The 59177-nt window shown below is 48.6% G+C and overlaps 9 non-coding genes across 9 annotated transcripts; all 9 read right to left on the reverse strand.

Moving 5' to 3' along the window:
- Nucleotides 1-5797: 5797 nt before the first annotated feature.
- On the reverse strand, nt 5798-5994 carry LOC119733536. Its single transcript, XR_005271896.1, has one exon. It is a non-coding gene; the product is annotated as a U2 spliceosomal RNA (small nuclear RNA).
- A 5016-nt stretch (nt 5995-11010) lies between these two features.
- LOC119733475 lies at nt 11011-11203 on the reverse strand. The gene has a single exon (XR_005271845.1). It is a non-coding gene; the product is annotated as a U2 spliceosomal RNA (small nuclear RNA).
- Nucleotides 11204-17273: 6070 nt separating this feature from the next.
- On the reverse strand, nt 17274-17470 carry LOC119733537. The gene has a single exon (XR_005271897.1). It is a non-coding gene; the product is annotated as a U2 spliceosomal RNA (small nuclear RNA).
- Nucleotides 17471-22486: 5016 nt separating this feature from the next.
- On the reverse strand, nt 22487-22679 carry LOC119733476. Its single transcript, XR_005271846.1, has one exon. It is a non-coding gene; the product is annotated as a U2 spliceosomal RNA (small nuclear RNA).
- Nucleotides 22680-28748: 6069 nt separating this feature from the next.
- On the reverse strand, nt 28749-28945 carry LOC119733538. The gene has a single exon (XR_005271898.1). It is a non-coding gene; the product is annotated as a U2 spliceosomal RNA (small nuclear RNA).
- A 5363-nt stretch (nt 28946-34308) lies between these two features.
- Nucleotides 34309-34501, reverse strand: LOC119733477. The gene has a single exon (XR_005271847.1). It is a non-coding gene; the product is annotated as a U2 spliceosomal RNA (small nuclear RNA).
- A 6070-nt stretch (nt 34502-40571) lies between these two features.
- Nucleotides 40572-40768, reverse strand: LOC119733548. Its single transcript, XR_005271902.1, has one exon. It is a non-coding gene; the product is annotated as a U2 spliceosomal RNA (small nuclear RNA).
- Nucleotides 40769-46135: 5367 nt separating this feature from the next.
- Nucleotides 46136-46328, reverse strand: LOC119733478. The gene has a single exon (XR_005271848.1). It is a non-coding gene; the product is annotated as a U2 spliceosomal RNA (small nuclear RNA).
- An 11536-nt stretch (nt 46329-57864) lies between these two features.
- Nucleotides 57865-58057, reverse strand: LOC119733479. Its single transcript, XR_005271849.1, has one exon. It is a non-coding gene; the product is annotated as a U2 spliceosomal RNA (small nuclear RNA).
- Nucleotides 58058-59177: the final 1120 nt, after the last annotated feature.

Raw genomic sequence — 59177 nt, forward strand, 5'->3', positions numbered from 1 at the left:
AAGGGTCCTAACCAACAGAGCGAAAACGCTCACAGGTTCGACCTAAGGAACCGAAACGGTCCTTAAACAACAAAAGCCAGCAAAAAGCCAAGCTTAGTAAAAAAGGCCTAAGGGGCCCCAAAAACCAGGAGCAAAAGAACTCCCACAAAAAGGGGACCTAAAGGGTCCAAAAAACAAGGAGCAAAGGCTCCACAAAAAAGGACCTAAGGGGCCCCAGATAAACAAGGAGCGAAAGTCTTAGGCTGTAATAGTGCAAAAAAACCAAAATCACAACCTAAGACAAGTTGGTCGTCTCTGATGAAACATACCGCTCCCGCACGCACCAGATGGTAGGAACTTGGCCCGGTCCAGCCGGACGAAGTCTAAACGAATGCGGTTCTTGACCGCAGCCTTGACACGGTGAAGCACGTGGTCGGCATCCGGCCGTGAGCCATCATACAATGTCTCACAGCGCGAACACCAAAACAAACCACTTCACCGTGCTAATCAAATACCAGACCAGAAGAGAGTCTGGCCTGGTCTCTAGCCCTGACCCATACAAAACGCAGGAGCGGGTCAGGGAAAAATAGCGGGCCAGGGCTTTACCACCAATGTGTTCGACCCATGCCCACAAAATGTAAACAAAAGGGCAGTCCCAAAAAACGTGGCCCAGTGATTCGGGAGCGGCACAGCCAACCCGAGGACACTGGCCGTCACCAATGCCCCAATGGCCTAAACGTTGGGAAGTTTTCAAGGCCCCCCATATCACCTCCAATTCAAGTCGCGCAAGCGGTTACTCAAATTGGAGGAGTGACACAATTTAAAAAGATGAAGAAAATCATCGCGCACCTAACCGCCGGACACTGGACCGGCTGCTGACCTGACAACAGGTCATACAGTTGTCGGACCGTAATTGGCCCCCAGTCAATATCCGGCGAAATTGTAGATACAAGCAGGACCAGCCTGCAAAAATGGCGATAAAACCCAGTGGGTGGAAGGGCGTGTGGGGTATCATTCCTCCAGATGTTACGGGGGAGAACCCCAAGGAGTGACGAGGCCGCCCAGTACAGAGAAAAAAAATCTCCAAGGAGGACCATCGTCACTCAACAAAACCCAAACCCACTGACAAAAGAAAGCGTCACATTTGTGACGAATATTGGTGACCCCAAGGCCACCATTAGCTAAAGTCTGGACAAGGACTGACCTTTTTACAAGTTCAGTCTTGCCAGACCAAATAAACGAAAAAATGTGGCCCGGTTAATAACCCTCTCTACCGAAACCGGCAGAGGATAAACCGGGGCCAAGAAAAACAACGGAGTTAAAATCAAGGTGTTGACCAGCAACACCTTGCCTAAAAGAGAGAGCATTCTCCCTTTCCACATGTCCAAAGTGGACTGCAGATTGGGGATCCGCTCTCTCCAATTCATAGGGCCCATGTCCCCACAGCCAACCAGACACGTTGATTTTAATCGGGTCTCTGGTCCACTGGATAGGGACCTCGTCGGGAAGGCAGTCGGGCCATGAGCCAAAAACCAAGCCTTTCGACTTGGCAAAGTTAAGGCGAGACCCGCTCGCACGAGAAAATGCATCGATGATGCCAAACAACCGCCTCACCGATCTGAAATCCCGAACTATGCAGGTTGTATCGTCTGCGTACTGCAGAACCCTGCATTCGAGGCCACTGGCCCCAGGGATTGTCAGACCGGCAAGACGGCTATCTTTAATGACAGTCTGAGCAAAAGGCTCGATAAAAAGCACGTATAAAAGAGGGGAGAGGGGGCAACCCTGCCTCACTCCCCTCGTGACTAAAAAGGGTTCTGAAAGAGAACCATTAGTTAAAACGGCTGGATATGTTTGTGTACAACAGCTAATCCAGTGCCTAAAATTAGGTCCAAAACCAAAACGGTCGAGGACTTTAAAAGAAAATCCCAATTGACCCTGTCAAAGGCCTTCTGCTGGTCTAGGGAAATAACAAGGCAGTCAAGGTTCTTCCCATCCACGAATGCTACCAGATCCGAAGGAGTCTGATATTATCATGGATGGACCTCCCCCTGACGCCACAAGTTTGAAACTGACCGACAATGTCGGGCAACACCCGACCAAGGCGGAGGCACAAGGCCTTCGACAGGATCTTGTAGTCAACATTAAGAAGGGATATAGGACGCTTGTTCCTAGGATCAAGCGGATCCCCACCCTTCTCTAAAAGTGTGATGATTCCCAATCGCTGGGAATCACCTAGACTATTAAAAGAAAAGGCACAACGGAAGACCCCGAGAAGGTCGGGACCGACCAAATCCCAGAACTTCACGTAGAATTCTTGGGCAGGCCGTCCCCACCAGGAGTCTTACCGTTGGCCATACTACGTAGAGCCACATCGAGCTCAGGCAGCCAATGTGGCTGTCCAAGTCATGCGGCTAGCTTCGTCCAAAACATTGGACAGAGAGTCCAGAAACGGAGACTGCGATTCAACCTCCACAGGCTCGGCCGAAAACAAATCGAGATAAAAATCTCTATAAACTGTCGAGATTTCTTCCGGAGAGGAAACAATGTCCCCTCCAGGACTATAAACGGAAGAAATAGTTTTCTTCCGAGCCTGAGAGGTCTCGAGCTGGTAAAAAATACCTGGACGGCTTCTCCCCTTCCTCGAGGTCACGAACCCGCGCGCGGATCCGAGCCCCCTCCGCTTCAAAGTCGTCCAGTTTAGCAAGCTCGTTTCTAATTTCCTCGTGCCGAGCAAGAACCTCAGGTTACATTGCCCGGAATTGAGGGCGGAGGAAACGACTGAGCGCAGGGCAGCCACAAGTGACTCCCTGCGCCGTCGTCTATTTCTTACCAACCGGCAAGAAAAGGAAATAATAAATCGCTTAATGCGGGACTTGACGTCCTCCACCAGAGGAGTTCGTTTCGTACCCTCCTTGAGAGTCCGCCAGCCCGCATAAGCCTTTCTGAAATCCGTTTGAAAGCCAGCGTCGGCCAGGACGGAAACATTACATTTCCAAAAACCCCGACCGGCGCCGGCAATCTCCGGGAAATTAAATTTCAAATCAACACAGTCATGGTCACTGAAATAGCATGGCGAATGCCCGCAAGACACGACACCCACCGAACTGGATGTGTAAATACGATCCAGCCGGCTAGTGATCGTGTTTGCCGCATTTCGCCATGTAAAAGAATGCGTGGACGGGTTGAAAGACCGCCAGCAGTCCTTAAAAGAAAAGTCGGAAATGAGGTGACCGAGCTCCGCGGCGCCGATCCCACAAGATGTGGAATCTGAACCACGGCGGTCAAGCTCTAAATCCAGGACACAGTTGAAGTCTCCTGTAAAATAACAGGACAACTACCCGTCAAGAAAAAGACAACTCCGTGAAGAAGAGACGACGCGACCTGGGGTCAGTCGGGGCATAAACTGTGCACAATCGCACACCCTTTCCTCCCCCCGGACCGCGCAAAATTCCAGAAACGATCCTTCCATCAGAATCGATGGAAAGATCAGAAAATTCAAAAGGACTTTTGGCAGGCAGAAGGATGACGGTCCCGCAGGAAGAAGATGTGCCAAAACTGGCAAAAATCTTCCCCCTCCACTCCGCCTGCCAAGAAACTAAATCGTCATTGCCAGAAATATGACACTCCTGAAGACAGGAAATATCATACTCCCGACAAAGACTAAAAACGCGTCTCCTCTTCACGGGGTCACGCATTCCATTGACGTTCAATGAAAGCAAATTGACCATGGTGTGCTGAAGTGAACATATTACTCGGGTGGATCACCTTTCGGTTTACCACCCGAGTCTAGAGTGGCAGCGGGGGGAGAACTACTGTCCCCACCCGCTTGTCCGTATCCGGGCCCTGGGGCTCGGACCGGCTAGTTTGTGTGTCCCCCGAAGGTGTTGTGCGGGGGACAGCACTAGTTTGGATGAGCTTGTAGGCTCATCCACTTTCATCTCAGACTCAGATGAGTCTGAGAGACATTTCCCCGAGATTTTTTGGGGACTGCACCGAAGAGGGAGAATCGGAGCCAGAAGAGGGATGACGAGCCCTCTTCTTCATCTTCCTCTTCCCTCTAACGGGTAAAAAACCCACCGCCCTATCTATTGCAGCCGCCTGGCAGTCAATGGCGTCGCAAGACACCACGGGCTTGGCGTTAATACCCGTGCAGTCTGCGCAGCCGGCCACATGAAAGGGCATAGCCCTCGAAATCCCACGGTCGCAATGGAAACATTCCCACGCGACCGGAGACTTCAGAGGGCCTATCTGCCTCGAGCATTGAATGCACGATGCTCGAGGCAATTCAAAATTCGACGACTCGGAACTCTCCGAGTCTGACAAATCAGACCCGGGAGTTACAGCTGGGTTGGACTTCTCCGCCGCCGCCACGTCCAAAACGGGCGTGGGCTCGGGGGAAGACGGAGAAGACTCCAACCCACTAGATTTGGCAGGAGAGGATTCCGCTCCAACAGATGGTACCGGAGCAGACTTCCCCTGCACTACTACATCAGCCCACCGTTTGGTGGGCTGAACTTTCCTGGCGAAGGATTTGGGACACAGCTTAAAGCCATGCCCCTCCTCCTCGCACAAAGTACAGACCACCCTGTTGGGGCATTCCCCAGAAGGGTGGCCTACAAGCAAACATTTGTAGCACCTTACGGTACTACATTTGTTTGCCGAGTGTGTCGGGTCCCCGCACCGGGCGCACGTCCGGGTTTGGCCGGAGTGGCCGACCCAGGCGTTGCGGTTCCCAATGCGGAGAACCGACGGTATAGATTTGACACCCGACATTAAGTACTGTCGGGTGCCAGTGAATACGGCAGGTTCCTCAGGGTAGGTTTGGAATCTTCCCTTGTGGACCCTGCCGTACCTAGACAAGATGGACCGGACGACATTGTCGTCCACGTCCATCTCAACGTACTTGACAGTGACCAGCTTCAGGCCGAATGATGATACACGGCAACCTGGAAGCCGGTCTAAAACTGGCTCAAACTTTCGAGCTAGTGCGACCGATTTGAACGTCATGTCAAATCGGCCGCCAGGTAGAGGTTGCAAGGCCTCAAGGTGATTGGCCGGGATAATCCCGACCCCCTTGAGCGCCTTGAAAACATCACTTGACGTCTCCTTGCCCCAAAACTAAGTTCGAGGGCTCGGAGACGCCTGGCTTCGCTACCGTTTGACGGCATGCTAAGCCGAGAAAGAAAAAAGGAAAGGAAAAATCCGACTGGGATTTCTTTCACAAAAAATAAGAAATACCGTTACAAGCTTGTAACGGTATTGACTATATTAAATATATACAACGAAGAGTGAGTCACAACTGCTGACTCACTCAACAAGAAGATAAATCACAGGTAGCAACTGCCTACCTGTGATAAAGAAAGAAAAATGAACGCGGAGGCCAGGCCCCGCAGACCCGAAATTCCCCACCGGTGTAGTGCAGAGAACCCCGAGCCTACAGGCCCGCAATACCCGCGCTACGGCCCGCTCCCCGCTGCCGACCCACCACCTAGTGTAACGGCGGTAGTCGGCTGCGTAACGGGTCACAAGCCGCAGCACAAGCACACGGGTCCCAACCCCGCAAACGCTAAAGAAAGGAGAAAATTCCCCCAACAAAGGACTTCACGGGGCTATGCACACGCACAGCCCCACCCAAATGAATAGGGCCGTGCACGCTGCCACGGCCTAAACAAAGAAACACGTAGAAACGAATGGGCCGTGCACGCTGCCACGGCCCAAACAATAGACGTGTACAAATGAATAGGCTGGCGTGTACAGCACTGCGTACACAGCCAGCAACGAAAAACCAACACGAAAAACACCCAAAATATCACCAAAAATGAAACAAAAATCTGTAAAAACTAGACCTACTTGGTCTATAAACTAAGACGAAAACGTAGATACAAAAATTATCGACTAACGCGATCTAAAAACTCGATTTTCTTCGAAGACAACCCGGAGCTCCGGGGAGGCGTGGCTGTCTGAAAAGAACAGATACTACACATGATCTTAGCCAAAAGGCCGAGAAGCGATAACGATTAATATTAAAACAATAGCGCGGAAAGGGATTATTCGTCTTGAAATACTGTTTGCTATTGTTCTTCTTATTATTTATTTTTGCCTTTTTTTGTTTCCTGGTGTGAAAACAAAAAAAAGACTCCTGCGCGTCCACAGCAACTCAACGAAACCCGGGGAGAGAGAGATGAGCAAGAAATCTCCGGCTTTCTCAGATTAACAGAGACATATACATTCTTAAAAATATTTCTATCATGCATTTTCATACACCTCGATCATATTTCACCAAAAATCTTGTTGAAAAAATTAATCCAGACAAAAAATGGGATCAATGCATCAGTGAGCGAGAGCGTCGGCACTAAATGCCGTACGTACGATGTACCGGGACAAGCATATCAATAGATGGCGCCCTTCAACACTCCCGGTCATCGCGCCTCGGCGTTTCCCATCTGGGTATTTCTCAGGCCCTGCCAATGGGTCCCACATTAGGGGCGGGGAAATACTTCAGTTTGTCAGTAAGCTCCGTGGCCGAGTGGTTAGAGAGCACATGTAGAAAGTAATAGACCGTGGGTTCGAGTCCCAGCCTGCCGCTTTCCTTTAATTGCTTGGTTATTGTTTTGTTTTGTTATTTTTTCACTTACTTATTTCCCCTTTTTGTAATAATTACTATTTTATTTCATTGATTTATTGTTTATTTCGTCATGAAGTTATAAGAAGAAAATTCGAAAGAAAAGAAAACATTCGTCATACCGTTTTCATTTGCGCTTATAATACTTATGTATCAATATCAATGCGGTCCCGCGGGGAGTTAATTGAAGAGAGAAAGAAAGAAAAGAAACAAACGGGAAACAAATGTCAACGCACCATTATTTGTCCATTTTTGTAACCTTTGGTGAATAAGTCATTCACATTCTACATGAGGCAACATTTAAGACAATACATATACATACATGTATGGCTAATGTACTCAGCCGGCCGGCCGGTCACATACGCAGTGCGTAAAATTTTGCATACTGCTTAAGTTAAAGGACACAGTGGGAATTCTATCTGGAACAGTGTTCTATTGTTTATAAAAAAAATTAGAGAAATTGATTTCGGCTATGAGTGAAGGTAGAGGTGGAGTTAGACAGGCAGCGACAAATCTCTTTTTTGAAGGTTGTGGTGGCTCTGAAAAGAGCCTTTTGGGTTTGTGGATGCAAAGTAAGTTCTTTTCTTTACTTTGACACTTTGGCGGTCTTCTTGGGCAGAAGAACTTGCTGGATGTTGGGAAGGACACCACCCTGCGCGATGGTAACTCCGCTCATCAACTTGTTCAACTCCTCGTCGTTGCGTATAGCAAGCTGCAGATGGCGGGGATTAATTCTCGTCTTCTTGTTGTCTCGTGCAGCGTTTCCGGCCAGTTCCAAGATCTCCGCGGTAAGGTACTCCATCACTGCCGCAAGGTAGACCGGTGCACCGGCACCGACACGCTGGGCGTAGTTGCCCTTACGCAGAAATCTGTGAACACGACCCACGGGGAACTGGAGTCCCGCCCTGGAGGACCTGCTCTTGGCCTTGCTTCTTGCTTTGCCGCTCTTTCCTCGCCCAGTCATCTTGACAGTATAGTGACAGAAGATGAATGTACTCTGCAGTAAAGGTGGTGTGTGAATGAACCCACTTGGAAAACACAACACTAGTTATAGCGTTCTGGTGGATTGGCTGAAGCGTGCCAAGTAGCCAATCACGCGACACGGGCGTGCCCGTCGCACGGTTGGGTGCACCGCATCCATTTTGGACGCGGGGGACGAGGGAACAAAAAATTACAACTGTGTCATCGTCGTTCAAAGTAATGGAATCACTAGATAAAACACAGAAACATGCAACATTCTTACCTCCATTTTAAGACGTTTTATTGTTATTCCGCCGAAGAAGTCCCATGATCTTTCGACCATCCTCCGCACAATGGCAGTGATTCGTTGCTCTCACGCGGCGGTTAAAACTGGCCTCGGTTTCTTGCTAGATATTTGTAACATCCCACAGACGAAATCCTAATTTATTTTTTAATAGTAACCCACTCAACAAAATGCAAGCACTCGTCCGGAGATTGAAAGAAATGACCAATTGACAAAGGCTGTGGCATAAATTAAATTATGTGTTTACGACGACGACAAGACTCAGGGATTAACTTTAATCGCATTACCTCCCCTCGCCTCACGAAGGGTAAAAGAATATTTAAAAAATAAAGAGAGAGAGTGAAAGGGACACAACAGAATAAAAAAAAGGTTAGTTGTAAAACCTAAGAAATGGGCTGATCGGGCGAACTGAGCTGACTGGCAAATCTCTTTTTGGAAACTGTGTTGGCTCTGAAAAGAGCCGTTTGGTTTTGAAGCCTTCAAAATTTCTATTTTGAAGTCGTGTACTTGGTGACGGCCTTGGTGCCTTCGCTGACTGCATGCTTAGCAAGCTCCCCGGGAAGAAGTAGGCGTACTGCTGTCTGCACTTCACGGCTTGTGATGGTGGACTTCTTGTTGTAGAGAGCGAGGCGAGAAGATTCGCTGGCGATGCGCTCAAACACGTCGTTGACAAAGCTGTTCATGATGCTCATTGCCTTGCTCGAGATTCCGGTGTCGGGGTGCACCTGTTTCATCACTTTGTAGATGTAGATGCCGTAGCTCTCCTTGCGACGCCGGTGCCTCTTTTTGTTTGCGCTAACCGGACCCTTAGTATTTCCGGCCTTCTTCTGACCTTTTCCGCTAACTTTGGGAGCCATATTGGAGGACTTGGAATGTATCGGATCGTGAGATCGAATGAAAGACCAGCACGTCTTGGCCGGCTTTTATTGTGCACAGCTTGGATTCTGACCACCCATGCATCGTCCACTTTCCCGCCAGTGACCGCTTACCCATGCGTGAAGAAAGCGGTATGCGTGCATAGTTATACAATGCACGCACGGCACGACCCCCCCCCCCCCTCCCCGGCAAGGGTATTTTTAGCCTTTTTCTCAGACTGACACGTGTATAAGTGTCCTTCTTAAATATTATTGTCTACTGAATTTCTGGGAAATAATAAAGTCATCTCCAGCGGAGGGCGAATTAATATGTCGTAGTGCACCAATACTTCTTTAAATGTTGTTTCCACCTTATGCACGTTCACCCGAATTCGGCGGGCCAACTGGATGTCCTTGGGCATGATGGTGACCCTCTTGGCGTGAATGGCGCACAGGTTGGTGTCTTCGAAGAGGCCGACGAGGTAAGCTTCGCTCGCTTCTTGCAATGCCATGACGGCAGAACTCTGGAATCGCAGTTCAGTTTTGAAATCCTGTGCAATTTCACGCACAAGTCTCTGGAATGGCAGCTTTCGGATCAGCAGTTCGGTGCTCTTCTGGTAGCGGCGAATCTCACGGAGGGCGACGGTTCCCGGTCGGTACCGATGGGGTTTCTTGACACCGCCAGTCGCCGGTGCGCTCTTGCGGGCCGCCTTGGTGGCCAACTGCTTCCTGGGGGCTTTCCCCCCGGTGCTCTTTCTTGCCGTCTGCTTGGTGCGCGCCATGGTCAAGGGTATGGTTTGATGAACGGTGATCACAACTGAGTGCAGATTGAGCGAACGGACCCCGCCTCTTAAGGCCGGCGCATAGCATCCTAGGTTGGAAGCCTAACAATGGGCTATCTTCCGATTGGGTGCTTCGGGGGCCAAGCGGAGACGCTTCAGTGATCACGATTTCCGTACGTTGAAAAAGTATAGACGTTAAATTTCAATCGAAAATGCTGCTTTTCCGAGCCTATAGTATTATGAGCCCTCGGCAACAGAATCCATTTGGGATCGTTGAGACTACAATATTTCTCCCACCCCCTACTTGGGATTAATTGAACCCCAATAAACACCCCCTCCCCCACCCCCTAAAAGAAAAGTGACAAACATACGGATTTCCCTGGCTGCTGTTTATGTTTGTTTTGTAATAAAGACAATAATCACACACACCCATTCGCGAACAAAATGTCACGGATCCCTCTATACGTTCCCCGCTATATCCTGAGACGAGCACCCAGTAATTATTACTTCATGGACTTTGACAAAAAATGGAGACCAGACATGTTTTACAGTGGAAATAGGGAGGGGAAAAGCAACTCTAAGAACACACATGACAAGGACAAGTGAAATCGAGTAAAATCAAGATTCAATCTCTTTTTTGAAATAGTGGTGGCTCTGAAAAGAGCCGTTCGGTTTGATTTTTGGATATGGTGTCTAGCCGCCGAAGCCGTACAGCGTGCGTCCCTGTCTCTTCAGCGCATACACCACGTCCATTGCAGTGACAGTCTTCCTCTTGGCGTGCTCGCAGTAGGTGACTGCATCGCGGATAACGTTCTCCAGGAAAACCTTGAGGACTCCGCGGGTTTCTTCGTAGATGAGCCCGGAGATACGCTTGACTCCTCCGCGGCGGGCCAGCCGACGAATGGCTGGTTTAGTGATTCCCTGGATGTTATCTCGGAGAACCTTGCGGTGTCGCTTGGCACCCCCTTTGCCTAGTCCCTTTCCTCCTTTGCCACGGCCAGACATGTTTGTGTCTCCTCAGTCGGTTGTAGATGATTCAATGGCCATCCCAGCCCCGGCGAGGCAACTTATAGGACATGCGCGGACGCGATATGAGCATGCGAAGCCATCAACTGTTACGGCGCCCTCTGGCGACCAATCGTGGCAGGAGCACTCATCCTGGGAAACAAACAAATCAGAAGCAAAACAAGGGGGAAAAGGGATAACAAATAAGAAAAGGAAGAAGATGCCTAGAAACATATTGCAACGAGACTCAAACAATACATTTATAACCAGACACAGAGGGGTCGTGGCCAAGCCTTTTTTTTTTTTTTTTTTTTTTTTTACACCTTGAACGGAAATCAATGGAAACGCCAACATCATAATTTAACAAGACTTTACACACTTACTAATATTTACCGTAATTCAATGTGAAAGCCCTGTCACCAAAACGTCAAAAGAAAACGAACCTTTAACGACGGGGCACCGTAGTCAGAACCTGTTTTTGTATTAATTGATGTTCCCCGAAGGGAGTGGGCCGAATCCCGGATGTACTGCTATACCGGGCCAACCCGTGGCCGGGACGAGGCAAGCCTCTATTCCACGGCCCAAATCCAAAAATCAGTTTAATATACTGGCTGTTCAATGAACAGCGTTTCAGATATTAAGCTGAAAAGAACAGATACTAATTTTTTGGTTTCGGGATCCTCCTAAAGAAGATCCCAGGATAGGGTAGTCACACTACACCTTAGTAAGTGAGGCTACGAGCCTCCCTACCCTTTTACCTACTATCAAGAACAAACAGACACTTGACAAAGACAAGACATGCAGTCTGTGTAGCCACGCTACCCACGCATTACCATGGTAGGGTACGACCCTAACTGACTGGCAGGAAAATATACAAACAGAAAACTATACCATGAAACTTCCGGACTCAACAACGCTCATGCGAGCAAACATGCACTAAAAAGGACCTAAAGGGTCCTAACCAACAGAGCGAAAACGCTCACAGGTCCGACCTAAGGAACCGAAACGGTCCTTAAACAACAAAAGCCAGCAAAAAGCCAAGCTTAGTAAAAAAAGGCCTAAGGGGCCCCAAAACCAGGAGCAAAAGAACTCCCACAAAAAGGGGACCTAAAGGGTCCCAAAAAACAAGGAGCAAAAGGCTCCCACAAAAAAGGACCTAAGGGGCCCCAGATAAACAAGGAGCGAAAGTCTTAAGGCTGTAATAGTGCAAAAAAACAAAATCACAACCTAAAGACAAGTTGGTCGTCTCTGATGAAACATACCGCTCCCCGCACGCACCAGATGGTGCGGAACTTGGCCCGGTCCAGCCGGACGAAGTCTAAACGAATGCGGTTCTTGACCGCAGCCTTGACACGGTGAAGCACGTGGTCGGCATCCGGCCGTGAGCCATCATACAATGTCTCACAGCGCGAACACCAAACCAACCACTTCACCGTGCTAATCAAATACCAGACCAGAAGAGAGTCTGGCCTGGTCTCTAGCCCTGACCCATACAAAACGCAGGAGCGGGTCAGGGAAAAATAGCGGGCCAGGGCTTTACCACCAATGTGTTCGACCCATGCCCACAAAATGTAAACAAAAGGGCAGTCCCAGAAAACGTGGCCCAGTGATTCGGGAGCGGCACAGCCAACCCGAGGACACTGGCCGTCACCAATGCCCCAATGGCCTAAACGTTGGGAAGTTTTCAAGGCTCCCCATATCACCCTCCAATTCAAGTCGCGCAAGCGGTTACTCAAATTGGAGGAGTGACACAATTTAAAAAGATGAAGAAAATCATCGCACCTAACCGCCGGACACTGGACCGGCTGCTGACCTGACAACAGGTCATACAGTTGTCGGACCGTAATTGGCCCCCAGTCAATATCCGGCGAAATTGTAGATACAAGCAGGACCAGCCTGCAAAAATGGCGATAAAACCCAGTGGGTTGGAGGGCGTGTGGGGTATCATTCCTCCAGATGTTACGGGGGAGAACCCCAAGGAGTGACGAGGCCGCCCAGTACAGAGAAAAAAATCTCCAAGGAGGACCATCGTCACTCAACAAAACCCTAAACCCACTGACAAAGAAAGCGTCACATTTGTGACGAATATTGGTGACCCCAAGGCCACCATTAGCTAAAGTCTGGACAAGGACTGACCTTTTTACAAGTTCAGTCTTGCCAGACCAAATAAACGAAAAAATGGCCCGGTTAATAACCCTCTCTACCGAAACCGGCAGAGGATAAACCGGGGCCAAGAAAAACAACGGAGTTAAAATCAAGGTGTTGACCAGCAACACCTTGCCTAAAAGAGAGAGCATTCTCCCTTTCCACATGTCCAAAGTGGACTGCAGATTGGGGATCCGCTCTCTCCAATTCATAGGGCCCATGTCCCCACCGCCAACCCAGACACCGTTGATTTTAATCGGGTCTCTGGTCCACTGGATAGGGACCTCGTCGGGAAGGCAGTCGGGCCATGAGCCAAAAACCAAGCCTTTCGACTTGGCAAAGTTAAGGCGAGACCCGCTCGCACGAGAAAATGCATCGATGATGCCAAACAACCGCCTCACCGATCTGAAATCCCGAACTATGCAGGTTGTATCGTCTGCGTACTGCAGAACCCTGCATTCGAGGCCACTGGCCCCAGGGATTGTCAGACCGGCAAGACGGCTATCTTTAATGACAGTCTGAGCAAAAGGCTCGATAAAAAGCACGTATAAAAGAGGGGAGAGGGGGCAACCCTGCCTCACTCCCCTCGTGACTAAAAAGGGTTCTGAAAGAGAACCATTAGTTAAAACGGCACTGGATATGTTTGTGTACAACAGCTCTATCCAGTGCCTAAAATTAGGTCCAAAACCAAAACGGTCGAGGACTTTAAAAAGAAAATCCCAATTGACCCTGTCAAAGGCCTTCTGCTGGTCTAGGGAAATAACAAGGCAGTCAAGGTTCTTCCCATCCACGAATGCTACCAGATCCCGAAGGAGTCTGATATTATCATGGATGGACCTCCCCCTGACGCCACAAGTTTGAAACTGACCGACAATGTCGGGCAACACCCGACCAAGGCGGAGGCACAAGGCCTTCGACAGGATCTTGTAGTCAACATTAAGAAGGGATATAGGACGCTTGTTCCTAGGATCAAGCGGATCCCCACCCTTCTCTAAAAGTGTGATGATTCCCAATCGCTGGGAATCACCTAGACTATTAAAAGAAAAGGCACAACGGAAGACCCCGAGAAGGTCGGGACCGACCAAATCCCAGAACTTCACGTAGAATTCCTTGGGCAGGCCGTCCCCACCAGGAGTCTTACCGTTGGCCATACTACGTAGAGCCACATCGAGCTCAGGCAGCCCAAGTGGGCTGTCCAAGTCAATGCGGCTAGCTTCGTCCAAAACATTGGACAGAGAGTCCAGAAACGGAGACTGCGATTCAACCTCCACAGGCTCGGCCGAAAACAAATCGAGATAAAAATCTCTATAAACTGTCGAGATTTCTTCCGGAGAGGAAACAATGTCCCCTCCAGGACTATAAACGGAAGAAATAGTTTTCTTCCGAGCCTGAGAGGTCTCGAGCTGGTAAAAATACCTGGACGGCTTCTCCCCTTCCTCGAGGTCACGAACCCGCGCACGGATCCGAGCCCCCTCCGCTTCAAAGTCGTCCAGTTTAGCAAGCTCGTTTCTAATTTCCTCGTGCCGAGCAAGAACCTCAGGGTTACATTGCCCAGAATTGAGGGCGGAAACGACTGAGCGCAGGGCAGCCACAAGTGACTCCCTGCGCCGTCGTCTATTTCTTACCAACCGGCAAGAAAAGGAAATAATAAATCGCTTAATGCGGGACTTGACGTCCTCCCACCAGAGGAGTTCGTTTCCGTACCCCTCCTTGAGAGTCCGCCAGCCCGCATAAGCCTTTCTGAAATCCGTTTGAAAGCCAGCGTCGGCCAGGACGGAAACATTACATTTCCAAAAACCCCGACCGGCGCCGGCAATCTCCGGGAAATTAAATTTCAAATCAACACAGTCATGGTCACTGAAATAGCATGGCGAATGCCCGCAAGACACGACACCCACCGAACTGGATGTGTAAATACGATCCAGCCGGCTAGTGATCGTGTTTGCCGCATTTCGCCATGTAAAAGAATGCGTGGACGGGTTGAAAGACCGCCAGCAGTCCTTAAAAGAAAAGTCGGAAATGAGGTGACCGAGCTCCGCGGCGCCGATCCCACAAGATGTGGAATCTGAACCACGGCGGTCAAGCTCTAAATCCAGGACACAGTTGAAGTCTCCTGTTAAAATAACAGGACAACTACCCGTCAAGAAAAAAGACAACTCCGTGAAGAAGAGACGACGCGACCTGGGGTCAGTCGGGGCATAAACTGTGCACAATCGCACACCCTTTCCTCCCCCCGGACCGCGCAAAATTCCAGAAACGATCCTTCCATCAGAATCGATGGAAAGATCAGAAAATTCAAAAGGACTTTTGGCAGGCAGAAGGATGACGGTCCCGCAGGAAGAAGATGTGCCAAAACTGGCAAAAATCTTCCCCCTCCACTCCGCCTGCCAAGAAACTAAATCGTCATTGCCAGAAATATGACACTCCTGAAGACAGGAAATATCATACTCCCGACAAAGACTAAAAACGCGTCTCCTCTTCACGGGGTCACGCATTCCATTGACGTTCAATGAAAGCAAATTGACCATGGTGTGCTGAAGTGAACATATTACTCGGGTGGATCACCTTTCGGTTTACCACCCGAGTCTAGAGTGGCAGCGGGGGGAGAACTACTGTCCCCCACCCGCTTGTCCGTATCCGGGCCCTGGGGCTCGGACCGGCTAGTTTGTGTGTCCCCCGAAGGTGTTGTGCGGGGGACAGCACTAGTTTTGGATGAGCTTGTAGGCTCATCCACTTTCATCTCAGACTCAGATGAGTCTGAGAGACATTTCCCCGAGATTTTTTTGGGGACTGCACCCGAAGAGGGAGAATCGGAGCCAGAAGAGGGATGACGAGCCCTCTTCTTCATCTTCCTCTTCCCTCTAACGGGTAAAAAACCCACCGCCCTATCTATTGCAGCCGCCTGGCAGTCAATGGCGTCGCAAGACACCACGGGCTTGGCGTTAATACCCGTGCAGTCTGCGCAGCCGGCCACATGAAAGGGCATAGCCCTCGAAATCCCACGGTCGCAATGGAAACATTCCCACGCGACCGGAGACTTCAGAGGGCCTATCTGCCTCGAGCATTGAATGCACGATGCTCGAGGCAATTCAAAATTCGACGACTCGGAACTCTCCGAGTCTGACAAATCAGACCCGGGAGTTACAGCTGGGTTGGACTTCTCCGCCGCCGCCACGTCCAAAACGGGCGTGGGCTCGGGGGAAGACGGAGAAGACTCCAACCCACTAGATTTGGCAGGAGAGGATTCCGCTCCAACAGATGGTACCGGAGCAGACTTCCCCTGCACTACTACATCAGCCCACCGTTTGGTGGGCTGAACTTTCCTGGCGAAGGATTTGGGACACAGCTTAAAGCCATGCCCCTCCTCCTCGCACAAAGTACAGACCACCCTGTTGGGGCATTCCCCAGAAGGGTGGCCTACAAGCAAACATTTGTAGCACCTTACGGTACTACATTTGTTTGCCGAGTGTGTCGGGTCCCCGCACCGGGCGCACGTCCGGGTTTGGCCGGAGTGGCCGACCCAGGCGTTGCGGTTCCCAATGCGGAGAACCGACGGTATAGATTTGACACCCGACATTAAGTACTGTCGGGTGCCAGTGAATACGGCAGGTTCCTCAGGGTAGGTTTGGAATCTTCCCTTGTGGACCCTGCCGTACCTAGACAAGATGGACCGGACGACATTGTCGTCCACGTCCATCTCAACGTACTTGACAGTGACCAGCTTCAGGCCGAATGATGATACACGGCAACCTGGAAGCCGGTCTAAAACTGGCTCAAACTTTCGAGCTAGTGCGACCGATTTGAACGTCATGTCAAATCGGCCGCCAGGTAGAGGTTGCAAGGCCTCAAGGTGATTGGCCGGGATAATCCCGACCCCCTTGAGCGCCTTGAAAACATCACTTGACGTCTCCTTGCCCCCAAAACTAAGTTCGAGGGCTCGGAGACGCCTGGCTTCGCTACCGTTTGACGGCATGCTAAGCCGAGAAAGAAAAAAGGAAAGGAAAAATCCGACTGGGATTTCTTTCACAAAAATAAGAAATACCGTTACAAGCTTGTAACGGTATTGACTATATTAAATATATACAACGAAGAGTGAGTCACAACTGCTGACTCACTCAACAAGAAGATAAATCACAGGTAGCAACTGCCTACCTGTGATAAAGAAAGAAAAATGAACGCGGAGGCCAGGCCCCGCAGACCCGAAATTCCCCACCGGTGTAGTGCAGAGAACCCCGAGCCTACAGGCCCGCAATACCCGCGCTACGGCCCGCTCCCCGCTGCCGACCCACCACCTAGTGTAACGGCGGTAGTCGGCTGCGTAACGGGTCACAAGCCGCAGCACAAGCACACGGGTCCCAACCCCGCAAACGCTAAAGAAAGGAGAAAATTCCCCCAACAAAGGACTTCACGGGGCTATGCACACGCACAGCCCCACCCAAATGAATAGGGCCGTGCACGCTGCCACGGCCTAAACAAAGAAACACGTAGAAACGAATGGGCCGTGCACGCTGCCACGGCCCAAACAATAGACGTGTACAAATGAATAGGCTGGCGTGTACAGCACTGCGTACACAGCCAGCAACGAAAAACCAACACGAAAAACACCCAAAATATCACCAAAAATGAAACAAAAATCTGTAAAAACTAGACCTACTTGGTCTATAAACTAAGACGAAAACGTAGATACAAAAATTATCGACTAACGCGATCTAAAAACTCGATTTTCTTCGAAGACAACCCGGAGCTCCGGGGAGGCGTGGCTGTCTGAAAAGAACAGATACTACACATGATCTTAGCCAAAAGGCCGAGAAGCGATAACGATTAATATTAAAACAATAGCGCGGAAAGGGATTATTCGTCTTGAAATACTGTTTGCTATTGTTCTTCTTATTATTTATTTTTGCCTTTTTTTGTTTCCTGGTGTGAAAACAAAAAAAAGACTCCTGCGCGTCCACCGCAACTCAACGAAACCCGGGGAGAGAGAGATGAGCAAGAAATCTCCGGCTTTCTCAGATTAACAGAGACATATACATTCTTAAAAATATTTCTATCATGCATTTTCATACACCTCGATCATATTTCACCAAAAATCTTGTTGAAAAAATTAATCCAGACAAAAAATGGGATCAATGCATCAGTGAGCGAGAGCGTCGGCACTAAATGCCGTACGTACGATGTACCGGGACAAGCATATCAATAGATGGCGCCCTTCAACACTCCCGGTCATCGCGCCTCGGCGTTTCCCATCTGGGTATTTCTCAGGCCCTGCCAATGGGTCCCACATTAGGGGCGGGGAAATACTTCAGTTTGTCAGTAAGCTCCGTGGCCGAGTGGTTAGAGAGCACATGTAGAAAGTAATAGACCGTGGGTTCGAGTCCCAGCCTGCCGCTTTCCTTTAATTGCTTGGTTATTGTTTTGTTTTGTTATTTTTTCACTTACTTATTTCCCCTTTTTGTAATAATTACTATTTTATTTCATTGATTTATTGTTTATTTCGTCATGAAGTTATAAGAAGAAAATTCGAAAGAAAAGAAAACATTCGTCATACCGTTTTCATTTGCGCTTATAATACTTATGTATCAATATCAATGCGGTCCCGCGGGGAGTTAATTGAAGAGAGAAAGAAAGAAAAGAAACAAACGGGAAACAAATGTCAACGCACCATTATTTGTCCATTTTTGTAACCTTTGGTGAATAAGTCATTCACATTCTACATGAGGCAACATTTAAGACAATACATATACATACATGTATGGCTAATGTACTCAGCCGGCCGGCCGGTCACATACGCAGTGCGTAAAATTTTGCATACTGCTTAAGTTAAAGGACACAGTGGGAATTCTATCTGGAACAGTGTTCTATTGTTTATAAAAAAAATTAGAGAAATTGATTTCGGCTATGAGTGAAGGTAGAGGTGGAGTTAGACAGGCAGCGACAAATCTCTTTTTTGAAGGTTGTGGTGGCTCTGAAAAGAGCCTTTTGGGTTTGTGGATGCAAAGTAAGTTCTTTTCTTTACTTTGACACTTTGGCGGTCTTCTTGGGCAGAAGAACTTGCTGGATGTTGGGAAGGACACCACCCTGCGCGATGGTAACTCCGCTCATCAACTTGTTCAACTCCTCGTCGTTGCGTATAGCAAGCTGCAGATGGCGGGGATTAATTCTCGTCTTCTTGTTGTCTCGTGCAGCGTTTCCGGCCAGTTCCAAGATCTCCGCGGTAAGGTACTCCATCACTGCCGCAAGGTAGACCGGTGCACCGGCACCGACACGCTGGGCGTAGTTGCCCTTACGCAGAAATCTGTGAACACGACCCACGGGGAACTGGAGTCCCGCCCTGGAGGACCTGCTCTTGGCCTTGCTTCTTGCTTTGCCGCTCTTTCCTCGCCCAGTCATCTTGACAGTATAGTGACAGAAGATGAATGTACTCTGCAGTAAAGGTGGTGTGTGAATGAACCCACTTGGAAAACACAACACTAGTTATAGCGTTCTGGTGGATTGGCTGAAGCGTGCCAAGTAGCCAATCACGCGACACGGGCGTGCCCGTCGCACGGTTGGGTGCACCGCATCCATTTTGGACGCGGGGGACGAGGGAACAAAAAATTACAACTGTGTCATCGTCGTTCAAAGTAATGGAATCACTAGATAAAACACAGAAACATGCAACATTCTTACCTCCATTTTAAGACGTTTTATTGTTATTCCGCCGAAGAAGTCCCATGATCTTTCGACCATCCTCCGCACAATGGCAGTGATTCGTTGCTCTCACGCGGCGGTTAAAACTGGCCTCGGTTTCTTGCTAGATATTTGTAACATCCCACAGACGAAATCCTAATTTATTTTTTAATAGTAACCCACTCAACAAAATGCAAGCACTCGTCCGGAGATTGAAAGAAATGACCAATTGACAAAGGCTGTGGCATAAATTAAATTATGTGTTTACGACGACGACAAGACTCAGGGATTAACTTTAATCGCATTACCTCCCCTCGCCTCACGAAGGGTAAAAGAATATTTAAAAAATAAAGAGAGAGAGTGAAAGGGACACAACAGAATAAAAAAAAGGTTAGTTGTAAAACCTAAGAAATGGGCTGATCGGGCGAACTGAGCTGACTGGCAAATCTCTTTTTGGAAACTGTGTTGGCTCTGAAAAGAGCCGTTTGGTTTTGAAGCCTTCAAAATTTCTATTTTGAAGTCGTGTACTTGGTGACGGCCTTGGTGCCTTCGCTGACTGCATGCTTAGCAAGCTCCCCGGGAAGAAGTAGGCGTACTGCTGTCTGCACTTCACGGCTTGTGATGGTGGACTTCTTGTTGTAGAGAGCGAGGCGAGAAGATTCGCTGGCGATGCGCTCAAACACGTCGTTGACAAAGCTGTTCATGATGCTCATTGCCTTGCTCGAGATTCCGGTGTCGGGGTGCACCTGTTTCATCACTTTGTAGATGTAGATGCCGTAGCTCTCCTTGCGACGCCGGTGCCTCTTTTTGTTTGCGCTAACCGGACCCTTAGTATTTCCGGCCTTCTTCTGACCTTTTCCGCTAACTTTGGGAGCCATATTGGAGGACTTGGAATGTATCGGATCGTGAGATCGAATGAAAGACCAGCACGTCTTGGCCGGCTTTTATTGTGCACAGCTTGGATTCTGACCACCCATGCATCGTCCACTTTCCCGCCAGTGACCGCTTACCCATGCGTGAAGAAAGCGGTATGCGTGCATAGTTATACAATGCACGCACGGCACGACCCCCCCCCCCCTCCCCGGCAAGGGTATTTTTAGCCTTTTTCTCAGACTGACACGTGTATAAGTGTCCTTCTTAAATATTATTGTCTACTGAATTTCTGGGAAATAATAAAGTCATCTCCAGCGGAGGGCGAATTAATATGTCGTAGTGCACCAATACTTCTTTAAATGTTGTTTCCCCCTTATGCACGTTCACCCCGAATTCGGCGGGCCAACTGGATGTCCTTGGGCATGATGGTGACCCTCTTGGCGTGAATGGCGCACAGGTTGGTGTCTTCGAAGAGGCCGACGAGGTAAGCTTCGCTCGCTTCTTGCAATGCCATGACGGCAGAACTCTGGAATCGCAGTTCAGTTTTGAAATCCTGTGCAATTTCACGCACAAGTCTCTGGAATGGCAGCTTTCGGATCAGCAGTTCGGTGCTCTTCTGGTAGCGGCGAATCTCACGGAGGGCGACGGTTCCCGGTCGGTACCGATGGGGTTTCTTGACACCGCCAGTCGCCGGTGCGCTCTTGCGGGCCGCCTTGGTGGCCAACTGCTTCCTGGGGGCTTTCCCCCCGGTGCTCTTTCTTGCCGTCTGCTTGGTGCGCGCCATGGTCAAGGGTATGGTTTGATGAACGGTGATCACAACTGAGTGCAGATTGAGCGAACGGACCCCGCCTCTTAAGGCCGGCGCATAGCATCCTAGGTTGGAAGCCTAACAATGGGCTATCTTCCGATTGGGTGCTTCGGGGGCCAAGCGGAGACGCTTCAGTGATCACGATTTCCGTACGTTGAAAAAGTATAGACGTTAAATTTCAATCGAAAATGCTGCTTTTCCGAGCCTATAGTATTATGAGCCCTCGGCAACAGAATCCATTTGGGATCGTTGAGACTACAATATTTCTCCCACCCCCTACTTGGGATTAATTGAACCCCAATAAACACCCCCTCCCCCACCCCCTAAAAGAAAAGTGACAAACATACGGATTTCCCTGGCTGCTGTTTATGTTTGTTTTGTAATAAAGACAATAATCACACACACCCATTCGCGAACAAAATGTCACGGATCCCTCTATACGTTCCCCGCTATATCCTGAGACGAGCACCCAGTAATTATTACTTCATGGACTTTGACAAAAAAATGGAGACCAGACATGTTTTACAGTGGAAATAGGGAGGGGAAAAGCAACTCTAAGAACACACATGACAAGGACAAGTGAAATCGAGTAAAATCAAGATTCAATCTCTTTTTTGAAATAGTGGTGGCTCTGAAAAGAGCCGTTCGGTTTGATTTTTGGATATGGTGTCTAGCCGCCGAAGCCGTACAGCGTGCGTCCCTGTCTCTTCAGCGCATACACCACGTCCATTGCAGTGACAGTCTTCCTCTTGGCGTGCTCGCAGTAGGTGACTGCATCGCGGATAACGTTCTCCAGGAAAACCTTGAGGACTCCGCGGGTTTCTTCGTAGATGAGCCCGGAGATACGCTTGACTCCTCCGCGGCGGGCCAGCCGACGAATGGCTGGTTTAGTGATTCCCTGGATGTTATCTCGGAGAACCTTGCGGTGTCGCTTGGCACCCCCTTTGCCTAGTCCCTTTCCTCCTTTGCCACGGCCAGACATGTTTGTGTCTCCTCAGTCGGTTGTAGATGATTCAATGGCCATCCCAGCCCCGGCGAGGCAACTTATAGGACATGCGCGGACGCGATATGAGCATGCGAAGCCATCAACTGTTACGGCGCCCTCTGGCGACCAATCGTGGCAGGAGCACTCATCCTGGGAAACAAACAAATCAGAAGCAAAACAAGGGGGAAAAGGGATAACAAATAAGAAAAGGAAGAAGATGCCTAGAAACATATTGCAACGAGACTCAAACAATACATTTATAACCAGACACAGAGGGGTCGTGGCCAAGCCTTTTTTTTTTTTTTTTTTTTTTTTACACCTTGAACGGAAATCAATGGAAACGCCAACATCATAATTTAACAAGACTTTACACACTTACTAATATTTACCGTAATTCAATGTGAAAGCCCTGTCACCAAAACGTCAAAAGAAAACGAACCTTTAACGACGGGGCACCGTAGTCAGAACCTGTTTTTGTATTAATTGATGTTCCCCGAAGGGAGTGGGCCGAATCCCGGATGTACTGCTATACCGGGCCAACCCGTGGCCGGGACGAGGCAAGCCTCTATTCCACGGCCCAAATCCAAAAATCAGTTTAATATACTGGCTGTTCAATGAACAGCGTTTCAGATATTAAGCTGAAAAGAACAGATACTAATTTTTTGGTTTCGGGATCCTCCTAAAGAAGATCCCAGGATAGGGTAGTCACACTACACCTTAGTAAGTGAGGCTACGAGCCTCCCTACCCTTTTACCTACTATCAAGAACAAACAGACACTTGACAAAGACAAGACATGCAGTCTGTGTAGCCACGCTACCCACGCATTACCATGGTAGGGTACGACCCTAACTGACTGGCAGGAAAATATACAAACAGAAAACTATACCATGAAACTTCCGGACTCAACAACGCTCATGCGAGCAAACATGCACTAAAAAGGACCTAAAGGGTCCTAACCAACAGAGCGAAAACGCTCACAGGTCCGACCTAAGGAACCGAAACGGTCCTTAAACAACAAAAGCCAGCAAAAAGCCAAGCTTAGTAAAAAAAGGCCTAAGGGGCCCCAAAACCAGGAGCAAAAGAACTCCCACAAAAAGGGGACCTAAAGGGTCCCAAAAAACAAGGAGCAAAAGGCTCCCACAAAAAAGGACCTAAGGGGCCCCAGATAAACAAGGAGCGAAAGTCTTAAGGCTGTAATAGTGCAAAAAAACAAAATCACAACCTAAAGACAAGTTGGTCGTCTCTGATGAAACATACCGCTCCCCGCACGCACCAGATGGTACGGAACTTGGCCCGGTCCAGCCGGACGAAGTCTAAACGAATGCGGTTCTTGACCGCAGCCTTGACACGGTGAAGCACGTGGTCGGCATCCGGCCGTGAGCCATCATACAATGTCTCACAGCGCGAACACCAAACCAACCACTTCACCGTGCTAATCAAATACCAGACCAGAAGAGAGTCTGGCCTGGTCTCTAGCCCTGACCCATACAAAACGCAGGAGCGGGTCAGGGAAAAATAGCGGGCCAGGGCTTTACCACCAATGTGTTCGACCCATGCCCACAAAATGTAAACAAAAGGGCAGTCCCAGAAAACGTGGCCCAGTGATTCGGGAGCGGCACAGCCAACCCGAGGACACTGGCCGTCACCAATGCCCCAATGGCCTAAACGTTGGGAAGTTTTCAAGGCTCCCCATATCACCCTCCAATTCAAGTCGCGCAAGCGGTTACTCAAATTGGAGGAGTGACACAATTTAAAAAGATGAAGAAAATCATCGCACCTAACCGCCGGACACTGGACCGGCTGCTGACCTGACAACAGGTCATACAGTTGTCGGACCGTAATTGGCCCCCAGTCAATATCCGGCGAAATTGTAGATACAAGCAGGACCAGCCTGCAAAAATGGCGATAAAACCCAGTGGGTTGGAGGGCGTGTGGGGTATCATTCCTCCAGATGTTACGGGGGAGAACCCCAAGGAGTGACGAGGCCGCCCAGTACAGAGAAAAAAATCTCCAAGGAGGACCATCGTCACTCAACAAAACCCTAAACCCACTGACAAAGAAAGCGTCACATTTGTGACGAATATTGGTGACCCCAAGGCCACCATTAGCTAAAGTCTGGACAAGGACTGACCTTTTTACAAGTTCAGTCTTGCCAGACCAAATAAACGAAAAAATGGCCCGGTTAATAACCCTCTCTACCGAAACCGGCAGAGGATAAACCGGGGCCAAGAAAAACAACGGAGTTAAAATCAAGGTGTTGACCAGCAACACCTTGCCTAAAAGAGAGAGCATTCTCCCTTTCCACATGTCCAAAGTGGACTGCAGATTGGGGATCCGCTCTCTCCAATTCATAGGGCCCATGTCCCCACCGCCAACCCAGACACCGTTGATTTTAATCGGGTCTCTGGTCCACTGGATAGGGACCTCGTCGGGAAGGCAGTCGGGCCATGAGCCAAAAACCAAGCCTTTCGACTTGGCAAAGTTAAGGCGAGACCCGCTCGCACGAGAAAATGCATCGATGATGCCAAACAACCGCCTCACCGATCTGAAATCCCGAACTATGCAGGTTGTATCGTCTGCGTACTGCAGAACCCTGCATTCGAGGCCACTGGCCCCAGGGATTGTCAGACCGGCAAGACGGCTATCTTTAATGACAGTCTGAGCAAAAGGCTCGATAAAAAGCACGTATAAAAGAGGGGAGAGGGGGCAACCCTGCCTCACTCCCCTCGTGACTAAAAAGGGTTCTGAAAGAGAACCATTAGTTAAAACGGCACTGGATATGTTTGTGTACAACAGCTCTATCCAGTGCCTAAAATTAGGTCCAAAACCAAAACGGTCGAGGACTTTAAAAAGAAAATCCCAATTGACCCTGTCAAAGGCCTTCTGCTGGTCTAGGGAAATAACAAGGCAGTCAAGGTTCTTCCCATCCACGAATGCTACCAGATCCCGAAGGAGTCTGATATTATCATGGATGGACCTCCCCTGACGCCACAAGTTTGAAACTGACCGACAATGTCGGGCAACACCCGACCAAGGCGGAGGCACAAGGCCTTCGACAGGATCTTGTAGTCAACATTAAGAAGGGATATAGGACGCTTGTTCCTAGGATCAAGCGGATCCCCACCCTTCTCTAAAAGTGTGATGATTCCCAATCGCTGGGAATCACCTAGACTATTAAAAGAAAAGGCACAACGGAAGACCCCGAGAAGGTCGGGACCGACCAAATCCCAGAACTTCACGTAGAATTCCTTGGGCAGGCCGTCCCCACCAGGAGTCTTACCGTTGGCCATACTACGTAGAGCCACATCGAGCTCAGGCAGCCCAAGTGGGCTGTCCAAGTCAATGCGGCTAGCTTCGTCCAAAACATTGGACAGAGAGTCCAGAAACGGAGACTGCGATTCAACCTCCACAGGCTCGGCCGAAAACAAATCGAGATAAAAATCTCTATAAACTGTCGAGATTTCTTCCGGAGAGGAAACAATGTCCCCTCCAGGACTATAAACGGAAGAAATAGTTTTCTTCCGAGCCTGAGAGGTCTCGAGCTGGTAAAAATACCTGGACGGCTTCTCCCCTTCCTCGAGGTCACGAACCCGCGCACGGATCCGAGCCCCCTCCGCTTCAAAGTCGTCCAGTTTAGCAAGCTCGTTTCTAATTTCCTCGTGCCGAGCAAGAACCTCAGGGTTACATTGCCCGGAATTGAGGGCGGAAACGACTGAGCGCAGGGCAGCCACAAGTGACTCCCTGCGCCGTCGTCTATTTCTTACCAACCGGCAAGAAAAGGAAATAATAAATCGCTTAATGCGGGACTTGACGTCCTCCCACCAGAGGAGTTCGTTTCCGTACCCCTCCTTGAGAGTCCGCCAGCCCGCATAAGCCTTTCTGAAATCCGTTTGAAAGCCAGCGTCGGCCAGGACGGAAACATTACATTTCCAAAAACCCCGACCGGCGCCGGCAATCTCCGGGAAATTAAATTTCAAATCAACACAGTCATGGTCACTGAAATAGCATGGCGAATGCCCGCAAGACACGACACCCACCGAACTGGATGTGTAAATACGATCCAGCCGGCTAGTGATCGTGTTTGCCGCATTTCGCCATGTAAAAGAATGCGTGGACGGGTTGAAAGACCGCCAGCAGTCCTTAAAAGAAAAGTCGGAAATGAGGTGACCGAGCTCCGCGGCGCCGATCCCACAAGATGTGGAATCTGAACCACGGCGGTCAAGCTCTAAATCCAGGACACAGTTGAAGTCTCCTGTTAAAATAACAGGACAACTACCCGTCAAGAAAAAAGACAACTCCGTGAAGAAGAGACGACGCGACCTGGGGTCAGTCGGGGCATAAACTGTGCACAATCGCACACCCTTTCCTCCCCCCGGACCGCGCAAAATTCCAGAAACGATCCTTCCATCAGAATCGATGGAAAGATCAGAAAATTCAAAAGGACTTTTGGCAGGCAGAAGGATGACGGTCCCGCAGGAAGAAGATGTGCCAAAACTGGCAAAAATCTTCCCCCTCCACTCCGCCTGCCAAGAAACTAAATCGTCATTGCCAGAAATATGACACTCCTGAAGACAGGAAATATCATACTCCCGACAAAGACTAAAAACGCGTCTCCTCTTCACGGGGTCACGCATTCCATTGACGTTCAATGAAAGCAAATTGACCATGGTGTGCTGAAGTGAACATATTACTCGGGTGGATCACCTTTCGGTTTACCACCCGAGTCTAGAGTGGCAGCGGGGGGAGAACTACTGTCCCCCACCCGCTTGTCCGTATCCGGGCCCTGGGGCTCGGACCGGCTAGTTTGTGTGTCCCCCGAAGGTGTTGTGCGGGGGACAGCACTAGTTTTGGATGAGCTTGTAGGCTCATCCACTTTCATCTCAGACTCAGATGAGTCTGAGAGACATTTCCCCGAGATTTTTTTGGGGACTGCACCCGAAGAGGGAGAATCGGAGCCAGAAGAGGGATGACGAGCCCTCTTCTTCATCTTCCTCTTCCCTCTAACGGGTAAAAAACCCACCGCCCTATCTATTGCAGCCGCCTGGCAGTCAATGGCGTCGCAAGACACCACGGGCTTGGCGTTAATACCCGTGCAGTCTGCGCAGCCGGCCACATGAAAGGGCATAGCCCTCGAAATCCCACGGTCGCAATGGAAACATTCCCACGCGACCGGAGACTTCAGAGGGCCTATCTGCCTCGAGCATTGAATGCACGATGCTCGAGGCAATTCAAAATTCGACGACTCGGAACTCTCCGAGTCTGACAAATCAGACCCGGGAGTTACAGCTGGGTTGGACTTCTCCGCCGCCGCCACGTCCAAAACGGGCGTGGGCTCGGGGGAAGACGGAGAAGACTCCAACCCACTAGATTTGGCAGGAGAGGATTCCGCTCCAACAGATGGTACCGGAGCAGACTTCCCCTGCACTACTACATCAGCCCACCGTTTGGTGGGCTGAACTTTCCTGGCGAAGGATTTGGGACACAGCTTAAAGCCATGCCCCTCCTCCTCGCACAAAGTACAGACCACCCTGTTGGGGCATTCCCCAGAAGGGTGGCCTACAAGCAAACATTTGTAGCACCTTACGGTACTACATTTGTTTGCCGAGTGTGTCGGGTCCCCGCACCGGGCGCACGTCCGGGTTTGGCCGGAGTGGCCGACCCAGGCGTTGCGGTTCCCAATGCGGAGAACCGACGGTATAGATTTGACACCCGACATTAAGTACTGTCGGGTGCCAGTGAATACGGCAGGTTCCTCAGGGTAGGTTTGGAATCTTCCCTTGTGGACCCTGCCGTACCTAGACAAGATGGACCGGACGACATTGTCGTCCACGTCCATCTCAACGTACTTGACAGTGACCAGCTTCAGGCCGAATGATGATACACGGCAACCTGGAAGCCGGTCTAAAACTGGCTCAAACTTTCGAGCTAGTGCGACCGATTTGAACGTCATGTCAAATCGGCCGCCAGGTAGAGGTTGCAAGGCCTCAAGGTGATTGGCCGGGATAATCCCGACCCCCTTGAGCGCCTTGAAAACATCACTTGACGTCTCCTTGCCCCCAAAACTAAGTTCGAGGGCTCGGAGACGCCTGGCTTCGCTACCGTTTGACGGCATGCTAAGCCGAGAAAGAAAAAAGGAAAGGAAAAATCCGACTGGGATTTCTTTCACAAAAATAAGAAATACCGTTACAAGCTTGTAACGGTATTGACTATATTAAATATATACAACGAAGAGTGAGTCACAACTGCTGACTCACTCAACAAGAAGATAAATCACAGGTAGCAACTGCCTACCTGTGATAAAGAAAGAAAAATGAACGCGGAGGCCAGGCCCCGCAGACCCGAAATTCCCCACCGGTGTAGTGCAGAGAACCCCGAGCCTACAGGCCCGCAATACCCGCGCTACGGCCCGCTCCCCGCTGCCGACCCACCACCTAGTGTAACGGCGGTAGTCGGCTGCGTAACGGGTCACAAGCCGCAGCACAAGCACACGGGTCCCAACCCCGCAAACGCTAAAGAAAGGAGAAAATTCCCCCAACAAAGGACTTCACGGGGCTATGCACACGCACAGCCCCACCCAAATGAATAGGGCCGTGCACGCTGCCACGGCCTAAACAAAGAAACACGTAGAAACGAATGGGCCGTGCACGCTGCCACGGCCCAAACAATAGACGTGTACAAATGAATAGGCTGGCGTGTACAGCACTGCGTACACAGCCAGCAACGAAAAACCAACACGAAAAACACCCAAAATATCACCAAAAATGAAACAAAAATCTGTAAAAACTAGACCTACTTGGTCTATAAACTAAGACGAAAACGTAGATACAAAAATTATCGACTAACGCGATCTAAAAACTCGATTTTCTTCGAAGACAACCCGGAGCTCCGGGGAGGCGTGGCTGTCTGAAAAGAACAGATACTACACATGATCTTAGCCAAAAGGCCGAGAAGCGATAACGATTAATATTAAAACAATAGCGCGGAAAGGGATTATTCGTCTTGAAATACTGTTTGCTATTGTTCTTCTTATTATTTATTTTTGCCTTTTTTTGTTTCCTGGTGTGAAAACAAAAAAAAGACTCCTGCGCGTCCACCGCAACTCAACGAAACCCGGGGAGAGAGAGATGAGCAAGAAATCTCCGGCTTTCTCAGATTAACAGAGACATATACATTCTTAAAAATATTTCTATCATGCATTTTCATACACCTCGATCATATTTCACCAAAAATCTTGTTGAAAAAATTAATCCAGACAAAAAATGGGATCAATGCATCAGTGAGCGAGAGCGTCGGCACTAAATGCCGTACGTACGATGTACCGGGACAAGCATATCAATAGATGGCGCCCTTCAACACTCCCGGTCATCGCGCCTCGGCGTTTCCCATCTGGGTATTTCTCAGGCCCTGCCAATGGGTCCCACATTAGGGGCGGGGAAATACTTCAGTTTGTCAGTAAGCTCCGTGGCCGAGTGGTTAGAGAGCACATGTAGAAAGTAATAGACCGTGGGTTCGAGTCCCAGCCTGCCGCTTTCCTTTAATTGCTTGGTTATTGTTTTGTTTTGTTATTTTTTCACTTACTTATTTCCCCTTTTTGTAATAATTACTATTTTATTTCATTGATTTATTGTTTATTTCGTCATGAAGTTATAAGAAGAAAATTCGAAAGAAAAGAAAACATTCGTCATACCGTTTTCATTTGCGCTTATAATACTTATGTATCAATATCAATGCGGTCCCGCGGGGAGTTAATTGAAGAGAGAAAGAAAGAAAAGAAACAAACGGGAAACAAATGTCAACGCACCATTATTTGTCCATTTTTGTAACCTTTGGTGAATAAGTCATTCACATTCTACATGAGGCAACATTTAAGACAATACATATACATACATGTATGGCTAATGTACTCAGCCGGCCGGCCGGTCACATACGCAGTGCGTAAAATTTTGCATACTGCTTAAGTTAAAGGACACAGTGGGAATTCTATCTGGAACAGTGTTCTATTGTTTATAAAAAAAATTAGAGAAATTGATTTCGGCTATGAGTGAAGGTAGAGGTGGAGTTAGACAGGCAGCGACAAATCTCTTTTTTGAAGGTTGTGGTGGCTCTGAAAAGAGCCTTTTGGGTTTGTGGATGCAAAGTAAGTTCTTTTCTTTACTTTGACACTTTGGCGGTCTTCTTGGGCAGAAGAACTTGCTGGATGTTGGGAAGGACACCACCCTGCGCGATGGTAACTCCGCTCATCAACTTGTTCAACTCCTCGTCGTTGCGTATAGCAAGCTGCAGATGGCGGGGATTAATTCTCGTCTTCTTGTTGTCTCGTGCAGCGTTTCCGGCCAGTTCCAAGATCTCCGCGGTAAGGTACTCCATCACTGCCGCAAGGTAGACCGGTGCACCGGCACCGACACGCTGGGCGTAGTTGCCCTTACGCAGAAATCTGTGAACACGACCCACGGGGAACTGGAGTCCCGCCCTGGAGGACCTGCTCTTGGCCTTGCTTCTTGCTTTGCCGCTCTTTCCTCGCCCAGTCATCTTGACAGTATAGTGACAGAAGATGAATGTACTCTGCAGTAAAGGTGGTGTGTGAATGAACCCACTTGGAAAACACAACACTAGTTATAGCGTTCTGGTGGATTGGCTGAAGCGTGCCAAGTAGCCAATCACGCGACACGGGCGTGCCCGTCGCACGGTTGGGTGCACCGCATCCATTTTGGACGCGGGGGACGAGGGAACAAAAAATTACAACTGTGTCATCGTCGTTCAAAGTAATGGAATCACTAGATAAAACACAGAAACATGCAACATTCTTACCTCCATTTTAAGACGTTTTATTGTTATTCCGCCGAAGAAGTCCCATGATCTTTCGACCAGCCTCCGCACAATGGCAGTGATTCGTTGCTCTCACGCGGCGGTTAAAACTGGCCTCGGTTTCTTGCTAGATATTTGTAACATCCCACAGACGAAATCCTAATTTATTTTTTAATAGTAACCCACTCAACAAAATGCAAGCACTCGTCCGGAGATTGAAAGAAATGACCAATTGACAAAGGCTGTGGCATAAATTAAATTATGTGTTTACGACGACGACAAGACTCAGGGATTAACTTTAATCGCATTACCTCCCCTCGCCTCACGAAGGGTAAAAGAATATTTAAAAAATAAAGAGAGAGAGTGAAAGGGACACAACAGAATAAAAAAAGGTTAGTTGTAAAACCTAAGAAATGGGCTGATCGGGCGAACTGAGCTGACTGGCAAATCTCTTTTTGGAAACTGTGTTGGCTCTGAAAAGAGCCGTTTGGTTTTGAAGCCTTCAAAATTTCTATTTTGAAGTCGTGTACTTGGTGACGGCCTTGGTGCCTTCGCTGACTGCATGCTTAGCAAGCTCCCCGGGAAGAAGTAGGCGTACTGCTGTCTGCACTTCACGGCTTGTGATGGTGGACTTCTTGTTGTAGAGAGCGAGGCGAGAAGATTCGCTGGCGATGCGCTCAAACACGTCGTTGACAAAGCTGTTCATGATGCTCATTGCCTTGCTCGAGATTCCGGTGTCGGGGTGCACCTGTTTCATCACTTTGTAGATGTAGATGCCGTAGCTCTCCTTGCGACGCCGGTGCCTCTTTTTGTTTGCGCTAACCGGACCCTTAGTATTTCCGGCCTTCTTCTGACCTTTTCCGCTAACTTTGGGAGCCATATTGGAGGACTTGGAATGTATCGGATCGTGAGATCGAATGAAAGACCAGCACGTCTTGGCCGGCTTTTATTGTGCACAGCTTGGATTCTGACCACCCATGCATCGTCCACTTTCCCGCCAGTGACCGCTTACCCATGCGTGAAGAAAGCGGTATGCGTGCATAGTTATACAATGCACGCACGGCACGACCCCCCCCCCCTCCCCGGCAAGGGTATTTTTAGCCTTTTTCTCAGACTGACACGTGTATAAGTGTCCTTCTTAAATATTATTGTCTACTGAATTTCTGGGAAATAATAAAGTCATCTCCAGCGGAGGGCGAATTAATATGTCGTAGTGCACCAATACTTCTTTAAATGTTGTTTCCCCCTTATGCACCATCCATTTATAATGAATCATACAATGTAACGCAAAACCGACGAAAATAAGAGAACGAGTACCTGTAATTGTCAAAACAGATAGGAAATATATATCATTATTACCATGCCCATAACAATTCAATTTTGCCTGGAACACGTTTCGGATGAGGCATACGTATAGAACCCAAAAAGTGGAATGTATTTGGACAGAATATCAACAATAATAATTCGGAAAAAAATCAACGGCCCTTTATTCTTTATTTGAAGGAAAACTCAGGGATTGGACTTAATCTCTCTTTGAAGAAGTAGTGGCTCTGAAAAGAGCCGTTAGTTTTATTTCTTTTTGCGCACACAACGTGCTCAAGCTCGTTCACCCCGAATTCGGCGGGCCAACTGGATGTCCTTGGGCATGATGGTGACCCTCTTGGCGTGAATGGCGCACAGGTTGGTGTCTTCGAAGAGGCCGACGAGGTAAGCTTCGCTCGCTTCTTGCAATGCCATGACGGCAGAACTCTGGAATCGCAGTTCAGTTTTGAAATCCTGTGCAATTTCACGCACAAGTCTCTGGAATGGCAGCTTTCGGATCAGCAGTTCGGTGCTCTTCTGGTAGCGGCGAATCTCACGGAGGGCGACGGTTCCCGGTCGGTACCGATGGGGTTTCTTGACACCGCCAGTCGCCGGTGCGCTCTTGCGGGCCGCCTTGGTGGCCAACTGCTTCCTGGGGGCTTTCCCCCCGGTGCTCTTTCTTGCCGTCTGCTTGGTGCGCGCCATGGTCAAGGGTATGGTTTGATGAACGGTGATCACAACTGAGTGCAGATTGAGCGAACGGACCCCGCCTCTTAAGGCCGGCGCATAGCATCCTAGGTTGGAAGCCTAACAATGGGCTATCTTCCGATTGGGTGCTTCGGGGGCCAAGCGGAGACGCTTCAGTGATCACGATTTCCGTACGTTGAAAAAGTATAGACGTTAAATTTCAATCGAAAATGCTGCTTTTCCGAGCCTATAGTATTATGAGCCCTCGGCAACAGAATCCATTTGGGATCGTTGAGACTACAATATTTCTCCCACCCCCTACTTGGGATTAATTGAACCCCAATAAACACCCCCTCCCCCACCCCCTAAAAGAAAAGTGACAAACATACGGATTTCCCTGGCTGCTGTTTATGTTTGTTTTGTAATAAAGACAATAATCACACACACCCATTCGCGAACAAAATGTCACGGATCCCTCTATACGTTCCCCGCTATATCCTGAGACGAGCACCCAGTAATTATTACTTCATGGACTTTGACAAAAAAATGGAGACCAGACATGTTTTACAGTGGAAATAGGGAGGGGAAAAGCAACTCTAAGAACACACATGACAAGGACAAGTGAAATCGAGTAAAATCAAGATTCAATCTCTTTTTTGAAATAGTGGTGGCTCTGAAAAGAGCCGTTCGGTTTGATTTTTGGATATGGTGTCTAGCCGCCGAAGCCGTACAGCGTGCGTCCCTGTCTCTTCAGCGCATACACCACGTCCATTGCAGTGACAGTCTTCCTCTTGGCGTGCTCGCAGTAGGTGACTGCATCGCGGATAACGTTCTCCAGGAAAACCTTGAGGACTCCGCGGGTTTCTTCGTAGATGAGCCCGGAGATACGCTTGACTCCTCCGCGGCGGGCCAGCCGACGAATGGCTGGTTTAGTGATTCCCTGGATGTTATCTCGGAGAACCTTGCGGTGTCGCTTGGCACCCCCTTTGCCTAGTCCCTTTCCTCCTTTGCCACGGCCAGACATGTTTGTGTCTCCTCAGTCGGTTGTAGATGATTCAATGGCCATCCCAGCCCCGGCGAGGCAACTTATAGGACATGCGCGGACGCGATATGAGCATGCGAAGCCATCAACTGTTACGGCGCCCTCTGGCGACCAATCGTGGCAGGAGCACTCATCCTGGGAAACAAACAAATCAGAAGCAAAACAAGGGGGAAAAGGGATAACAAATAAGAAAAGGAAGAAGATGCCTAGAAACATATTGCAACGAGACTCAAACAATACATTTATAACCAGACACAGAGGGGTCGTGGCCAAGCCTTTTTTTTTTTTTTTTTTTTTTTTACACCTTGAACGGAAATCAATGGAAACGCCAACATCATAATTTAACAAGACTTTACACACTTACTAATATTTACCGTAATTCAATGTGAAAGCCCTGTCACCAAAACGTCAAAAGAAAACGAACCTTTAACGACGGGGCACCGTAGTCAGAACCTGTTTTTGTATTAATTGATGTTCCCCGAAGGGAGTGGGCCGAATCCCGGATGTACTGCTATACCGGGCCAACCCGTGGCCGGGACGAGGCAAGCCTCTATTCCACGGCCCAAATCCAAAAATCAGTTTAATATACTGGCTGTTCAATGAACAGCGTTTCAGATATTAAGCTGAAAAGAACAGATACTAATTTTTTGGTTTCGGGATCCTCCTAAAGAAGATCCCAGGATAGGGTAGTCACACTACACCTTAGTAAGTGAGGCTACGAGCCTCCCTACCCTTTTACCTACTATCAAGAACAAACAGACACTTGACAAAGACAAGACATGCAGTCTGTGTAGCCACGCTACCCACGCATTACCATGGTAGGGTACGACCCTAACTGACTGGCAGGAAAATATACAAACAGAAAACTATACCATGAAACTTCCGGACTCAACAACGCTCATGCGAGCAAACATACAATAAAAAGGACCTAAAGGGTCCTAACCAACAGAGCGAAAACGCTCACAGGTCCGACCTAAGGAACCGAAACGGTCCTTAAACAACAAAAGCCAGCAAAAAGCCAAGCTTAGTAAAAAAGGCCTAAGGGGCCCCAAAACCAGGAGCAAAGAAACTCCCACAAAAAGGGGACCTAAAGGGTCCCAAAAAACAAGGAGCAAAAGGCTCCCACAAAAAAGGACCTAAGGGGCCCGAGATAAACAAGGAGCGAAAGTCCTAAGGCTGTAATAGTGCAAAAAAACAAAATCACAACCTAAAGACAAGTTGGTCGTCTCTGATGAAACATACCGCTCCCCGCACGCACCAGATGGTGCGGAACTTGGCCCGGTCCAGCCGGACGAAGTCTAAACGAATGCGGTTCTTGACCGCAGCCTTGACACGGTGAAGCACGTGGTCGGCATCCGGCCGTGAGCCATCATACAATGTCTCACAGCGCGAACACCAAACCAACCACTTCACCGTGCTAATCAAATACCAGACCAGAAGAGAGTCTGGCCTGGTCTCTAGCCCTGACCCATACAAAACGCAGGAGCGGGTCAGGGAAAAATAGCGGGCTAGGGCTTTACCACCAATGTGTTCGACCCATGCCCACAAAATGTAAACAAAAGGGCAGTCCCAGAAAACGTGGCCCAGTGACTCGGGAGCGGCACAGCCAACCCGAGGACACTGGCCGTCACCAATGCCCCAATGGCCTAAACGTTGGGAAGTTTTCAAGGCCCCCCATATCACCCTCCAATTCAAGTCGCGCAAGCGGTTACTCAAATTGGAGGAGTGACACAATTTAAAAAGATGAAGAAAATCATCGCACCTAACCGCCGGACACTGGACCGGCTGCTGACCTGACAACAGGTCATACAGTTGTCGGACCGTAATTGGCCCCCAGTCAATATCCGGCGAAATTGTAGATACAAGCAGGACCAGCCTGCAAAAATGGCGATAAAACCCAGTGGGTTGGAGGGCGTGTGGGGTATCATTCCTCCAGATGTTACGGGGGAGAACCCCAAGGAGTGACGAGGCCGCCCAGTACAGAGAAAAAAATCTCCAAGGAGGACCATCGTCACTCAACAAAACCTTAAACCCACTGACAAAGAAAGCGTCACATTTGTGACGAATATTGGTGACCCCAAGGCCACCATTAGCTAAAGTCTGGACAAGGACTGACCTTTTTACAAGTTCAGTCTTGCCAGACCAAATAAACGAAAAAATGGCCCGGTTAATAACCCTCTCTACCGAAACCGGCAGAGGATAAACCGGGGCCAAGAAAAACAACGGAGTTAAAATCAAGGTGTTGACCAGCAACACCTTGCCTAAAAGAGAGAGCATTCTCCCTTTCCACATGTCCAAAGTGGACTGCAGATTGGGGATCCGCTCTCTCCAATTCATAGGGCCCATGTCCCCACCGCCAACCCAGACACCGTTGATTTTAATCGGGTCTCTGGTCCACTGGATAGGGACCTCGTCGGGAAGGCAGTCGGGCCATGAGCCAAAAACCAAGCCTTTCGACTTGGCGAAGTTAAGGCGAGACCCGCTCGCACGAGAAAATGCATCGATGATGCCAAACAACCGCCTCACCGATCTGAAATCCCGAACTATGCAGGTTGTATCGTCTGCGTACTGCAGAACCCTGCATTCGAGGCCACTGGCCCCAGGGATTGTCAGACCGGCAAGACGGCTATCTTTAATGACAGTCTGAGCAAAAGGCTCGATAAAAAGCACGTATAAAAGAGGGGAGAGGGGGCAACCCTGCCTCACTCCCCTCGTGACTAAAAAGGGTTCTGAAAGAGAACCATTAGTTAAAACGGCACTGGATATGTTTGTGTACAACAGCTCTATCCAGTGCCTAAAATTAGGTCCAAAACCAAAACGGTCGAGGACCTTAAAAAGAAAATCCCAATTGACCCTGTCAAAGGCCTTCTGCTGGTCTAGGGAAATAACAAGGCAGTCAAGGTTCTTCCCATCCACGAATGCTACCAGATCCCGAAGGAGTCTGATATTATCATGGATGGACCTCCCCTTGACGCCACAAGTTTGAAACTGACCGACAATGTCGGGCAACACCCGACCAAGGCGGAGGCACAAGGCCTTCGACAGGATCTTGTAGTCAACATTGAGAAGGGATATAGGACGCTTGTTCCTAGGATCAAGCGGATCCCCACCCTTCTCTAAAAGTGTGATGATTCCCAATCGCTGGGAATCACCTAGACTATTAAAAGAAAAGGCACAACGGAAGACCCCGAGAAGGTCGGGACCGACCAAATCCCAGAACTTCACGTAGAATTCCTTGGGCAGGCCGTCCCCACCAGGAGTCTTACCGTTGGCCATACTACGTAGAGCCACATCGAGCTCAGGCAGCCCAAGTGGGCTGTCCAAGTCAATGCGGCTAGCTTCGTCCAAAACATTGGACAGAGAGTCCAGAAACGGAGACTGCGATTCAACCTCCACAGGCTCGGCCGAAAACAAATCGAGATAAAAATCTCTATAAACTGTCGAGATTTCTTCCGGAGAGGAAACAATGTCCCCTCCAGGACTATAAACGGAAGAAATAGTTTTCTTCCGAGCCTGAGAGGTCTCGAGCTGGTAAAAATACCTGGACGGCTTCTCCCCTTCCTCGAGGTCACGAACCCGCGCGCGGATCCGAGCCCCCTCCGCTTCAAAGTCGTCCAGTTTAGCAAGCTCGTTTCTAATTTCCTCGTGCCGAGCAAGAACCTCAGGGTTACATTGCCCGGAATTGAGGGCGGAAACGACTGAGCGCAGGGCAGCCACAAGTGACTCCCTGCGCCGTCGTCTATTTCTTACCAACCGGCAAGAAAAGGAAATAATAAATCGCTTAATGCGGGACTTGACGTCCTCCCACCAGAGGAGTTCGTTTCCGTACCCCTCCTTGAGAGTCCGCCAGCCCGCATAAGCCTTTCTGAAATCCGTTTGAAAGCCAGCGTCGGCCAGGACGGAAACATTACATTTCCAAAAACCCCGACCGGCGCCGGCAATCTCCGGGAAATTAAATTTCAAATCAACACAGTCATGGTCACTGAAATAGCATGGCGAATGCCCGCAAGACACGACACCCACCGAACTGGATGTGTAAATACGATCCAGCCGGCTAGTGATCGTGTTTGCCGCATTTCGCCATGTAAAAGAATGCGTGGACGGGTTGAAAGACCGCCAGCAGTCCTTAAAAGAAAAGTCGGAAATGAGGTGACCGAGCTCCGCGGCGCCGATCCCACAAGATGTGGAATCTGAACCACGGCGGTCAAGCTCTAAATCCAGGACACAGTTGAAGTCTCCTGTTAAAATAACAGGACAACTACCCGTCAAGAAAAAAGACAACTCCGTGAAGAAGAGACGACGCGACCTGGGGTCAGTCGGGGCATAAACTGTGCACAATCGCACACCCTTTCCTCCCCCCGGACCGCGCAAAATTCCAGAAACGATCCTTCCATCAGAATCGATGGAAAGATCAGAAAATTCAAAAGGACTTTTGGCAGGCAGAAGGATGACGGTCCCGCAGGAAGAAGATGTGCCAAAACTGGCAAAAATCTTCCCCCTCCACTCCGCCTGCCAAGAAACTAAATCGTCATTGCCAGAAATATGACACTCCTGAAGACAGGAAATATCATACTCCCGACAAAGACTAAAAACGCGTCTCCTCTTCACGGGGTCACGCATTCCATTGACGTTCAATGAAAGCAAATTGACCATGGTGTGCTGAAGTGAACATATTACTCGGGTGGATCACCTTTCGGTTTACCACCCGAGTCTAGAGTGGCAGCGGGGGGAGAACTACTGTCCCCCACCCGCTTGTCCGTATCCGGGCCCTGGGGCTCGGACCGGCTAGTTTGTGTGTCCCCCAAAGGTGTTGTGCGGGGGACAGCACTAGTTTTGGATGAGCTTGTAGGCTCATCCACTTTCATCTCAGACTCAGATGAGTCTGAGAGACATTTCCCCGAGATTTTTTTGGGGACTGCACCCGAAGAGGGAGAATCGGAGCCAGAAGAGGGATGACGAGCCCTCTTCTTCATCTTCCTCTTCCCTCTAACGGGTAAAAAACCCACCGCCCTATCTATTGCAGCCGCCTGGCAGTCAATGGCGTCGCAAGACACCACGGGCTTGGTGTTAATACCCGTGCAGTCTGCGCAGCCGGCCACATGAAAGGGCATAGCCCTCGAAATCCCACGGTCGCAATGGAAACATTCCCACGCGACCGGAGACTTCAGAGGGCCTATCTGCCTCGAGCATTGAATGCACGATGCTCGAGGCAATTCAAAATTCGAAGACTCGGAACTCTCCGAGTCTGACAAATCAGACCCGGGAGTTACAGCTGGGTTGGACTTCTCCGCCGCCGCCACGTCCAAAACGGGCGTGGACTCGGGGGAAGACGGAGAAGACTCCAACCCACTAGATTTGGCAGGAGAGGATTCCGCTCCAACAGATGGTACCGGAGCAGACTTCCCCTGCACTACTACATCAGCCCACCGTTTGGTGGGCTGAACTTTCCTGGCGAAGGATTTGGGACACAGCTTAAAGCCATGCCCCTCCTCCTCGCACAAAGTACAAACCACCCTGTTGGGGCATTCCCCAGAAGGGTGGCCTACAAGCAAACATTTGTAGCACCTTACGGTACTACATTTGTTTGCCGAGTGTGTCGGGTCCCCGCACCGGGCGCACGTCCGGGTTTGGCCGGAGTGGCCGACCCAGGCGTTGCGGTTCCCAATGCGGAGAACCGACGGTATAGATTTGACACCCGACATTAAGTACTGTCGGGTGCCAGTGAATACGGCAGGTTCCTCAGGGTAGGTTTGGAATCTTCCCTTGTGGACCCTGCCGTACCTAGACAAGATGGACCGGACGACATTGTCGTCCACGTCCATCTCAACGTACTTGACAGTGACCAGCTTCAGGCCGAATGATGAAACACGGCAACCTGGAAGCCGGTCTAAAACTGGCTCAAACTTTCGAGCTAGTGCGACCGATTTGAACGTCATGTCAAATCGGCCGCCAGGTAGGGGTTGCAAGGCCTCAAGGTGAGTGGCCGGGATAATCCCGACCCCCTTGAGGGCCTTGAACACATCACTTGACGTCTCCTTGCCCCCAAAACTAAGTTCGAGGGCTCGGAGACGCCTGGCTTCGCTAGCGTTTGACGGCATGCTAAGCCGAGAAAGAAAAAGGAAAGGAAAAATCCGACTTGGATTTCCTTCACAAAAAAATAAAAAATACCGTTACAAGCTTGTAACGGTATTGACTATATTAAATATATACAACGAAGAGTGAGTCACAACTGCTGACTCACTCAACAAGAAGATAAATCACAGGTAGCAACTGCCTACCTGTGATTAAGAAAGAAAAATGAACGCGGAGGCCAGGCCCCGCAGACCCGAAATTCCCCACCGGTGTAGTGCAGAGAACCCCGAGCCTACAGGCCCGCAATACCCGCGCTACGGCTCGCTCCCCGCTGCCGACCCACCACCTAGTGTAACGGCGGTAGCCGGCTGCGTAACGGGTCACAAGCCGCAGCACAAGCACACGGGTCCCAACCCCGCAAACACTAAAGAAAGGAAAAAATTCCCCCAACAAAGGACTTCACGGGGCTATGCACACGCACAGCCCCACCCAAATGAATAGGGCCGTGCACGCTGCCACGGCCTAAACAAAGAAACACGTAGAAACGAATGGGCCGTGCACGCTGCCACGGCCCAAACAATAGACGTGTACAAATGAATAGGCTGGCGTGTACAGCACTGCGTACACAGCCAGCAACGAAAAACCAACACGAAAAACACCCAAAATATCACCAAAAATGAAACAAAAATCTGTAAAAACTAGACCTACTTGGTCTATAAACTAAGACGAAAAGGTAGATACAAAAATTATCGACTAACGCGATCTAAAAACTTGATTTTCTTCGAAGACAACCCGGAGCTCCGGGGAGGCGTGGCTGTCTGAAAAGAACAGATACTACACATGATCTTAGCCAAAAGGCCGAGAAGCGATAACGATTAATATTAAAACAATAGCGCGGAAAGGGATTATTCGTCTTGAAATACTGTTTGCTATTGTTCTTCTTATTATTTATTTTTGCCTTTTTTTGTTTCCTGGTGTGAAAACAAAAAAAAGACTCCTGCGCGTCCACCGCAACTCAACGAAACCCGGGGAGAGAGAGATGAGCAAGAAATCTCCGGCTTTCTCAGATTAACAGAGACATATACATTCTTAAAAATATTTCTATCATGCATTTTCATACACCTCGATCATATTTCACCAAAAATCTTGTTGAAAAAATTAATCCAGACAAAAAATGGGATCAATGCATCAGTGAGCGAGAGCGTCGGCACTAAATGCCGTACGTACGATGTACCGGGACAAGCATATCAATAGATGGCGCCCTTCAACACTCCCGGTCATCGCGCCTCGGCGTTTCCCATCTGGGTATTTCTCAGGCCCTGCCAATGGGTCCCACATTAGGGGCGGGGAAATACTTCAGTTTGTCAGTAAGCTCCGTGGCCGAGTGGTTAGAGAGCACATGTAGAAAGTAATAGACCGTGGGTTCGAGTCCCAGCCTGCCGCTTTCCTTTAATTGCTTGGTTATTGTTTTGTTTTGTTATTTTTTCACTTACTTATTTCCCCTTTTTGTAATAATTACTATTTTATTTCATTGATTTATTGTTTATTTCGTCATGAAGTTATAAGAAGAAAATTCGAAAGAAAAGAAAACATTCGTCATACCGTTTTCATTTGCGCTTATAATACTTATGTATCAATATCAATGCGGTCCCGCGGGGAGTTAATTGAAGAGAGAAAGAAAGAAAAGAAACAAACGGGAAACAAATGTCAACGCACCATTATTTGTCCATTTTTGTAACCTTTGGTGAATAAGTCATTCACATTCTACATGAGGCAACATTTAAGACAATACATATACATACATGTATGGCTAATGTACTCAGCCGGCCGGCCGGTCACATACGCAGTGCGTAAAATTTTGCATAATGCTTAAGTTAAAGGACACAGTGGGAATTCTATCTGGAACAGTGTTCTATTGTTTATAAAAAAAATTAGAGAAATTGATTTCGGCTATGAGTGAAGGTAGAGGTGGAGTTAGACAGGCAGCGACAAATCTCTTTTTTGAAGGTTGTGGTGGCTCTGAAAAGAGCCTTTTGGGTTTGTGGATGCAAAGTAAGTTCTTTTCTTTACTTTGACACTTTGGCGGTCTTCTTGGGCAGAAGAACTTGCTGGATGTTGGGAAGGACACCACCCTGCGCGATGGTAACTCCGCTCATCAACTTGTTCAACTCCTCGTCGTTGCGTATAGCAAGCTGCAGATGGCGGGGATTAATTCTCGTCTTCTTGTTGTCTCGTGCAGCGTTTCCGGCCAGTTCCAAGATCTCCGCGGTAAGGTACTCCATCACTGCCGCAAGGTAGACCGGTGCACCGGCACCGACACGCTGGGCGTAGTTGCCCTTACGCAGAAATCTGTGAACACGACCCACGGGGAACTGGAGTCCCGCCCTGGAGGACCTGCTCTTGGCCTTGCTTCTTGCTTTGCCGCTCTTTCCTCGCCCAGTCATCTTGACAGTATAGTGACAGAAGATGAATGTACTCTGCAGTAAAGGTGGTGTGTGAATGAACCCACTTGGAAAACACAACACTAGTTATAGCGTTCTGGTGGATTGGCTGAAGCGTGCCAAGTAGCCAATCACGCGACACGGGCGTGCCCGTCGCACGGTTGGGTGCACCGCATCCATTTTGGACGCGGGGGACGAGGGAACAAAAAATTACAACTGTGTCATCGTCGTTCAAAGTAATGGAATCACTAGATAAAACACAGAAACATGCAACATTCTTACCTCCATTTTAAGACGTTTTATTGTTATTCCGCCGAAGAAGTCCCATGATCTTTCGACCAGCCTCCGCACAATGGCAGTGATTCGTTGCTCTCACGCGGCGGTTAAAACTGGCCTCGGTTTCTTGCTAGATATTTGTAACATCCCACAGACGAAATCCTAATTTATTTTTTAATAGTAACCCACTCAACAAAATGCAAGCACTCGTCCGGAGATTGAAAGAAATGACCAATTGACAAAGGCTGTGGCATAAATTAAATTATGTGTTTACGACGACGACAAGACTCAGGGATTAACTTTAATCGCATTACCTCCCCTCGCCTCACGAAGGGTAAAAGAATATTTAAAAAAAAAGAGAGAGAGTGAAAGGGACACAACAGAATAAAAAAAAGGTTAGTTGTAAAACCTAAGAAATGGGCTGATCGGGCGAACTGAGCTGACTGGCAAATCTCTTTTTGGAAACTGTGTTGGCTCTGAAAAGAGCCGTTTGGTTTTGAAGCCTTCAAAATTTCTATTTTGAAGTCGTGTACTTGGTGACGGCCTTGGTGCCTTCGCTGACTGCATGCTTAGCAAGCTCCCCGGGAAGAAGTAGGCGTACTGCTGTCTGCACTTCACGGCTTGTGATGGTGGACTTCTTGTTGTAGAGAGCGAGGCGAGAAGATTCGCTGGCGATGCGCTCAAACACGTCGTTGACAAAGCTGTTCATGATGCTCATTGCCTTGCTCGAGATTCCGGTGTCGGGGTGCACCTGTTTCATCACTTTGTAGATGTAGATGCCGTAGCTCTCCTTGCGACGCCGGTGCCTCTTTTTGTTTGCGCTAACCGGACCCTTAGTATTTCCGGCCTTCTTCTGACCTTTTCCGCTAACTTTGGGAGCCATATTGGAGGACTTGGAATGTATCGGATCGTGAGATCGAATGAAAGACCAGCACGTCTTGGCCGGCTTTTATTGTGCACAGCTTGGATTCTGACCACCCATGCATCGTCCACTTTCCCGCCAGTGACCGCTTACCCATGCGTGAAGAAAGCGGTATGCGTGCATAGTTATACAATGCACGCACGGCACGACCCCCCCCCCCCCCCCTCCCGGCAAGGGTATTTTTAGCCTTTTTCTCAGACTGACACGTGTATAAGTGTCCTTCTTAAATATTATTGTCTACTGAATTTCTGGGAAATAATAAAGTCATCTCCAGCGGAGGGCGAATTAATATGTCGTAGTGCACCAATACTTCTTTAAATGTTGTTTCCCCCTTATGCACCATCCATTTATAATGAATCATACAATGTAACGCAAAACCGACGAAAATAAGAGAACGAGTACCTGTAATTGTCAAAACAGATAGGAAATATATATCATTATTACCATGCCCATAACAATTCAATTTTGCCTGGAACACGTTTCGGATGAGGCATACGTATAGAACCCAAAAAGTGGAATGTATTTGGACAGAATATCAACAATAATAATTCGGAAAAAAATCAACGGCCCTTTATTCTTTATTTGAAGGAAAACTCAGGGATTGGACTTAATCTCTCTTTGAAGAAGTAGTGGCTCTGAAAAGAGCCGTTAGTTTTATTTCTTTTTGCGCACACAACGTGCTCAAGCTCGTTCACCCCGAATTCGGCGGGCCAACTGGATGTCCTTGGGCATGATGGTGACCCTCTTGGCGTGAATGGCGCACAGGTTGGTGTCTTCGAAGAGGCCGACGAGGTAAGCTTCGCTCGCTTCTTGCAATGCCATGACGGCAGAACTCTGGAATCGCAGTTCAGTTTTGAAATCCTGTGCAATTTCACGCACAAGTCTCTGGAATGGCAGCTTTCGGATCAGCAGTTCGGTGCTCTTCTGGTAGCGGCGAATCTCACGGAGGGCGACGGTTCCCGGTCGGTACCGATGGGGTTTCTTGACACCGCCAGTCGCCGGTGCGCTCTTGCGGGCCGCCTTGGTGGCCAACTGCTTCCTGGGGGCTTTCCCCCCGGTGCTCTTTCTTGCCGTCTGCTTGGTGCGCGCCATGGTCAAGGGTATGGTTTGATGAACGGTGATCACAACTGAGTGCAGATTGAGCGAACGGACCCCGCCTCTTAAGGCCGGCGCATAGCATCCTAGGTTGGAAGCCTAACAATGGGCTATCTTCCGATTGGGTGCTTCGGGGGCCAAGCGGAGACGCTTCAGTGATCACGATTTCCGTACGTTGAAAAAGTATAGACGTTAAATTTCAATCGAAAATGCTGCTTTTCCGAGCCTATAGTATTATGAGCCCTCGGCAACAGAATCCATTTGGGATCGTTGTGACTACAATATTTCTCCCACCCCCTACTTGGGATTAATTGAACCCCAATAAACACCCCCTCCCCCACCCCCTAAAAGAAAAGTGACAAACATACGGATTTCCCTGGCTGCTGTTTATGTTTGTTTTGTAATAAAGACAATAATCACACACACCCATTCGCGAACAAAATGTCACGGATCCCTCTATACGTTCCCCGCTATATCCTGAGACGAGCACCCAGTAATTATTACTTAATCGACTTTGACAAAAAAATGGAGACCAGACATGTTTTACAGTGGAAATAGGGAGGGGAAAAGCAACTCTAAGAACACACATGACAAGGACAAGTGAAATCGAGTAAAATCAAGATTCAATCTCTTTTTTGAAATAGTGGTGGCTCTGAAAAGAGCCGTTCGGTTTGATTTTTGGATATGGTGTCTAGCCGCCGAAGCCGTACAGCGTGCGTCCCTGTCTCTTCAGCGCATACACCACGTCCATTGCAGTGACAGTCTTCCTCTTGGCGTGCTCGCAGTAGGTGACTGCATCGCGGATAACGTTCTCCAGGAAAACCTTGAGGACTCCGCGGGTTTCTTCGTAGATGAGCCCGGAGATACGCTTGACTCCTCCGCGGCGGGCCAGCCGACGAATGGCTGGTTTAGTGATTCCCTGGATGTTATCTCGGAGAACCTTGCGGTGTCGCTTGGCACCCCCTTTGCCTAGTCCCTTTCCTCCTTTGCCACGGCCAGACATGTTTGTGTCTCCTCAGTCGGTTGTAGATGATTCAATGGCCATCCCAGCCCCGGCGAGGCAACTTATAGGACATGCGCGGACGCGATATGAGCATGCGAAGCCATCAACTGTTACGGCGCCCTCTGGCGACCAATCGTGGCAGGAGCACTCATCCTGGGAAACAAACAAATCAGAAGCAAAACAAGGGGGAAAAGGGATAACAAATAAGAAAAGGAAGAAGATGCCTAGAAACATATTGCAACGAGACTCAAACAATACATTTATAACCAGACACAGAGGGGTCGTGGCCAAGCCTTTTTTTTTTTTTTTTTTTTTTTTACACCTTGAACGGAAATCAATGGAAACGCCAACATCATAATTTAACAAGACTTTACACACTTACTAATATTTACCGTAATTCAATGTGAAAGCCCTGTCACCAAAACGTCAAAAGAAAACGAACCTTTAACGACGGGGCACCGTAGTCAGAACCTGTTTTTGTATTAATTGATGTTCCCCGAAGGGAGTGGGCCGAATCCCGGATGTACTGCTATACCGGGCCAACCCGTGGCCGGGACGAGGCAAGCCTCTATTCCACGGCCCAAATCCAAAAATCAGTTTAATATACTGGCTGTTCAATGAACAGCGTTTCAGATATTAAGCTGAAAAGAACAGATACTAATTTTTTGGTTTCGGGATCCTCCTAAAGAAGATCCCAGGATAGGGTAGTCACACTACACCTTAGTAAGTGAGGCTACGAGCCTCCCTACCCTTTGCCTAATAATTAAACTGACAAACACTTAACACGGACAAGACAAACAAACTGTGTAGCCACGCTACCCACGCGTTACCATGGTAGGGTACGACCCTAACTGTCTGCCGAAAACCATATTCAAACAAAATGCATACTATACACATCCAGACGAAACTTCCAAACTTCGATAAAAAAGACCTAAAGGGTCTAAAACATGAGAGCGAAGACTCTCACAGGTTCGACACAAGGCTCTAAAGAGATGCCATGATTCTACTAAAAAAGGGCCTAAAGGGCCCCAAAACCAGGAGCTGAAAGCTCCCACACAAAAGGGACCAAAAGGGTCCCAGTAAACCAGGAGCAAAAATTCTCCCACACAGAAGAGACCTAAAGGGTCTAAACAGCAAACACCAAGGGTTTCAAAAACCTAAAGGCGAAGAATTAGCTGACCTCCGACGACTGTGCAGAGAATTCCCCGCACGCACCACGTAGCACGGAAGCCGTCTTCGGTCAGCCTAGCAAAATCAGCACGAATTCTATCCCTGACCGCGCGCTTAATCCGATGGAGAACAATATCTGCGCTGGCAGTAGACTTATCGAACAAGGTCTCGCAACGCGAAGACCAAATAAGCCACTTGACAACGCAGATCAAGTACCAAACCAAAACACAATCTGCACGGTTATTCAAACCATCAGCATACAATACACAAGGTGCGGTCAGGGAGAAATGTTCCCCCAAGATCCTCCCACCCACATGTTCAACCCAACCCCAAGGAATAGAAACAAAGGCACAATCCCAAAAAACATGGTTAATAGTTTCCGGTTGGCCACAACCGGCGCGGGGGCACTTGCCGGCCCCATAACCCCAATTAAGAACTTTTTGGGCCGTTTTCACGGCCCGCCAAATGATTCTCCAGTTCAGATCCCGGAGACGGTGATCCAAAACGGAGCAGTTAGCAAATTTAAAAACCAAGGCTAAGTCTTGGAGGACTAAGACCGGTTTCCTAACAGGATCTTGGCCGAAAAAAATCAGGTATAATTGGCGGGAGGTACCCGCTTCCCAGGCAAAATTCGGAGCCAGCTTAAAAACAAGCAAGACCAGCTTGCAAAAATACCCATACCAAGAAGTGAGGTTCAAGGCGTGCGGCCTGCTGTTAGACCAAAACCCAACAGGCAGGATACTACGCAACGAAAATGTTACCCAATAAAGGGCAAAAAACCTCCAAGGAGGACCATCAACATCCAACACGCTCCTCAAACCCCGAACAAAAAGACTATCACATTTATGTCTGATATTAACTACGCCCAGCCCACCCTGATCAACAGGTTGAAAAAGGACTGGGCGCGAAACCAACTCGGTCTTATTAGACCAAATGAAACCAAAAATAGCCTTGTTCACCACCTTCTCCACCGAGGCGGGGAGGGGGTAAATAGGCGCTAGATAATACAGAGGCGAAAGAATAACTGAATTAACAACCAAAACTTTACCAAGAAGAGAAAGATTTCTCCCTTTCCATTTAGTAAGACAAGTGAGCAGAGCTGGAATTCGTTCCTTCCAGCTCTTCTCACCCATGTTTCCCTTACCAACAAAAATACCATTAATTTTAATGGGAGTTCTGGTCCACTTAATGTCAACCAGAGAAGACATATCATCAGGCCAGGCCCCGAAAATGAGGCCCTGAGATTTGGCCATATTCAGGCGAGAACCGCTCGCTAACTCATACTGTTTAATGATACCGAACAGTCGCACCAGCGACAAGCGATCCCTGACAATGCAAGTGGTGTCGTCAGCGTACTGAACGACTTTGCACTGCAAACCACTGCTGCCTGGAACCACCAGGCCACCGATGCGACCGTCACGGATAACTGTAGCCGCAAACGGCTCAATAAAAAGAACGTAGAGGAGAGGAGATAGGGGACATCCCTGCCTCACTCCCCTCGACAAACCAAACGGATCAGAAAGAACACCATTAACTAAAACTTGACTAGAAATGTCGGTGTACAAAAGTTTGACCCAGTGCAAAAAGTTAGGGCCGAACCCAAAACGACTCATGACTTTAAACAAAAAATTCCAGTTAACTCTGTCGAAAGCCTTCTGTTGATCTAAAGAGATTACAAGGCAGTCAAGGTTCTTTCCATCCACATACGCCACCAGATCCCGTAGGAGTCTGATGTTGTCGTGGATGGACCTCCCCTTGACGCCGCAAGTCTGGAAAGGACTGATGATGTCTGGCAGCACTTTGCTGATACGTAAGCATAAGGCCTTCGACAAAATTTTGTAGTCAACATTCAGCAAAGAAATTGGCCGTTTATTACGGGGATCTAACGGGTCACCGGGCTTTTCTAATAGAGTTAGAATGCCCGACCGCTGAGAAACAGCTAAACAATTCAACTTATAAGCACAACGAAAAACCCCCAGCAGGTCTGGACCTAACAACTCCCAGAAGGAAATGTAAAATTCCCTGGGAAGTCCGTCCCCACCAGGGGTCCTACAGTTGGCCATCCCCTTCAGTGCATCGGTCAACTCCGAGAGTTCAAGTGGACTCTCGAAATCCAAAAAAAGGTCATGAGGGACTCTGGAGGTTAACGAGTCTAGAAAGGGAGACTGGAGATCCTCCTCTACCGGCTCCTCGCTAAACAAATCGGAATAAAAGGACCGATAAACAGAGGCAATTTCTGCCGAAGTCTCGACAACAACGTCGTCGGCACCGCGGACAGAAGAAATAAACTTTTTTCTGGCTTGCTCGGACTCCAGCCGAAAGAAAAACTTGGATGGCTTCTCCGCATCATTGAGGACACGGACACGAGAACGTATTCGAGCCCCCTCAGCTTCAAAGTCATCCAATGTCTCCAATCTCCATTTCAAAGAGTCATACTGGGCTAGAAGCGCGGGGTTAGAATCCCCACTATTCAAATCAAGAAGAACAGATTTAAGAGAAGACATTAAGTCCTCCCTTTTCTTCCGTCGTTTCCTGGCTAAGCGGCTAGAAAAGCTGACCAACATTTGCTTGGAACGCAATTTGACGTCCTCCCACCAGAGGAGTTCATTATCAAACCCCTCCTTGAGCGAACGCCAACCTAAATAAGCTTGCGTAAACTCTTCTCTAAAAACGGCATCAGAAAGGATGGAGACGTTACACTTCCAGTAACCGCTCCCGATGCCGGGAGAAGAGGGGAAGGTAAATTTCAAAGTAATAGCATCATGATCAGACAAATAACAGGGCGAGTGCGAACAAGACTCCACATCCAGCAGACGGGACACGTAAAAACGGTCCAGCCTACTGGAGGCGGAGTTCGCCGCATTTCGCCAGGTAAAAGAATGAACATTAGGAAAACGATCTCTCCAACAGTCTTTTAGGGAAAAGGTGGACAAAAGCTGCCGCAACTCCGCGGCTCCCAAACCACACGAAGTAGCAGCAGAACCGCGACGGTCCAAATGGATGTCCAAAACACAATTAAAATCGCCACACAAAATAATTGGATGATTGCCTCTCAAATGAGAGGCCAGATTAGAAAAGAAAAGACGACGGGCTCCAGGGTCCGTGGGAGCGTAAACTACACAGAGATTAACACTACCCCCGTGACCCTGGAGGGTACCGCTAATAATACGACCCTCAGTATCCACTGAAGAATCGAAAAAACGTAAAGGACTACGCCTAGGAATAAGAATTACAGTACCAGAGGAGAAAGATGTGCCAAAACTGGCAAACATCTCTCCCCTCCATTCTGCACTCCATAAAGCCAAATCTGCAGGGGTGATATGACATTCCTGCAGGCAGGATATGTCATAATGATGACAAAACTGAAAAATGCGTTTTCTTTTCAGGGAATCACGCATTCCATTAACATTCAATGAAATAATGGAAATCATTGAAATAAATACAAGAAAGGAAAAGAAACAGACTGATGAAGGCGTCATTTTGCCTAGAAAAAAATACTCAATACTTCAAATAGGACCTAAGGTCCGCCGATCCGGCATCCAAAACGAAATGTGCATGTTCCTGGATCAGGTGGCTAAACCAGTCATAAGAAGACCGGGTGGTCTTGTCACAGCGGGGACACTTGAATTCCACAGGGGACTTATCCTGATGGACTGTCACCCTGTGGCTATTAAGCTCAGACCAAGCCTGGAAAACCTCCTTGCAAGCAGGAACGCTGCAAGGGATCAAATTTTCTTGGATCCCAGGAAGCTTAAGACTTTTAAGTTTAAGTCTGGCTTTCCTTACTACGGCAACGGTAGGTCCTTTAAGAACCTCCTGTGGGGCATCAGGGGTCTCGCTACATGTTTCCATGCCCTCAGAGCCCGAGCCGGAAAGTTCCTTCTCGGAAGCAATGCGGAGCACGGGCGTCAGTGAAGGAGGAGAACTTTTTTTGTGTTGTACTTCCTCATCCGAAGATGAGGAAGAAATTACACGCCTCTTTCTGTTACTTGGTCTTTTCCTGCTGGAACCAGCAGGAACCTTTGGGATTTTTCGCTGGCGTTCCAGCAGAAAAGTGTTGCACTCAGGCTCACTGCAAACAATTTGCGGCGGGCCGTTAACATTAGTGCAATCAGCACAAGAAAGAACAGTGATTTTCCTGTGACCGATGGGGCAGTCACAGGAAATACATAAAGCATCAACCCCGTAGGGTCCAACCTGCGTATTGCAGGAACTACACCGCACCTTCGGACGGCTAGACAAGCCGTCCTCCGGCGCGGTGCTGTTAAGCTTAGTGGGTGGGGTCTCCCCTACGGTTGACGAGCTAGATGGAGATGCATCAGAGGCAGCAGCCTGGGACTCAGGCTCGGCAGGAGTCGACGAAGTCGTCTCCTCCCGCACCACCTGAGCCCAGGTGCGTTTAGGAACTACTTTGTTTGCAAAGGAGTTAGGGCACATCTTAAAGTTGTGCCCCTCCTCCCCGCAAACAGTACAGACAACTCGGTTGGGGCACGAGGAAGCCACGTGCCCCACACCAAGGCACTTATAGCACTTTTCCTGCTTACAGGAATTAGCAAAATGGCCCTGCTGGCCACACTTTGCACAAGTCCTGGGCTGTCCAATGTAGGACACCCAGGCATTTCTATTACCAATCCGCATAACGGACGGTATGTTTTTCTTGATCCTCATACGGTACTGCCTAGTACCGTTGAAGATCGTAGGCTCTCCAGCGTGGGTACAAAACCGACCCTGGAGAACCTCGCCATAGGCACTCAGCAAACGACGAACAATATTGTCGTCGATGCTAAGACAAACATAGTGCATCGTCACAATGGCAATGCCATCAAAAGCAATCACCTGACATCCGGGGATGGATGTCAGGGACGGTTGATACGTCTTCGCCAGTTCTGGCGTCTTGAACACAACATCGAATCGATGCCCTGGCAAAGGCTGGACAGCCGACAGGTGGTCCTTGGCCACAATTCCCAACTTACTAAATTCCGAAAAAACTAGTTTCGGCGTAACTTCGCCGCCGAACCGCAGCTCGACGGCGCACTCTTTATATCGGAGAGATGGCATCTTGCCTATCTCCGACAAGGAAACAAAAAACGAAGGAAAACAAATGCACAGGCCGGTAAATACTCCTGGTAAAACACCGACCAGTTACCAAAATGATTACTGCAGGATGCAACTGCCACCCTGCAGCAAAAAGAAAAAAGGGACGGTCAGCAAATTGCTGATCAGTGAGGTATTTAAATATACAAGTGCAAAATGCACAGAGCCTATATATACAAAATGGCGTAAAAGGCAAGGCTTTTTGCCTTTACGCTTAGACAAAAAACAACAAGAACACAAAATCCCGTAGAGTTACGCACACGAATGCTGTTACGCAACACCACGGGTAACTGAATCAGAAGAAAGGAAAGGCCGTGCACTGCCCGGCGTGAACAAAAGAAGAGCTGAACAAAGGAATACACTGGCTAATACTGTACTGTGTGTTCAGCCAGCTACAAAAACCCACCCCCAAAACCCTCAAAAATACACCCAAAATCCAACAAATTTCAAACGAAAAGTAGACAGACTTCGTCTATGAAATAACCAAAACCCCTGGTAAAAAATTTAACTTTAGAAAAGCTCTGAAGATTTACTACGCTTCAAGAAAACACGGAGCTTCGGGAAGTCGTGATGATCTTAGCCAAAAGGCCGAGAAGCGATAACGATTAATATTAAAACAATAGCGCGGAAAGGGATTATTCGTCTTGAAATACTGTTTGCTATTGTTCTTCTTATTATTTATTTTTGCCTTTTTTTGTTTCCTGGTGTGAAAACAAAAAAAAGACTCCTGCGCGTCCACCGCAACTCAACGAAACCAGGGGAGAGAGAGATGAGCAAGAAATCTCCGGCTTTCTCAGATTAACAGAGACATATACATTCTTAAAAATATTTCTATCATGCATTTTCATACACCTCGATCATATTTCACCAAAATCTTGTTGAAAAAATTAATCCAGACAAAAAATGGGATCAATGCATCAGTGAGCGAGAGCGTCGGCACTAAATGCCGTACGTACGATGTACCGGGACAAGCATATCAATAGATGGCGCCCTTCAACACTCCCGGTCATCGCGCCTCGGCGTTTCCCATCTGGGTATTTCTCAGGCCCTGCCAATGGGTCCCACATTAGGGGCGGGGAAATACTTCAGTTTGTCAGTAAGCTCCGTGGCCGAGTGGTTAGAGAGCACATGTAGAAAGTAATAGACCGTGGGTTCGAGTCCCAGCCTGCCGCTTTCCTTTAATTGCTTGGTTATTGTTTTGTTTTGTTATTTTTTCACTTACTTATTTCCCCTTTTTGTAATAATTACTATTTTATTTCATTGATTTATTGTTTATTTCGTCATGAAGTTATAAGAAGAAAATTCGAAAGAAAAGAAAACATTCGTCATACCGTTTTCATTTGCGCTTATAATACTTATGTATCAATATCAATGCGGTCCCGCGGGGAGTTAATTGAAGAGAGAAAGAAAGAAAAGAAACAAACGGGAAACAAATGTCAACGCACCATTATTTGTCCATTTTTGTAACCTTTGGTGAATAAGTCATTCACATTCTACATGAGGCAACATTTAAGACAATACATATACATACATGTATGGCTAATGTACTCAGCCGGCCGGCCGGTCACATACGCAGTGCGTAAAATTTTGCATAATGCTTAAGTTAAAGGACACAGTGGGAATTCTATCTGGAACAGTGTTCTATTGTTTATAAAAAAAATTAGAGAAATTGATTTCGGCTATGAGTGAAGGTAGAGGTGGAGTTAGACAGGCAGCGACAAATCTCTTTTTTGAAGGTTGTGGTGGCTCTGAAAAGAGCCTTTTGGGTTTGTGGATGCAAAGTAAGTTCTTTTCTTTACTTTGACACTTTGGCGGTCTTCTTGGGCAGAAGAACTTGCTGGATGTTGGGAAGGACACCACCCTGCGCGATGGTAACTCCGCTCATCAACTTGTTCAACTCCTCGTCGTTGCGTATAGCAAGCTGCAGATGGCGGGGATTAATTCTCGTCTTCTTGTTGTCTCGTGCAGCGTTTCCGGCCAGTTCCAAGATCTCCGCGGTAAGGTACTCCATCACTGCCGCAAGGTAGACCGGTGCACCGGCACCGACACGCTGGGCGTAGTTGCCCTTACGCAGAAATCTGTGAACACGACCCACGGGGAACTGGAGTCCCGCCCTGGAGGACCTGCTCTTGGCCTTGCTTCTTGCTTTGCCGCTCTTTCCTCGCCCAGTCATCTTGACAGTATAGTGACAGAAGATGAATGTACTCTGCAGTAAAGGTGGTGTGTGAATGAACCCACTTGGAAAACACAACACTAGTTATAGCGTTCTGGTGGATTGGCTGAAGCGTGCCAAGTAGCCAATCACGCGACACGGGCGTGCCCGTCGCACGGTTGGGTGCACCGCATCCATTTTGGACGCGGGGGACGAGGGAACAAAAAATTACAACTGTGTCATCGTCGTTCAAAGTAATGGAATCACTAGATAAAACACAGAAACATGCAACATTCTTACCTCCATTTTAAGACGTTTTATTGTTATTCCGCCGAAGAAGTCCCATGATCTTTCGACCAGCCTCCGCACAATGGCAGTGATTCGTTGCTCTCACGCGGCGGTTAAAACTGGCCTCGGTTTCTTGCTAGATATTTGTAACATCCCACAGACGAAATCCTAATTTATTTTTTAATAGTAACCCACTCAACAAAATGCAAGCACTCGTCCGGAGATTGAAAGAAATGACCAATTGACAAAGGCTGTGGCATAAATTAAATTATGTGTTTACGACGACGACAAGACTCAGGGATTAACTTTAATCGCATTACCTCCCCTCGCCTCACGAAGGGTAAAAGAATATTTAAAAAAAAAGAGAGAGAGTGAAAGGGACACAACAGAATAAAAAAAAAGGTTAGTTGTAAAACCTAAGAAATGGGCTGATCGGGCGAACTGAGCTGACTGGCAAATCTCTTTTTGGAAACTGTGTTGGCTCTGAAAAGAGCCGTTTGGTTTTGAAGCCTTCAAAATTTCTATTTTGAAGTCGTGTACTTGGTGACGGCCTTGGTGCCTTCGCTGACTGCATGCTTAGCAAGCTCCCCGGGAAGAAGTAGGCGTACTGCTGTCTGCACTTCACGGCTTGTGATGGTGGACTTCTTGTTGTAGAGAGCGAGGCGAGAAGATTCGCTGGCGATGCGCTCAAACACGTCGTTGACAAAGCTGTTCATGATGCTCATTGCCTTGCTCGAGATTCCGGTGTCGGGGTGCACCTGTTTCATCACTTTGTAGATGTAGATGCCGTAGCTCTCCTTGCGACGCCGGTGCCTCTTTTTGTTTGCGCTAACCGGACCCTTAGTATTTCCGGCCTTCTTCTGACCTTTTCCGCTAACTTTGGGAGCCATATTGGAGGACTTGGAATGTATCGGATCGTGAGATCGAATGAAAGACCAGCACGTCTTGGCCGGCTTTTATTGTGCACAGCTTGGATTCTGACCACCCATGCATCGTCCACTTTCCCGCCAGTGACCGCTTACCCATGCGTGAAGAAAGCGGTATGCGTGCATAGTTATACAATGCACGCACGGCACGACCCCCCCCCCCCTCCCCGGCAAGGGTATTTTTAGCCTTTTTCTCAGACTGACACGTGTATAAGTGTCCTTCTTAAATATTATTGTCTACTGAATTTCTGGGAAATAATAAAGTCATCTCCAGCGGAGGGCGAATTAATATGTCGTAGTGCACCAATACTTCTTTAAATGTTGTTTCCCCCTTATGCACCATCCATTTATAATGAATCATACAATGTAACGCAAAACCGACGAAAATAAGAGAACGAGTACCTGTAATTGTCAAAACAGATAGGAAATATATATCATTATTACCATGCCCATAACAATTCAATTTTGCCTGGAACACGTTTCGGATGAGGCATACGTATAGAACCCAAAAAGTGGAATGTATTTGGACAGAATATCAACAATAATAATTCGGAAAAAAATCAACGGCCCTTTATTCTTTATTTGAAGGAAAACTCAGGGATTGGACTTAATCTCTCTTTGAAGAAGTAGTGGCTCTGAAAAGAGCCGTTAGTTTTATTTCTTTTTGCGCACACAACGTGCTCAAGCTCGTTCACCCCGAATTCGGCGGGCCAACTGGATGTCCTTGGGCATGATGGTGACCCTCTTGGCGTGAATGGCGCACAGGTTGGTGTCTTCGAAGAGGCCGACGAGGTAAGCTTCGCTCGCTTCTTGCAATGCCATGACGGCAGAACTCTGGAATCGCAGTTCAGTTTTGAAATCCTGTGCAATTTCACGCACAAGTCTCTGGAATGGCAGCTTTCGGATCAGCAGTTCGGTGCTCTTCTGGTAGCGGCGAATCTCACGGAGGGCGACGGTTCCCGGTCGGTACCGATGGGGTTTCTTGACACCGCCAGTCGCCGGTGCGCTCTTGCGGGCCGCCTTGGTGGCCAACTGCTTCCTGGGGGCTTTCCCCCCGGTGCTCTTTCTTGCCGTCTGCTTGGTGCGCGCCATGGTCAAGGGTATGGTTTGATGAACGGTGATCACAACTGAGTGCAGATTGAGCGAACGGACCCCGCCTCTTAAGGCCGGCGCATAGCATCCTAGGTTGGAAGCCTAACAATGGGCTATCTTCCGATTGGGTGCTTCGGGGGCCAAGCGGAGACGCTTCAGTGATCACGATTTCCGTACGTTGAAAAAGTATAGACGTTAAATTTCAATCGAAAATGCTGCTTTTCCGAGCCTATAGTATTATGAGCCCTCGGCAACAGAATCCATTTGGGATCGTTGAGACTACAATATTTCTCCCACCCCCTACTTGGGATTAATTGAACCCCAATAAACACCCCCTCCCCCACCCCCTAAAAGAAAAGTGACAAACATACGGATTTCCCTGGCTGCTGTTTATGTTTGTTTTGTAATAAAGACAATAATCACACACACCCATTCGCGAACAAAATGTCACGGATCCCTCTATACGTTCCCCGCTATATCCTGAGACGAGCACCCAGTAATTATTACTTCATCGACTTTGACAAAAAAATGGAGACCAGACATGTTTTACAGTGGAAATAGGGAGGGGAAAAGCAACTCTAAGAACACACATGACAAGGACAAGTGAAATCGAGTAAAATCAAGATTCAATCTCTTTTTTGAAATAGTGGTGGCTCTGAAAAGAGCCGTTCGGTTTGATTTTTGGATATGGTGTCTAGCCGCCGAAGCCGTACAGCGTGCGTCCCTGTCTCTTCAGCGCATACACCACGTCCATTGCAGTGACAGTCTTCCTCTTGGCGTGCTCGCAGTAGGTGACTGCATCGCGGATAACGTTCTCCAGGAAAACCTTGAGGACTCCGCGGGTTTCTTCGTAGATGAGCCCGGAGATACGCTTGACTCCTCCGCGGCGGGCCAGCCGACGAATGGCTGGTTTAGTGATTCCCTGGATGTTATCTCGGAGAACCTTGCGGTGTCGCTTGGCACCCCCTTTGCCTAGTCCCTTTCCTCCTTTGCCACGGCCAGACATGTTTGTGTCTCCTCAGTCGGTTGTAGATGATTCAATGGCCATCCCAGCCCCGGCGAGGCAACTTATAGGACATGCGCGGACGCGATATGAGCATGCGAAGCCATCAACTGTTACGGCGCCCTCTGGCGACCAATCGTGGCAGGAGCACTCATCCTGGGAAACAAACAAATCAGAAGCAAAACAAGGGGGAAAAGGGATAACAAATAAGAAAAGGAAGAAGATGCCTAGAAACATATTGCAACGAGACTCAAACAATACATTTATAACCAGACACAGAGGGGTCGTGGCCAAGCCTTTTTTTTTTTTTTTTTTTTTTTTTACACCTTGAACGGAAATCAATGGAAACGCCAACATCATAATTTAACAAGACTTTACACACTTACTAATATTTACCGTAATTCAATGTGAAAGCCCTGTCACCAAAACGTCAAAAGAAAACGAACCTTTAACGACGGGGCACCGTAGTCAGAACCTGTTTTTGTATTAATTGATGTTCCCCGAAGGGAGTGGGCCGAATCCCGGATGTACTGCTATACCGGGCCAACCCGTGGCCGGGACGAGGCAAGCCTCTATTCCACGGCCCAAATCCAAAAATCAGTTTAATATACTGGCTGTTCAATGAACAGCGTTTCAGATATTAAGCTGAAAAGAACAGATACTAATTTTTTGGTTTCGGGATCCTCCTAAAGAAGATCCCAGGATAGGGTAGTCACACTACACCTTAGTAAGTGAGGCTACGAGCCTCCCTACCCTTTTACCTACTATCAAGAACAAACAGACACTTGACAAAGACAAGACATGCAGTCTGTGTAGCCACGCTACCCACGCATTACCATGGTAGGGTACGACCCTAACTGACTGGCAGGAAAATATACAAACAGAAAACTATACCATGAAACTTCCGGACTCAACAACGCTCATGCGAGCAAACATACAATAAAAAGGACCTAAAGGGTCCTAACCAACAGAGCGAAAACGCTCACAGGTCCGACCTAAGGAACCGAAACGGTCCTTAAACAACAAAAGCCAGCAAAAAGCCAAGCTTAGTAAAAAAAGGCCTAAGGGGCCCCAAAACCAGGAGCAAAAGAACTCCCACAAAAAGGGGACCTAAAGGGTCCCAAAAAACAAGGAGCAAAAGGCTCCCACAAAAAAGGACCTAAGGGGCCCGAGATAAACAAGGAGCGAAAGTCTCAAGGCTGTAATAGTGCAAAAAAACAAAATCACAACCTAAAGACAAGTTGGTCGTCTCTGATGAAACATACCGCTCCCCGCACGCACCAGATGGTGCGGAACTTGGCCCGGTCCAGCCGGACGAAGTCTAAACGAATGCGGTTCTTGACCGCAGCCTTGACACGGTGAAGCACGTGGTCGGCATCCGGCCGTGAGCCATCATACAATGTCTCACAGCGCGAACACCAAACCAACCACTTCACCGTGCTAATCAAATACCAGACCAGAAGAGAGTCTGGCCTGGTCTCTAGCCCTGACCCATACAAAACGCAGGAGCGGGTCAGGGAAAAATAGCGGGCCAGGGCTTTACCACCAATGTGTTCGACCCATGCCCACAAAATGTAAACAAAAGGGCAGTCCCAGAAAACGTGGCCCAGTGATTCGGGAGCGGCACAGCCAACCCGAGGACACTGGCCGTCACCAATGCCCCAATGGCCTAAACGTTGGGAAGTTTTCAAGGCTCCCCATATCACCCTCCAATTCAAGTCGCGCAAGCGGTTACTCAAATTGGAGGAGTGACACAATTTAAAAAGATGAAGAAAATCATCGCACCTAACCGCCGGACACTGGACCGGCTGCTGACC

Source organism: Patiria miniata, unplaced genomic scaffold, assembly GCF_015706575.1.
Source record: "Patiria miniata isolate m_02_andy unplaced genomic scaffold, ASM1570657v1 HiC_scaffold_25, whole genome shotgun sequence".
In the NCBI taxonomy this organism is placed as follows: Eukaryota; Metazoa; Echinodermata; class Asteroidea; order Valvatida; family Asterinidae; genus Patiria; species Patiria miniata.